The sequence below is a fragment of the Monodelphis domestica genome, chromosome 3 (assembly GCF_027887165.1).
Source record: "Monodelphis domestica isolate mMonDom1 chromosome 3, mMonDom1.pri, whole genome shotgun sequence".
NCBI lineage: Eukaryota > Metazoa > Chordata > Mammalia > Didelphimorphia > Didelphidae > Monodelphis > Monodelphis domestica.
Genome location: NC_077229.1, coordinates 342,467,344 through 342,539,432, shown reverse-complemented (window position 1 = coordinate 342,539,432; position 72,089 = coordinate 342,467,344). Strand labels below are relative to the sequence as shown.

Here is a 72,089-nt window from a genome sequence, read left to right as displayed (position 1 = left end):
GTAGATATGCTTTCTTTGAGATTTTTACTTTTCTTTGTTTTTTGAGAGTGTGTAATTGAGGGAAAAGAGGAGGAATGAGTAATAGAAAAGAGCATCAAGGAAATATTTTTCAACTACATAAAAGAGCACAGGAGATAGATTTAGAGGGGAAAACAAATATGTCAATATTAAAATTAACATGCCGAAATAAGAAAAACCAAGACACAAAATATACACAAAATAAAAGAATGAAGGGAAGGGAAGGAGAAGAGAGTAGAGGAAAGGGAAAGAAATAAGAGAAGAGGAGAAGAGAAGAGAAGAGAAGAGAAGAGAAGAGAAGAGAAGAGAAGAGAAGAGAAGAGAAGGGAGGAAAAGTCATTTTTTATATCTAATGAGACTGCATATAAATGCTTTATAAATTTTAAAAGCTACATAAAGGTCAGAAATCATATTGTCAGGAAAAAATTTCCATTTAAAAGATACACTGTCTAAAAATGGATTTATGCTGGGTTTCATCATGGCACAGAAGTGATTCTGGTTTCTTGAAAGTTATGCCAATAGAGCATGAACTCTACCAGGTCCCTCAAAGTTTTAAAGACTTTAAATACTACCCTGGGAAGGGACTCCATGCCCAGTCATTTAATGGCAAGTCAAGCTAAGTATAAAGAAGATCATAACCACGAGACTGGACTCCAGCGATAGATTCTTTGTCTACAGACAAAGCTCAAGGTACCCAGGACAGGACACTGGAGGACCCGGTTTAGGGATGAAAAGTGACCCTGAGTGATATCTTCAGAAATGACTTTTTAAAAAATAGCCACTTTGCCTTTCTGGGCTTCAAATGTCAAATCTATAAAATAGGAAGTTTGGACTTGAAGCTTTGTCTATGAAGATTGAGTGGTTAAATCTTCAACAATGGGAAAAAGGTCCAGAACTGATGAACTTATAGATATATGTAAGTATTTTAATGCTGGTCACTTATTTTATAATTCATTAAAAATTATGTTCTATTAATTACTGTATTATTAATAATATATCCTGTATGCCTCCCAATGTGGCAAACCTCTTAGCTACAACAAGGTTTATGTGCTTTGGGGGTACAATTTGTTGCAATCCTTGGTCCTGAGTACCTACCAATTAGTCAATAAACTTTTATTATGTAGCTACTATGTGCCTAGCACTTTGCTAAATTCTGGAAGTGCAAAGATAGGGGTAGGAGAAGATGATGAAGTTCAAGGGAGTGAAGCAGGGTGGAAAATGAGATGGGTATCCTTGATGCCCTTCTTAAATGGAAGCTATGGAAGCAGCTCTCGGTCGTTCACACTGTCAGGTCAGAGGGAAGGAGAGGGACAGAGTCCTGAGGTGTGAGTTTAAGGGTTGATGTGATCTTAGAGGATGATGATGATTCAAGAGACTATGATGAACACCAGGAGCCCGTTGCAATACCAATGCATATCTATGCCAAGTGACATATAAAACCTAAGCAAAAAAGTATTTGATTAAAACAAGAGAGCAGATTAAGATCATAGATTTGGAAAAGACCTTCATGGTCATCCTCTCATTTTTCAGATGAGGAATTGAAGCTGAGAGAGGGGGTGACTTGACAAAGATCACAAGTAATAAACGTCAGAGACTGGATTTGAATCCAGATTCTCTAACTCCAAACCTAATAGTCTTTCCACACTTAACTAAGACAGGTAGCAACCATTTTTGTCACTTTTACCAAATACCTTTCATCTCTAATACTTCTTCGGAGCACTGTTCAATTCCACAACTAATTCCTCTCTTTGTACAACACTATGGGAGAGGCATATTGCCTGGTCACTTGAGACAGATCACTACAATCCTAACTTGCTTGTCTAAATTAACGTCAATCTACAACTTTCAAGGAGGTAAGCAATATTAGAAAAGGAGGAGGAAAGTAAAAAACATGGATTTTCTACATTGAACCTCTGGGAAATAGAGGTTTAGGAGCTAGTGACCACCAAATACTGTAATCGTTTGCTGGAGATTGATCAAAATACACTTTTCTGCATATGTCTATAGCAAAATATTAATTTTTAAACCCTTACCTTCCATCTTAGTAAAAAGAGCAGTAAGGGCTAGGCAATGGAGGTTAAGTTACTTTCCCAGGGTCACACAGCTAGGAAGTGTCTGAGGACAGATTTGATCCTAGGACATCTTGTCTCTAGGCCTGGCTCTCAATCCACTGAGCCATTCAGCTGCCCCCCAAAATATTAATTCTGATAAAATGCACTTTTATCAACACAGTGACCATGAAATAACCCATAAAATGAAATACACAAATTAAAATTAGTAACCCACAAAACATTTTTTCTCACTAGGAATTCTCCAGAATTCTGTGACATTTTGTGCTAACATCTCAATGTAAAAAAATAAACACTGATTTCAAACAATATTTATCTTTTATAACACATGAAATCTATTTTACCATAAGTACTGTATATCAAATAATATTCCTAAAACGAAAACATTTTTAACCTGAATCTTAGCTTTCACTATGCCAGATGGAGGTGTGAGGGCATTGGATGTATATTATACTATTGTAAACCTCTGCCTTGATGACTCTCTGAAAGTCAAGAAAAAAGTTGTTGGACTTCAGTCAATGCTGTTGGATGATGCTGAAAGTTGGCAAGGTGTCAACTTCACAGTGGCATCTGCTTTGTGCATCATTTGAGATTCTTAAAGGTCTTGGTGCCAACAGTGGCTATAGACATTGCAGCACAAAGTTTATCTAGCACTTTTATTTTCTCACTAAGCAGCCAAAGGACTTGGGCTATGCTTTGGGGGCATGTTTGTAACACAAAACTTGAGTTTTAAAGGCAAGCAATGAAAATATGCAATGGATGAACAGGAAGCTCTTCATGATGAGAACAAGACCAATGAAGTAACTAATAGAATGCTAGCCATTCTACAAACTTGTGCATCGAACCTCTCATTTTTTTTCTCTACTGCACATTGATGGGAATGAGCAGTTGCCATCATGAAAGTGAAAATTAAATTACTAATAAAATCATGCAAATGCTTGAAGTCAGGAAAGTTAAACATAAGAATGTTGAAGATTAGCTGTACTCCCCTTTAAGTCTTGGGATAACTGTGCATTGAACAAAGACTTCTTAGGAAGAAGAGACTCAGGATACCTCAGGCAAGTTTGTGTCACATTGGCTTTGTCTTGGTCTCTTCTTTGCTACTGTCATCGTCAGCTTCTGAGCTTATACTATGACTTTCATCCAAAAGCAGGCACCCTTTCTTCCCAACTTTCTGCCATCTCCATGACAACTTTAATCTCATGAAATCTAAAGGACTCTCGGGTTGTTTTTTTTTTTTAATGTTCCATACAGAATGTACTCCTGAGCCAAAATGAATCCTGAGTGTCATCAACACCCAGAAGGCTTAGATTTGAAGGATATATAGTTGGAAGAATTTTTGACAATAAAATCAATAATTTCCAAATTACTCTATAACCGAAATACTCTATAACCCTGGATCCCAAAAATGTGTCCTTATATGGAGGTTTAATATCAGATGTGATGGATATGAAGGATGAATACAGAATAAAGTCCTTTGGTATTCTAAAGCATAAATCCTCCTTAGTTATTTCCATCAGTAATTGTCCCACATCATTTCCTATTTAAAACAACCTTGCTGGCCTAAAAATAAAATCCTTTTGTCTTTTCAATTCACCATAAAAATTCCACCTTCTGAAAAATGTCACTGGTATTAGTTTGCCCAAAAAGAACAAATGTTTTCAAGTTCCCCAATCAGCTTTGAAATAGTGTATTGGATTTTGAATGGTATATGGATGTTAGGATTTTAATTCTATTGATTGGCGGTTAAGGAGAAATATAAGTCTATGATCCTTTCGAATGACCACCAATCAAGAAGTTGGATCAAGCAACTTAGTAAGTAATTTTAGGAGTTCATTACTCAGCCCCATCCTTGAACATGCTGTGACAAGGAAATCACTTTTAAAAGACTGATATATATTAATTTAAGGTCACCAAGGAATTCAGCTATGTAATTCCTTAATGAAAACTCAAGTCAGCCGTCAACCTTTTATGGAGTTTTAATTACAAACAGGAGGAAGAAAGGAATTAGAGATAGAGAGATAGAGGGAGAGAGAAAGGGGAGAGAAGGGAATAGGGCTTAAATACCCCTTCTGTTTAGGCTGGGCCAAAAGGCCCAAGTCCTTAGATAGCTGGGGCAATGAAAGGAGATCAGTCCCTATGACTCACGTGACCAAAAATGGAGAAACAGTTTCCGGGGCCCCCACCTTCAGCTTCCTTCAGCGCAAGCTTCTCAGAGCACACTGCAACCACTCCGACAAACTCCTCCAACTCCCCTCGATTCTTCAGACCCCCCTATCCTTAAGGAAACCATCCAAGTTCCCTCCCCTCAGTCCTCACATCTACCAATCACCTGTCCATCAATTTCCCTGTGCCAATGGAGGCTCTAGTTTAACCCAGGACCGCCCAGAGGTCTCTGGCTTTGCACATGTCTGTTGAAGGTCATATTTTCAAATAATTAAATCTTTGATCCTTTGCTACAGCCCTTTCTAAATCCTGTTAACCTGAGTAGGGTAGAGATTGGAATAATTAAATTTTGATCTAGGCTGCAGCCCTTACTCAATCCTGTTAGGACTGAATAGGGTGGAGATTGATTCCAAGTATCTCCATTGTATCAATTCTAAAATCAATCATGACTCAAAGAAATTCCTGTTCTATGCTTAAGCATAGGTCAAAGTCCTTTCCATTGTTCAGCAAAAGGTTTCTGTCCTAAAGTAATCTTAAGAAGGGAGGAGAAGGAACCTCCCATGCCAATGGGGTTCACATTCCAATAGTCAAGACCCACTATCAATAGGAAATTTTTCAAGTATGAAATTTCCCAATGGTGAAATTTCCAACATTTATAAGTCTAAGAAATTTTTTAGGTTTACAATACCAAGACATTTCCAATTAGTGGATAGTTAATTAAGAGGTGGTCTATCAAACCATTTACTCCTCCCCATCCCCAAAAGTGGACGAATGAGAGGTTTGTCATATACACAGAAAAATAATCTTTTTGTCTTTCATTTATTAACTAAATTCTATTTTTTTAAAAAGGAAGACATTCTTTGGGATTCCTAAGGACAAAAGAAATGTAAAAAGCAATGAGCTGGGTGGAATTTCTGATCCAGATCCCTGAAACAGAAATGCACAGTAATTCTCTCTAGTCTACAGGAGTCGATTTAGGGTCTTTCTACTCTAGAACCCTGATATAAGATCTAATACAGTAAATGAAACATAAATTCTCACATGGGGAATTTGTGAAGGACTACTGCCTTTGACATGAAGGTCTGCCACACCATTTTCAGGGTTAGTCTTCTACCTTTGGTATCCACTCATCACCCTGCTCTCACCTGTGGCTTAGCAGGTAGACAGGTAGAGCGGAACTGATGGGCCTCAAACCCACCAGTGAGAGAGAGGGATGTCTGCCTCAAGCCTGTGAAGACTTTCCCCCTGGTGGAAAAGGGCCAAAAAGAATAATTTGCTTCAAAAGCCATGAAAGTGGCTAACACAAATGCTGCAGAGCACTTAGAGTTTGGTCAGACACCAAAGATTCTACCCACTGACTCCTGAGTCACTGCCAGTCATGCTGACTTCTGTCCTGCCTCCAGACTTCAAAACCTGGAAGAGAGAGTAAGGCTGACAGCTTTGTGCCACTCTGCCGCACTTGAATCCAATTCGTGAGCAAGTCAAGACATCGCTCCTAATGCACTATTTTACCCTAACATCATGATGTCATTGGTCCTCTTCTAAAAGGAAAGATGAAGAAAAACAGAAAGGTTGAACAGCTGTCTGTTTTGAAAAGATGGTTTGGAAAGAGATTTGCCTCCCAATTTTAATCCTATTATGATAATTTAATTAACCAAAATAATAAAATTCCAGTTCCTTGGGGAGAGCAAGAAAGCATACAATGGAAGCCAAGACCCTCTATATCTTCTGATTGCCCTTTTGTCTTCCACCAGGTTCTAGGGCTTGATTCTATAATACTCTCTTCTGTTTCCTATGGCTATACAAAGTGGTTTCTTCCATTCATGAATGCTTTCTCCTCAGAAATTCCCTTGAACTTTGTGTCTACTTATATATGTGCATGTCTTCTTTCCTGATTAAATGTAAGTTCCTTAAGAGTAGGGACTATTTCGTTTCTGTCTCCAAATCCCTCACATTCAGAACAATGTCTAGTACATGTTGTTCTTCTTTATTCATTTTTCAGTTATCTGCCTTTTTGTGACCCATTTTGGGTTTTCTTGGCAAAGATATTGGTGTGATTTGCCATTCCCTTCTACAACTCATTTTATCTTCTTGACACCAAGCCTAGCACTCTAGCCAGTGAAACACCTAGCTGCCTATAGAACATATCAGGTGCTAAATAAATGCTTGGTGATGGATTAATTGATTCATTGATTCAGCTTTGCTTTGGAAGAGAGAGCTAAGCATTTTTCCTTTCCCTAATGTCCTTTTCCTTCCCAGGTATTATTCTTGATTCTTCAGATTTTGTCTCCCGGGTCAGAGAAATCTTTTTTCCTGAGATGTTCATTCCATTTTTTGGACTCCTCATAGCTAAAGTACCTTTACCTGTAGCTTCTCTCTCTGACCAGCTGATTCCTCCCAGATTTTTCATTTAAAAGAAAACTCCCAGGTCAGTCGTCTTCATTTCTCTTGAGGCTGCATTCCTGATCTTCCAGTCTTTCTTTACCATGTTCCATCACGGACTTTCCTCTCTCCTTTTATGTATCCTCTTTCCTCGTGTAAGCTCCATGAGGGCAAGAACTGCCATTCTTTCTAGAGCTGGTATTCATATTTCTAGTACTAAGCAGACTTTGTACATAGAAGTCACTTAATAAATGGTCAATGGCTTGACTTGTTTCCATCCCCTTCTTCAACCTTTCTAATAGTTTTGAAGCACTATGGGCAAGCATAAAAGACGTTAAAATAGCAACCAAGAGGACATTCTACAGGTGTAAGGGGTTAATTTCCAAACTTAAATGATATAATTTTGGTCCTACATGCACCCACCTTGGGACCCAAGCCACCTTTGCCCTTACAGAAGAGGAGAGCAGAAACTGTAATTCCTGCCTCCTCTCCCTTCTCTCTCTGTTCCACCAAAACACTTCAGATTCTAAGACAGGGAAAGAGATTGCAATTGGGCCTCCTCAAGCTGATGCAGAAATTTTTACAATTCAGAGGCTTTCAGTCAGACTGTCAGACTCAATATTAAGCTTCCTGGTATGTCAGATCATCTTGGATCATTTTTCCACAGCCCTGATATAGAAGGGGGGAAATGGCAAAAGTAATTTTCTCATTGTTTTGCCAGAGGCTAATCCTGTCTGGTCCCAGCCATGACAATATAGAACTTCCACAAATCTTCACTGTCTCAGACAGTTAAATTTCTCCTGAGGCATCACCCATCTTTTCTGCCCAAGCTTTTGTCTTCTCTGCCTGCCAGTCCAGTTAAAGTGCAAGTATTATACCAAATGGACAAGCACTGTATCTAATTGTACTGGATGTATAAAACATAACACATCATTAGGAGAGAATTGGAGTTATGTTTTACAGGCATGATAATAGTAGATTCCTCAACACTCCTCCAGGATGGATCAGGTCATCATGGCTACCACACTAGAAAATACTTCTTTTGTAGTTCTGGAATAAAAACCAACATTTTCTTAAATAAAAATGTTTATCCAATGAATATCAAATTTCTGGTTTATTTAATATGGAAAATGCTGAAATGTAAGCTTTGAACTGAAAATAATTATTTGCAAAGATGAATTCTCAAGCTTGGATTGAAGTGAGGTTGGGAGGGAAAGGAAATTACAGAATCATGCTTCAGGCTACTTTGGGCCTTCAGGATTACAAATTATATCACAGTGGTTTTTATTTTTTGTTTTTGGGGGGTTTTCCCCAAGCCAATAATTGTATGGCTCAAATAGTTGAAAACTGCAAAGTAATGCCATGAATAAATTGTGCTAATACACAGAAAGAAATGACTTTTATGAAAACATAATTTGTCCTAAGTATTTTTTCTCCTTCCTTTTTTGTGGTCTAAAAATTTATTAAATGGTTAATTAGTATATTTTTCATCTATGGACAAATGAATTGTTTTATTTTGCTTTTATTTAGTTTTTTAGTTAGTGATTGCTATCTCTGGGTCTCTTAACGCCTAAAAAGGTTATTGGAAAAGGAACCCTTCAGCTTTGGGAGAAGAGTAAATGTAAACAATTAATAGATGTATAATATTCTGATGCTTGCCTAAGGATAATAGCCACCATCCATTAGACAAATAAACTATCCAATGAAGAACCTGATGTTCACCAGGCAAAATATAATAATTATCTAATTGTTGCTGGAAGTTAATTGGTTTATGGACTTTATCATGGGGATTATGGATCGTGGGGCATTCTAGCTTCTTTGTTGGTATCTTGAACTCTGACAAAAATCATGAATTTGGCTTTCAAACGGTTGGGAGATGGAGGGCTGCACATGAGACTGGTGGAGATTTTTGAAAGTAAAGAGAGGAGAAAAAATGGCAATTCTATGCTAATTTCCCAGGCTCCAGACTGGAGGCTTCAATAGCAATTGGATTTTTTAGACTTGGACCATTTCCAAGAAAGATGGGACTTCGAGATTAGACAATGTGTGCCTACGGAGATGATGACCATGAGTTCTGGGCTGGAGGCAAGCTGTTGTTGTTGGTAGTCATGAGGCAAGTGAAGTACCTTCTCTACAATGATTTCTCCCCTCACCAATGACTACAGGGACTGGACTGAAGAATTCAATTTCTCACCTGGCCTTTTGGTGGCTGCCAGAATGTGAACCTGCTGCTGAGAGTCTACATCATCCATTTCTGTAAGAAACTGACTCCATCCCCAGTCACTGACAGCTGATTGAAAAAGAAATGGGCTTCCATGAAACACAAAGGGAAACAAAAAAAAAAACCCTGCAACAAATAATTTTCATTAAAATAATGCAGAAGAATCCTCCCTACAATAGAATATTTGTTAAATTATGACTGCCTATTTTTATAGTAGGAAATCTCATCCAAACATACCAGAGAAATATGTGCCATCCACAAAAACGAATCTCTTTTGGGAGTTCTTGCCTAAGACTGTTGATGAAAAGCCCTAGATGCTCTAGAATTCTCAAACTTATATTAAAATTTTAAAAGTTTTCCAACAAAGTTTTCTGATATTTGAAAAAAAAGAGCAATTGCTTAGTGAAAAATAGGAACATTTATTGATCTAAATTTTTAAAAGACAGACAATGGCAATGAGTAGACCCCTCTCAGAGGCAAGTATCCCAAACAAATACTAGCTAGAGTGGAAAAGAGCCATCCAGGCTTCAAGTCATCAGACCTATTGTGACCTTAAATATTGGCTTCTTATAACCTAGGCTTCATACAGCTAGAAGCTATGCAATTTATACCCATTTTTTATATTCCTATGTAGTTGTGCCCCGGTCCACAGTTGAAAAGCTGAGACCCGTCTGTGGATGCCAATCTAAGTAATTTTCATGCCTAAGAGGTTGGACTTGGGATCAAATGGGATGTAGAATCTATTAAATTTGAATAATGCTTTTACATTTTCATCTGAATATGGAAATTCGATAAATATCTATGAAGGAAAAACTCCATGTTGGTAAGGACCTAGCTTTTAAATGTAATTTGATTGTCCTCTGAATAAATAACTTATGAATAGAAATAATCATATGATTTTTGTTACTTTTTTATTAATGTAATCAATTGTCAATAGTTTTTCTCATATTAAACTATCCCTGCATTCATGATATCAATCCTTTTTCATCAGAAGGTATAATCTTCGCAATATATTGTTGTAATCTCCTTGCTAATATTTTATTTAGGACTTTTGCATCTATATTTATTAATGAAATTGACCTAGAGTTAGTTTTCTTTCTGTTTTTGCTCTTGCTGATTTAGGTGTCAGCACTATATTTGCTTCATAAAATGAGTTTGGCAGAACTTCTTTTCCACTTATTAGAAATATTTTATTCAATATTAGAATTAAATGATCTTTAAACATTTGATAAAATTCATTTTTAAATCCATCTAGCCCTGATGCTTTTTTTCTTAGGAAGTTCATTTATGAACTGTTCAATTTCTTTTTCTAAAAGCTTATTTAGATATTATATTCAATTCCCTCCTTTGTTAGTCTAGGCAATTTATATTTTTGTAAGTATTCATTCATTTCACTTAAATGTGTAAATTTGTTGTCACATAATGGAACAAAATAAATCCCAATAATTGCTTTGATTTCATCTTCATTAGTGGTAAATTCGCCTTTTTCATTTGTGATACTAGTGATTTGGTTTCCTTTTTTTTTTAAATCACATTAACCAATGGCTTATCTGGGGGAGGATTATTTTTTTCATAAAACTAACTCTTAATTTTATTAATTAATTTAATGTTTTTCTTGAATTCAATTTTGTTCATATCACTTGAAATTTTTTTTAGTGTTTCCAATTTGACCCTTAATTGAAGATTTTTAATTCGTTTTTTTTAATTCTTTAAATTACCCAATTCAATGATCTGTTTTTTCTCTGTTTTGTGAATTTAAACATATAAATTTTCCCATTTATTGCTTTTGCTGTATCCTGTAGGTTTTGTCAGGTTGTCTTATTTTTTATCTTTTTCTTTAATAAAATTATTTATTGTTTCTATGACTTATTCCTTAACTCATTCATTCTTTAAAATTGTTGTCTTCAATTAATTTTTTATTCCATTTCCATGGTCCCTTATTAAATATATTTTATTACCTTATGATCTAAAAAGGCTATATTTATATTTTTGCTTTTTTGCATTTAACCATAAAGTTTTTTATATATAACATATAAAGACATATGATCAGTTTTTTTTAAGATATCATGCATCACTAAGGAAAAGGCATATTACTTTCTATTCCCATTCATTCTCTTCAGATAGTCATATCTAGATTATCTAAGATTTTATTTATATCTTTGACTATTTTTACTTATTATTGTATTTATATTTATCCATTTCTGAGAGGGGGAAGTTAAAATCCCCCACTATTATAATTTTGTAATCTTTTTGCACCTGTAAATCTTTTAGCTATTCCTTTAAAAATTTGGATGCTATAACATTTGGTGTTTATATTTAGTATTGATAATGCTTCATTATCTTTTGTACCTTATAACACAATGTTCCTGTGCTTATCTCTTTGAATTAGATCTATTTTATCTTTAACTTTGTCTGAGATCATTATTTCTACTTGTTTTTTTGGTCAGTTAAAACATAATATATTTTACTCCATCACTCTGTTTTAACTCTGTTTGTATCTCTCATTTTTAAATTTCTTTCTCATAAGCAACATATTATTGGGTTTTAATTTTTTTTCCATTATACTATTCATTTCTGTTTTGTGGGTGAATTTATTCTAAGAAACTGCCATTTGTATTGTACCTGACAGTATTATTAAATGTTTTTTCTCACCATAGTCCTGTGAATGCACAAATGACCCCATGCTAGCTGTTCAGCCCATGCTTCTTGATTTCCTGATGTTTTTTAGTCATTTCAGGCTCTCTGTGAGCCATTTGGAATTTGTCAAAGATACTGGAGTAGCTTGCCATTTCCTTCTCCAGCTCATTTTATAGATGAAAAACCTGAGGTAAAATAGAGTTAAGTGACTTACCCAGGGTCTTAAAGATGCTAAGTATCTGAGGACAGATTTGAGCTGAAGAAGATGAGTATTCCTGACTTCTGGAATGGCATTCTATCCGTCCATCTATTGGTCTCTTAACCTGGCACTATTCAATAAATTATGACCTTCCAACTCCAATGTCATATTGCAGAGATATCAATCATAAGCTAGCAACCAGCTCACTTTGCTTTGTAATCTGAAGATTATTTAGATTCTATTGTTTTGCAGCAATAGACTGTCAGATTTTAGTGTACTTTTATAGTTTCAATTGTACTTTCCTTTGTGTCACTACACAACGGATCCCATTTTTACTATGGCATTGAATTATTCTTAAAATGCTTGAATTCTACATACCATCAATTGCCAAAATATTGAGAGACCTAAAGGGTGTCTAGTCCAATATATTGAATTTTATACATGAGAAAGCTGATTCCCAGAAGGGAAAAGTGATTTGCCCAGGGTCTCACAGATAACTAGTGGAATACCAGAATTTGAAAGCAGGGCTTCTTATTCCAAATTTAATGCTATTTCCACTGAGCTGATTCTGTTCTGAAAACTGCTTTAAATACCAAATAACCTTGGTCTCTTATTCTTCTCAGATTTTTAAATCCTAAGGGATATAGATGGTTAAGGGGAGAGGGCATAATCTTCAAAAATAGGTAGATAAGCCAGAAGGAGAGGGTCATTGAATTTCTGCTCCGTTCAATTAAACAAATGTTGACAAATATCAAAACTATGGAAAGTTTAGAAGTAAATGTTCAGGGCTTACCTTTAATGTTTATTACAGTCACATGGGTAAGAGGAGCATAATATGGGGGGTAAAGAGCACGAAAGGCAACCTACTGCCTAAAAATCTTCAGTGGCTACTTATTACCTAGGATGAAATAATAAATTCTCTGTTTGGCAGGTAAAATGCTTCATGGCAGGTTCTCTTTCTCTTATTTTAGTTTTGCAATTCAGTCAGTCCTCAATATTTGTTCATTTATTCAAGTGATTTTATTAGTAGCCTCATTTCACTTGCATGTTGGCACCTACATATTCATTCTATTTGCAGGAGAGAAAAAAATGAGAGTTGCAATTTGGCAAGTTTGGGAAGCAGCTTCACTGGTCTTGTTCACCTACCATTGTAGAATAAAGAGCTCCCCATGCATTTGTTGCATATTTTCATTGAATATTTTAAAACTCAAATTTGGGAGGGGGGTCCAGTTATGCCCCTCAGTACAAGAACTTTGGGTTCTAAACTCACTTGTACAACGTCAGGCATATGGTTCAGAGAGAAAATAAAGGTGTTAGATAAGGTTTCTATAAAGTACTATACAAATATTAAGCTCTTTTTGCATAATAGAAGGATTACTGATCCAAAATCTGTCATCCTGGGTTCTAGTCTGATATCTGCTCTTATTGTGCTATATGACCTTGAGGGAGTTATTCAATTCAGGGAAATTATTTAACTCTACGCCTCTGTTTCCTCATTTGTGCCATTTGGATAATTAGACCAGAAGGTCTCTAAGGAATTCTTCAACTTGGAGTATAGGGTGAACAGATTTGGAATGTCTCCCCTGAAGGTACAACAAAGACTTTACCTTTTCACCATTTTTTATTTGAGCATGTACTCAAGTGGGAATTGTATGAGCCCTCAGTGTTAAAGTTTAGTGTGCCCATGTATATTGAGTGTCAAATGATTGGGAGCTTTGGATGAGATCATAAAAGTCTCAATCAAGATGAGAATATATGGTTTTAGCTACTTGAAAATCTACTCATGCAGCTTTGGCTTCACACTTTGGTGTAGGACCTCTGAACTCTTGGAACATAAAATGAAAAGACAAGATGAATAAAGCAATTAGAAACTATATTGCCTTGTGCTACTGAACTGAAGGAATGGCGGAAGGAATGAAATGGAGACGCATTAAATGAAACGACATAAGCAATATCTTTGAAGTGTTTTCATCCCAATGTTTCTCATTCAAACAGTTGGTTACTAGCAGAGAATGGAACAACTTCCAGGTTTGTATATTAATTAGAGCAAGCTTTTAAACACAGAAACCTCATGTTGATAAAACAATATTCATTTTTAGGAATAAAGTCTCAGAATATATTTAAAACACACACACACTTCTACAATCTCATACCTGAGTGGGAAAGGGACATGTTCCTCTTTTATACACAAAAATAACTTCAAAATCCTGCTATGGATACTCTCAAAGATGGTTGAAATAACAATAATAAAAACTTCAACCTCCCAAGATTACTCCTAGATCTGAGAGGCAACAAGTAATCAGTCGCCCTCTAAGAAGCCAGTCTACCAGGTATTCATATAGACATTCAGAGAGTGATTCTAGAGGAGATGCTACAAATAAATAAATAAACAAGCAAATAAATAAATGAATGAATGAATGAATAAACAAACAAACAAATAAATAAATAAAATGAGTGGATGTTCCAACACTGGATTTTTTATAAAATGGGCTATAGAATAAAAGCTCCTTTAGGACAGGAACTATGAATTATTTGCCTTTATATCTTCTTTGTAAAATGCTGGAACATGATAAACACTCCATAAATGTATATTGAATGATTGAGTTAATGAAATAGTCCACATTTTAAGAACCAAGTCCCATAGTCATATTTGCTATTAAAATTTCTGGTTTTATGCTAATGCAGTCTAAAAGTGATCATTTATTTAGGTAGATATAGGCTGACAACTCTAAATCATCCATCTAATTCAGGAAAATAAAAAACTTTTTGGGCATGATTTTGAATTTAAGAAATAATAGTCAGGACCTATAAAGCCTTTGATTTTGCCACCTTTTTCCCAAGCAAATAGAGATCTTTCTTAGTATATACTCTACCTGACCATATAGCCCAGCCTTAAGCCTTTATTTCCTCAATTTTTCCTCTCCACTGTATCTTAGGGTTATTAATGCCTTAGAATAAAAACTAAATACCCAAATCATGCCAGTAAATATAATTCTTACTATAAAATATTGCTATAGTAAAGATTATAAGATTTTATAGCAAGCATTATATATAAGCTATCATTAGATGACAATTTCCATAAATTTATTTTTTTCTTTCAGTCATTTCCTGGCCAACATAGCATATTTCTTTTAAATCAGTCTTTCTCAGTTTATTTCTTCATCTATAAAATAAGAAAAGGACTATATGTTCTTTAAAAATCAAACCATGTAGGCAGCTGAGTAGCTCAGTAGATTGAGAGCCAGGCCTAGAGATGAAAGGTCCTAGGTTCAAATCTGGCCTCAGATACTTCCCAGCTGTGTGACCCTGGGCAAATCATTTAACCCCCCTTGCCTAGCCCTTACCACTCTTCTGCCTAGGAACCAATACACAGTGTTGACTCTAAGATGGAAGTTAAGGGGTTATAAAAAAAAAAATTGAACCATGTAAATGTAATCATAGGACCACAGACATAAAGTTGGGAGGGAACTTAAAATCATTTGGTGTGACTCTTTTATGTTATAGATGAAGAAACCAAGTGTCAAATATTCTACATGTCATGCCCAGAGTTACACAGGTGACACATAGCAGAATTGGGGATGTGAACGTAGCTGCTTGGACCCCCCCCACAAACTCCTTTCATCATGCCACAGTGCCTCATCTAATTTAAAGCAACTGAAAACCAAATATAACTTATTAAATTTTTTATTCTTAATTTGTGTGAGATATGACATTAATATTACACCCTCAGAACCCTGTAATAGAACAATCAGTGAACCTTCTTCTACTTACTATTTTAATCCCTTCACCTTTAAATAAAACTTTCTACAAGACACAAAAAAGATTCATAGACTGACAGGCAAAAGGATATGTGTGAGTAGAGATAAGAATGATATACAGAGTCAGAGTAAAAAAAAAAAGATGAGATCTCAGGGTAAAAATGAGGTTACTAGAGTAACCTGAAATAGAATGAACTATGGGGTGCATAAAAGATATCTATTTTGGGAATAGAATTTGATGAAATAACATGAAGGTCCTAATGTAGTAGGTTTCCTATAAAATTCTTTAAATGGAGTCAGTAGTGCTCATTACAAGAGGAAACTTTTGACATAAATATTTAGAAAAAAATTTTTATTTTTCTAATCAATATAAACTGAAGGGATGAAGCGTGATAGAACACATTGTAGGTGAGGACAAAATGAGTGAAATAGAGATGATATTGTGGTGGGAGTATACTGCAGACTGTCCAAAGCAATGGAAGAAATGGTTAAGTGAAATCTGATCCACATCACAAAAATATCACAAGATTAAATATAGATGGGATGGAGACTTTGAATTATCCAGACATCATCTGGGAAGATACTGTTCAAAGTAAACCTTCTCGTCCAAGAGAAAAAACTCCGAATGCAGATAAAGGACTAGAATTCAAATATGGGGTCTGTCACTGCCTACTCCAGTAACCTTGGGGAGACATTCAGTCTCGCAGTTTGTTTTCTCATCTGTAAAGTAAAGGAGTTGGACACGATGACCTAGAAGGTCCCTTTTAGCTCCAAATGCACAATGTGATGCAATTATGTAAAATGCTGCTTCATCGATACTATAAGACTGAGCTCAACTTGAAAAGATGAAATGCCATAGGGATCAATGTAAAATATAACACTGGGCTCCAGAAATCCTCTTTGCAAGTAAAAATCGAGGAGGGGCTGTTTCGGTTGCAGTTTGTTTGAAAAAGGTTTGTCCAGCTTAGTAGAGTTCAAGGTCAATGAAATATGCCAATGAAATATGGAGGAAAAAAGAAGAGTGGGGAAGGGAGGGAAGGAAGATGAGAAAGAAGAAAGGGGAGAGAGGGAAGAAGGAAGGGAAAAAGAAAGGCAGGAAAAGATAATGTGATCTGCATTAAGAGAAGCATAATTTCCAGCAATAAGTTAGTTTTACTCTCAATATACTTTGCCCTGGTAAGAGAAGATTAGAACTACTCTTCAATTCTGTACCCCACGTTTTACAAAAAAAAAACCACATTGACAATTTCAAGAAAATCCAAATATCTGTCATAGGAGGATAAATGGAGAGAGTATAGTTAGCCTAGAGAAGAAAGTTCTCAGAGGGAGCATGATAGCTGCCTTAAATAATTGAAAGACCACCATGTGGAAGATGAATCCAAATAATTTGTGCTGCTTCATTCCAGAGACAGAAGTGGGAGCAATAGGGAGAAGTTGTGAAGGCAAATTTAAGCTTGAAACCAAGAAAAAAAAATTATAAATATTAAAGCTATTCAAATGTTTGTTTTGCCTTTGAAGTCAGTAGATTCTCATTTACTGGAAGGAGACTGTATGACTACTTATCTTATATATTGTAAAAGGATTCATTTTCTGGTATATTTTGGGCTAGATGATCTTAGGGCTCTTCCAATATGAAATTCTTTTATCCTATAATTTTGTGTGTCAGAAGACAGAAGAAAGAGTAAAGCTAACTTCAAGCCAGGGTATAGTTTTCAGCAGCAGGGAAGGATTCATTGGTAAAGTTAAGGGGAACCTTGGGAGAAAATAACCAAGTCATTCTGGATTTGGTGACAATGAAGGACAGTTAATAATCATTTTCATTCCATCAATTCTTTTCATAGTTAAAATAGTTATGATTCTATGGCCAGAGACCTTAGAATAGAAAATAGCTCCAAAAATATGGATTTTCAAAAATAAAACCCTTAATGTGTAAAAGAATCTAAAGAGATTTAAGAGACTTTACCAGCAGCATCTCTAATGAACCCATCAGAAATATATAGAAAAAGAAAATGCATAGAAGATTGAAGTTGAAGAGTCTCACAGACCTATAAAAATAGTCTAAACGAGGCCAAAACTCATAATGAACTGGGGTTAACAAAAGATGTTCAAGAACAATAGGCTTCAAGATGAATATAAAAGAAGTATGCTCTCTTGCTCTAAGACAAATAGTGTAATCCTAATAGCTCACTTTCATGTAAGACTTAATGGTTTATAAAGAATGTTTCTCATAGTAATTCTGGAAAGTAGTACAAGTATGATCCCCATGTTATAGGTTAAGAGAGATGAAGATTTGCTAAAGACCACATGACTAGAAAATATCAGAGCCAAAATTTCAATTCAAGACTTGTCTAAAGTTCAGTGCTTTGGTAGCATGTAGAACTTCTCCACTCCTCAATGCCAAACCTCTGCCATATCTAAGGACTCACAGACTTAGACATGACCCTCCACCCCACCCTCTCTGAAGTATCTATTCTGTCCCCTTAAAAACTTGTCCATTCTATTGCCTCATCCTAAGAAAAAATAGGATATCCATTGAAAAAATTGTCTCATCTCTTCAGTGGGGGCTGCAGACCGCATGGACCAAACACACATACAACTCATTTTAGCTTGGGTAGCCACATTCTTCTTGCATGACTATTTGACTATGGCTACTTGAACTATTAAATAATCCTACTTATAGTTTCCACATGGGATAAGCTCAGCTAAAAAATATACTTAAAGGTCAACCCCCCTCTGATAAGAATCCAAATTCTTCTCTGGCTCAGAAGCTAATTCATTTTCATTCCACCTCTCCCTCTGCCTTGCAACCTCAAACCCTGCCCCTCATCCCCATTATGGCCTGTAATCCCTTCACCCTTGAGTTCTTTTTCAGGCTATTACCCCTACATTGACTATTCACTAAGGAAACCATTCACTGGTAAGAAGAAAGTCTTCCATATATACCAAAATATTTATAGCACCATTTTAATAGCAAAAAATCAGCAATGAAACTGATATTAAATAATTGGGGGATGGCTAAACCAATTATGGTACCTGAATGTAATGGAATCTTACTATGCTTGAGGAAATTGTAAGTATGATAAATACAGAAAAGCATGGAAAGACTCATGATCTGGTGCACAGTGAAGTAAGAAAAACCTTGAAAATGTATACAATGTATACAATGATTACAATGTAAATTGGAAGAACAACCACTCAAAGTTAAAAGTGAATGTTTTATAGCAGCTCTTTTAGTAGTGACAAAGAATTGGAAAAGGAGGAACTATTCATCAAATTGGAAAATGGCTGAACAAGTTGTGGTATATGGTTGTAATGGAATACTACTGCGCCATAAAAAGAACAAGATAATTTCAGAAAAACCTAGAAAGATTTATATGAACTGATGCAAAGTGAAGTGAGAAGACCCAGAAGAACAGTGTATACAATAATAGAAATATTATATGATAAGCCCAAGGGAGTCATGAAGAAAAACACCATTCACAGACATAGGAGGAAAAATTAGTCTGAAAGCCGATCAAAGCATACTATTTTTCATTGTATTTCCTCCAGAAGTTTTTTTTTTTGTATGTGTGATATATTCTTTCATGGCAGGAGAATTGTGGAAATGTGTATTGCATAACAGCACTGGTATTACCTATATCAGATCATTCATCATCTCAGGAAGTGGGGGAGGAAAGAAAAAGGGAGGGAGGGAGAATCTGGATTGCAAAATATCAGAAAACAATTGTTAAAATTTTAAAGCAGATGTTGCAAAATTACAAAAATAAGCATGTTCCAAAGAAAAGATCTAAGAATACAATCCCACCCCACATATTTGCAAAGGTGGGAGCTCTCAAGTTTAATATATGAAACATTTTCTGGTTTTTTCAATGTAAATGAGTTGGGCTAATTTTTTTCATCCCTTAAAAAAATTATGTTATATGGAATAGTTTTCTGGAATGGGGAGGAGTAATAATGGGAAGAAACATGGTGAAGTAAAAAAAAAGAACAAATCAATAAAGACTTATTTAAAAACTTAACTGTATCAGTACAGAATGGGGATGTCTGTCTAGACAGTTATTTATATCCAAATAATCTAGAGCTTTTAGTAGACTACATCAATATGAGTAGATTCATCAGAATGAGTCAACAACCTGAAATTGCTGCCAAAAACACTAGAACAATCTCATACAGCATGAGTAAAAGTAGTTTGTCTTACTCAATACCCTGAGCTGGACAGATCATATCTTCATTTTGTTCTGATATTTCATTTTAACAAGGTCTTTGACAGAAGGGGTCAAGCAAAATGGTGAAGGGCAGAGGTGTTATGATCTCAAATGAGATCATGGGTAGAAAGTACTATGTCAACCTTGAAGCACTGTAGACATTCCAGATGCTACTATTATCATTAGCCTTCAGTATGATGATGACTTCATTCCTTGACACTTCTTCCACTGCATGCCTGACAAACTCAAGTAATGTTTATTGAGTAACAAAAAAGTGTGCTAGAAAATGTTTAACAACCAAGCATTGGGGGGAAATGTATGCACATAGATGTTTAGGTTTAATTTTCATGAATAACACTATCTTATGTCTACACAATCAATAAAAGAAAAAATCAAGCCTTGATATTTTTGACCAGTTGTTGATTTTGGATTTGTTGTTGATTTGGATATGAACATTGTAAATGTTCACACTGAAATTTTTTAAATCCTTTCAACAGAGTCTGATAGAGGACTCAAAACCATTTTGTATGAGAAAGAACAAAAGATAGGGATGCCTTGCCTAGAGAAGATGAGGCTTTTTAACAGGTTTTAAAATAAATATTCTGGTAGTAGAGAAGAAAGAATTTGGGATGTGCAGTCAGAAATCTTGCATTTGAATCCTCGTCTTACTAACTGTTAACTAATTTTTTAACTTTTCTGGGCCTTGCTATTCCTCATAGAAAATAATCATAACCATGATTTCTAACATAGCCATGTTCATTGAATCAGACCTTGAGTTTAGATAAATTTGTTCAAGTTTTGAAAATTTTAAAAACATTTATTGTGTAGTGTAACAATTAAAAATTATAAGAAATTGGGTTCCAGGTAAGAAAAATCAGTTTATTGATCAGGCTAGCAATAACCAATAAATTAATTGGTCTTTAATCTTTCTTGGTAATCAAAGACAAATTCATTCAGTATCTTGAGTCATTAAATAAAATTTTGGAAGCCCATTATATAGCCTTACCCAAGATATCTTTAATGTGTAGTTGGGCTAATATTTTCCAGTCCCTCCTAGATTCCCCTTATGATGATGGGGAAACCACATGCCTGATAATAGGATCCCAATTTCTCTGATGGTCTAGATGAAGAAATCATGTTGACTTTCCACCATCCATCCCAATGGGGGACAAAAGGACATTGCCATTCTGCACCCCAGATAAATTTGGCCAAAAGAAGATTTTGTTTACTAGACAAGATGGAAATTATATTCTTAATCTTAATTATCCTAATTTTAAAAGCTGCTTTGGACAGGGAATGAAAGGGCACTCTTGGGATTGTCAGGACAAAGGAATAAGGAAAAAGGGCTTGAAGACTACATTACTCTGCCCTATTAAAAGTCAATTAATACAGTAAAAAAATTACTTAGAAATAAAAATTATACAGCATTAGGAACAGATCTTCTCATTGTGCATGTCCCATAATTGTGATGGATATCAGAGGTTCAAATATAAAAAAAAAAAACACAAGCTCAAGGAATTTAATATAATGGAGGATAAAGCATATATATGGATAAGTATGATATAAAGGCAAAGAGTAATTATGGTGTTAGAAATGTTTGTTTGTTTTTTAAAGAATGTTTTTAGCAAGAGAAGACTGGGGAAAGAGTTGGACCTGGAATCAAGAAGACCCGAGTTTGAATTTCTACCTGAAACATTTACTATCTTTATCAACCTGGTCAAGTTACTGAACTTTACCCAGCCTCAACTTCCTCATCTGTAAAATGGCAATTATAATAGTATCTACTTCATAGGGTTGTTGTGAGTACCACGTAAGATAATGCATATAAAGCACTATATAAATATTAGCTGGCATAGATGACATGACATTTAAACTACCCTTTAAAAAAGAAAATAATTTCAGTTGTTAGAGATGTGTGGCAAGTATATGCAGTGTGATAGAAAGTCAAGGTGGTAGAAGATGGGAAAAGATCAGGTGATAGCACTTTATTGTGTAAATACAAGAGAACTTTCCCATCTTTAAAATGAGAATCATTATTAGATGTTTTGAGTATCTCAAAGGGGGAAAAATTGACTTACTGAAATATCAATGAAGCTTTTCAAACAAACTTAGGACAAAGTTGCTATTTTCACTATTATTTCAAATATTTCACAAAAAAATTGCATAGGATTAAAGATTCAAAACTAGAAAGGACCTTACTTCAAATTCCTCATTTTACAGAGGAGAAAACCATGGTTTGGGAGAAGTTTCCCTATTCTAAAGTCACACAGCCAGTAAATGGTAAAAGGAGAATTCAAACCTGTCCTTAGACTCCACAGTCAACACTCTTTCCACTAAAGTTTTGGTGCAAGAACCTCTCTTGCATTTTATTTTAAAAGAATGAGTTATTAAAGATGGTAACTTGTTCACTGGATATCTTCCCAGAAACTTCTATACTAACGATATTATGAGATACAATTAAGACTTGCTTGATTTTTGCTGCTGGAGTCATTATTGTCTTTCTTTATGAATAACTTATTGAACAAATGGCTTAGAGAACACAGTTCCAAGAAAACCAGCTGTAAACGCATCCACAATAAAGCATTGTCTTTTCCTTTGGGAAACTTCTATCTACCAGTGATTCGAATTGCCATGGACATCTAGGTCACATGCTGAATAGAATGCTAGATTTGGAGTCAAGAGGAGCAGAATTGCTCCTGTAAAAGTGTCTGTCCTAGACACTTACTAGCTATTTGACTAGGGTAAGTCACATTCCCTTTCTTAGTCTCAGTTTCTTCATCTGTAAAATAGGGATAATAACACATATTTCATAGTATTGTTGTGTGGATCAAACTAGATCATATAGATAAAATGCTTCACAAATTTTAGAATGCTATATGTGTCAGCTTTTATTGTTATTGTTGTTGTTCAGGCATGTTTGACTCTTTGGGACCCCATTTGGAGTTTTCTTGGCAAAGATATTGGAGTAGTTTGCCATTTCCTTCTCCAACTCACTTCAGAGATGAGAAAAGTGAGGCAAAGAAGGTTAATGACTTTTCAAGGGTCAAATAGCTAGTTGGTATCTGAGGTTGGATTTGAACTCATGAAGATGAACCTCCCTGACTACAAGCCCAGTGCTCAATTCAATGTGCCACTTAGCTTTTTTAACTGATATCCTAAGTCTCTCCCCACTCCAATCCACTTAGTTGGAAAATTGATCTTCCTAAAGCTCAGTTGTAACTATGTCACTCCTCTATTGAATAAACTCCAGTAATTCCCTATTACCTCTAAGATTAAATATAAAATCCTTTGATTTTTAAAGACTTGCACAACCCGTCCCTTCTTACCTCTCTACTCTTCCTACACTTTAGACTCCTCTATGTACTCTGATTCAGAGATACAGATCTCCTTGCTCTTCTATTAATTACATCCATCTCATAACTATGAATTTCCACTGGCTATCCCTAATACTGGAATTCTCTATATCATGACTTTCTGGCTTCTTTCTACACAAATCCCTTCCTAATCCCCTTAATTCTATTGCCTTTCAAATTTCATTATTTTACAATTTCTTTTCTATATAACTTGTTTGTACATAGTTGTTTGCGTGTTGTCTCCCCTATTAGACACTGAGTCCCTTGTGAATTGGGACAGCCTTTTGTCTTTCTTTGTATTCCCAATATTTAGCACAGTACCTGTCAGATATCAGTCACTTAATAAATGCTTACTGACTTGACTTGACCTTGGGAAAGGGAATAGTAGGCTTAGATTATTTATCAGCTTAATTCAAAAGCTTTTACCAAATAAACCTACTTAATAAACTAAGTAGAATTCATATAAATCCAATTGGAGAATATTTAACACTTTACATAATTCTTCATGTTTGTTACTGGATACAACACAGAAGGCAGATAGGTCAAGTATTAGCTGTGTTTTATAGCTTAATTTATTCAACTAATATTTGTTAAGTAAATCACACTGTACTGGATAACTAAGATGGCTACAAAGATAAGTAAGAAATGGACCCTACATGAAGAGAAATTACAATATGGTAGAAAAGAGATGTTCACAAAAATCTTTAGTATAAAAGAGCATGTGACAGAAGGGAGATAGACAGTGTTATGAGCACCCCAAGGGAGGATTGACCTCTTCTAATCAGGGAAGACTTCATGAACAGATATCACAATGATGTGTAGGGTTTCCCTAAAAGGGCATGGTTGAGGTGAGTAGCATTTCATACAGTATTGTGACAAAAGATAAACTCCATAAGAATTGTGACAAAACAGAGAAATAGAGAGATGAGGGACCAGTTCTTGAAGATGTGAGCCATCCAGTTTGAACAGAGGTTGGAATTAACAAAGGGGGAAAGTGTTAGAAAAGTATTCAGATGATAGAAACCAAGAAAGCAGAGAATATCAAGAAAAGATGTAGAGAGGAAGGCGTCAGAAGTGACAAATGCTAAAGAGATTATCAAAAAAAGTTGAGTAGTGGAAAAAATCCATTCCATTTGTCATTGGTAAGCTTTGAGAGGTTTGAATCAGTGAGACTGTAGGGAATGGTGACAGATTACAAAGTGTTATGGAGTGAGTGGGTGGTGAAGAAATAGGGCTATTGAGTATAATTTAGTCTTTCAAAAACTTTGACAGGAGATGGAGGAGAGAAATAGCCTAATATCTTCAATAAGTAGAAAATTCAAAGAGCTATTTTTTGGATGGGAAGAATGCAACACTTTGCAAACAAAATAAAAAGAGCCCAGGGTGACAGAGAAGGGTTGAAGATTCATGAGAGAATAAGCAGGGGCTTAAAAGAGGTCAGAAATCAGATAATTAGTCAGTTTGTAGGTTGCTAAATGCTAAGGGACAGTTAGGTGGCACAGTGGATAGAGTCCTAGACCCAGTCAGGAACACTCATCTTTCTGAATTCAAATCAGGCCTCAGATATTTACTAGCTATGTAATCTAGGGTGTCATTTAACCCTGTTGGCTTCATTTTCCTCATCTGTTAAAAAAAAAAAGCTGGAGAAGGAAATGCCAAACCACTCTGGTATCTTTGCTAAGAAAAACCCAAATGGGGTCACAAAGAGTCAGACATCCCTGAAAATGATTTACCAACAACAAATTATATGCTAGATACTGTGCTTAATACAGGGATGGATGGCAAAAACAAGAATGCCCTCCAGAAGCTTATATAAAGAAGGATTATTCTGGACAAAGAGTAAGGTCATCTCTTCATCTGAGATGGGAAGAAGTAGAAGACATGAAAACAAAGAGAAGTTTTGAGATGTGAATGTGGAATGGGAGGAGAAAGTTATGTGAGTTCATGTCAGATGTTCTCAATTTTATTAAAGTAAGAGGAAAGATCCTCTGATAAGAGTTTGGGCATAGAAGGATGGGAGCTCAAGGAGAAAGGATTAGAGATTCATAAGATCATAGTTCTATAACTGAGATAGACCTTAGATATCACTTATTCTAAATCCCTAATTTTATAGATGAGTAAATGAAAATGGAGGAGGTACTTAACATGGGGGAGTGGGGTGGTAAGTGACAGAACTAAGAAAAATAATCAAACTATGATTTTAGAAAATGTAAAAGACAGTCAATTATATATGAATAAATGGATTGATGAAAAGCATTCAGGGTCCAGCTAAGGATAGAAATAAATAATTTATAATTTAATTAATCATCAAAATTTCATTACTTCTAGCAATGTTTAGCAGTCTGGGAGCAAGAGTGAGAGCAAAAAGCACTGAATGGTAGGGATTACTACAGGTTGGGAATTAGTAGAATAGAGTTATTGGAAAGTCAAGATCAACAAGGAGACATAAAGTGATAGTCATCATTGCAGTAATTATAAGGTATTATAAGGTACAGGTTTGGTAGGGAAGCAAATGAAGCCCAAAAGGAAGGGAAAGGGAAAAGGAAGGGAACAATCATTTATCTCTGTGCCAGGCACTGTGCTAAGAGCTTTACAAATATTATTCCTCATAAAAGCTATGCAAAGTAGATACCATTATTATTGTCATTTTACAGCTGAGGAAAGTGAGGCAACTAGAGGTTAAGTGACTTGGGTCCCTGTTCACAGAACCAATAAGTATTTGAGGCTAAATTTAAATTTAGGTGTTCTGACTCTAGGACCAGAAATCTATCCACAGGGCCACTTAGGTGTCTCCAAATGTAATGAACTGGGTGAATAGGAAGGAAGAGAGAAACCAGAGGTCACAGTGATATCTTAGAATGGATTTAAAGGAAGTAAGGAGATCCAGAAGAGGTAAGAGATGAAGAGGCCATAAAAAGGAGCTCTTAAAGGATGTACAGTGCCAGATAAGGAATAAGGTCTCAGGTAACAGGCATGATGGCGACTGACTGAAGGGGGATGGAAATGGAAGGTGTTTCATTTCAAAAAGATTTAGAAATTGAAAGGTCAGGGTGGTAGAAAAATTACCAATATATATTCAAGGCACGTAGAATGATGTCAGAAGAAGGAATAGAAACAACATGCACGAACCAGGGATTCCAATTAGTCTTGTGCTGATCCCAGACAAGATTCTGTCTCATTATATGTACTGTCAATTTCCATGATGGATGAGATGCTACAGAATCTTAGTGAAAATTCAATATAGATCATTTGTTTTCTTTCTATTTCTGGTGGTCCATGGGGAATGGAGAGAAATCGTTTGACAGTGTTATCATTTGGCAATTGTTTTTAGTTATGTACATGTAAACATTATTTACAAAAATTACTATAATTATTGGCCGTATTTAAAAATGTTTTAAATAACATATTCAAAGGGCAGCTAGGTAGCACCATAGATAGAGCACCAGGCCTGGAATCAGAAGGATCTGGGTTCAAATCTGGCCTCATACACTTCCTAGCTGTGTGATTCTGGGCAAGCACTTAACCCCAATTGCCTAGCCCTTATTGATCTTCTGTCTTAGAATATTAATTCTAAGAGAGAAAGAAAGGTGTTTTTTTTTTTTTTTAACATATTCAACAGTCTATTAGGACAACATGGAAATGCTGCTCTCTGTTGACAATTGTCGTGCTGAGCTAGAATAGTACTTTGCTTGTAAAACCCCAAAGCCATTTAATTGTCTCCTGGTAAGAAAGCCAAGGCAGAGTGGATGCTCAATTATATTTGTAAAGAAAAACAAAAAGATCCATGTTAGTAGCAAACATCTGGAGCCAGTAGACTCCATGTTTAAAATCTTTACCTGCTCTAGTCTCTTGAAATCCCCCCCCTTCCCCTAGATTGCTATTTTACCTTTATTCTCCCAGATGCAATCTCCTGAGAACCTATTAGAGCTGACTTACTTTACAAAGAAATATAGGAATACAATTTCAAGTGAAATATTGAAGGAATGCTGATGGTTAGAACCAGCTTCATCATTTATGAGATCTGAGCCTGCCAGAAGACTGATCTGGTTCCAAATCTTCAAAGAATTATAGAATTGGAAGGGATTTCAGGGATCTTTTAGTCCATCTTTTCCCTGAACAGGAATAGCTTGTAAAATATTCTTGAGAAGTCATTCATCTAGTCCCATGAAGCCCCCAGGAGAGCTGTAGCATGACCACAAGAAAGCTATTGCATTATCCTAAAGGGTGTGTGAACAATCAAAGGGCAGAAAGTCAAGTCTTAATCCACTCTTCACACAATGGCAAATCTTGGGTTCATCTCTAAGACTTACATAACTCTTTTTATTTGTTATAACTCAAAACCCACCCACTCAGCCTCCTTTCACTGCTGGTTTTCCCCCTTGGGGGAATTACAACCAAATCACCTTTAGATATTAAGAGCAGCTGTGTAGGTAAAATTTCTTGCCCTACTCCCAGCATCCCCATACCCATGACCTATAGCAACTCACGGATAACCCAAGTGCTCCCTAGAAACTAGGTTCTGGTCTCTGGGACCCAGTAAGATACCTGCCTCTTCTTTTTTGTTTTGGATGAAATAAATTCAAATAAATAGTGGATTATGACCTTTACTGAAGTAATTACATTATTTATCTAATCCTCTCTTCTAAACTTCCATATTATTGTTGAATGCACCACTATCTTTCTAGTCTCCCAATTTCATAATTTTCAAGTATTCACTTTCTCTCATTTTATATATCTAATCAAATGCCAGTTTGTTGATTCTGCATCTAATATCTATGATATCTGTTCACATCTCTACCCAGATTAAGGCTTCATCACTTCTCATCTCCGCTACTAAAACAGCTGCCCAAATCAGTCTCTTTTATTCAAGTTTCTTACCTTTCCAAACTGTCTTCCCCGTTACTATCAAAGTGACTTTCCTGAAATATAGGTTTGATCATCTCACCCATACTCAATAAAATCCAGCCACTTTCTACTATCTCCAGGATGAAATGTTATTTCATTTTTATCATTTTTATCTTATCTTTTTAAATTTCTATTTTGTATATTTTATAATGAAAATAGCATAGTACAAGATTATGTTATATAGTTCATATGTAAAGAAACATAAATATAAAAAGTAGACTCAAAAATTTTACCGATGATAAAAAAATTAGAGACTATTGACCTAAGAGGTAAGGGGATAAGAAAGTACTTTCATCACAACTCAGAAAGGTATATTGTACAAATGTTTTTATCTCTATTTTAGAGAGAAACATATTAAAGCTCAGAAAAGTTAAAGGACTTTGTTACTACCACTCAGCTAGCATCTAAGCAGAAGCTTGAACTTGACTCTCACCAAAAGAAATTTCCTCTCTAAAAGAAGCCACCCATAAAGTCTCTTTGTAATGGAGAAGAAAGGGAACCCACTACTTCCTGAAACAGTTCATTCCACTTTTAAGGTAACTTTATTTGGAGTTTTTCCTTATATTCAGTTAGAGTCTGCCTCTTTATAATTTCCATCCATTCTCCTCATTCTACCCCAAGAGTGAAGTGGGACAAATCAAATTCCCTTTCCATGTGACAACCACATGGCATTTTGTGTTGCTACCTTCTAGATCTCATTTCTAAAGGGATGTTTAAAAACTAGCTTCCTTATGGTCTGGTGCCATGATGGAAATTGATATATCATCATAGATGTTTTCAAAGTTTGTTTGCACAATACCAAGGAAATTCTCTAATTTGGTTTTATATTTTGATCTCTCCACATAACAGAGGAAGCAGAATTCATTCAACACCTACCTACATCATATAAAATATGTGGTTTCGATTAGTGAACAAAACTGTTGATGTTCTTTTGGCTTTTGTGATTACCAGAAAGGAGATGGGATAATCATTACATTCTGCTTTCCAGAAGAATTATCTTGCCGTTCTACATAATTACCTGACAGAATTATGACCTCAGTATCAATTAGGAAGTAAAAAAAAACAACAAAAAAACATGGGTTATGAATTAGGGAACCTATTGCTTTGCTCAGATTGAGCATTAACAAAATTGGCTTTGACAATGGAGCCATGAACGTTACAAGTGTAGGCTGATTAATGTTTATGTTTTTAGTTTAGTGCTTGCAAAAAAAAAATCCCCTAGAACTCCTTGTTGCACAAGAACTGAGTGATGCAAAATGAATATATTGGCATTCAGAAACTCAATTCAATTCCACTCAACAAACATTTACTTTCTATTAGGAGATGAGCACATGAAGATGGATAACTAACATCCTATCTCTGTCCTCAAGGAGCTTATAAACTACTGGTGGAGGTAAGAAAGGAATACCTAACAAAATAAAATAGTAGTGGCTAGGAAAACTACAAAATACCATAGGGAATTCAAAGAGAGAAGCCTCACTTCTGTTCAGGGCAGCTCAAGATCTTGACATCTGATCTGGACTGAACCACAGGAAGCCTTTCAATAGACTTAAATGAGAGTGGGGAAGGGAGAGGGAAATTGAAATACAGTCCAAGATTGAGACTACCACAATGTTAAATCTGTTTCACGTATGAATGCATATTAAGCATGCTATGACTATCTATAGCAACTATTTCATGACTCCATTGTAAATTTACCTGAGAGGTATGCAATGGAGAGCTTAACAAATAGTTTGGAGGGCTTTCTGCAGTGTAAATAAAGTGTTGAGCTGCTTGGGAAAAATCCAAGTCCAAGATCATAGAGTGGTGCCACAGCTTGGCAGAGTGAGTTGCATGAAGAGAGGTGGGATTGTCAGCTACTGACATCTCCATCTCCATTCTGAGGTCTGTGCTGACACCAGAATGCCTCCACTGATTCTCTCCATGGACTGTCTGTCATCTCATACCTAGCAGTTCTTTGTAAAGGCAGTCTGTTCATTGGATTTTCTTAACTCGCACCCACGTCTGCACTGATTTAGGGAGGACTGCTCCCTATATGACCTCCAACATTCATTCCTTTTATTATAACTGCGGTGTGACCAATTAGAAGGGAAGTGTAAAGGCTCGATAGAGGTCCAGGAAGCATCAACACTCCCCACTAGGTTAAATTCAGGAATGAATGGATGTCTGAAAGAAGCCTTGCTTCTTTATATCTTCAGATAGTCATCTTTACAATTGACTTGATCATTTTGTTCCATGGTGTATAATCAGTGATTAATATGACTGAAGATTCTGAATCAGTTATCCAGATGGATTTTTTTCTAACCTAATTGTACACATTATTAGAGTTTTGTAAAACACTTTCCATTTCTCATAATAAGCCTATAAGGAAAATAGTATTCTCATTTTGCTGGGATAACTGAGGCTTAGATGGTGTCACATGAAATATAGCTAAGATGTATCTGAGGACACCTTTAAATCCAGGTCTTTCTGACTCCAAGTATAATACTACATCCCACAACCCTTGTCTTTCATTAGGTTTGGCCTTAGTATTTCAGTATGGGAAAGGAAATGTTGTTTGGGTTTTAATTTGAGGAGATCCATTGAATTCATTTTTTGTTTTCAATGTTTTGAGTATAGAGTTGAAGTGACCTCAGAGATCATCTATTCCAACCAACTTAATTTACAGAGGAGGAATATGAGGTCCAGAGAAGTAGGATCTTATCCAGGACAGGAATTAGCAAAGCTAAGATCTACAACCAAGTTATTTAACTCCAAATCAATAAGTTGATAAGCATCTATAAAGTGCTTACTAAGTTCTTAAAGCCATGTTCAGAGGGGAAAAAATATAAACAAAAAGAAAGTCCTGTCTACAAGCAACTTACATTCTGATGGAAAAAGTGAACATAAAAAAAGAGCTGAATATGAGGGAGGCTAGAGTGAGGGGAAGGAGGTGTCTTTGCATGGTGGCAAAATCCTATGAATAATTCAAAATGGGCACTCTGGAAAGAGGACACTAAGGCAAGAAGGGAGCTATAGGGTTGAAGAAAAAAGGCAGCTGAGTCATGGTGGTGAAGTCCTTTTTCCTTTCTACTACAGAATTTTGCCTACCTTCTAGTTCAATGCTCCCCCCCCCCCCCATTTATGAAACTTTTACAGTATAATTGGATTTGAACTTCAGTGGCTCCCCATTGTACATAAGTAGTAAAGAACAGAACTGGGATTTAAACCTTGATCCTCTGAATCCAAATTCAGCCTTCTTTCAAGGGAACTGTACCACTTAAGAGGCTTTATGACTGTCCCCTGCCTACTTTTGCACCCTTATTTCTTTCTAGTTCACTTCACCCTTCTCTGGCTTATAAGTGGTGTTTTGTAATAATATCTTTGTGGGATGTTCTCTGGTTTCTTTGGGACAAGACCATAAGTACATTAGGAGATTTGTCTCCCCTATAAATACCTATGCCCTAGGTGAAAACCTTCTTTTTTGGTACTTCCTATAAACTACTTTTCAGTCCTTATAAGTACAAATTACTGCAACTGATCTTTTATTGGGACAAATTGGGATGAGAAATTTTTTCTCTGGGGTAATTTGTTTCCCCAAATGGTCAATTGGGAAAATAAACCTGCATACCAGTCTACCTGCAGCTTATCCTCAATGTGAACTCTCCAAAAAGAAGTAGAAAAACTAAAAAAGCCCATGGTGGAGTCTACTGAAAAACTTTGAGCATCAATATGGAACCATGTCCAAAGGGTCATAAAACTATGCATACCACTGACCCAGCAATACCGCTACTAGTTAGAGAGATAGGGGAAAGGGATCTATTCGTACAAAAAAAAATTAACAGCAGTTTTTATAGTGGCGAAGATTTGGAAACCAACAGGGTGCCCATCAAATTTGGGAATGGCTAAACAAGTTGTGGCATATGGTTGTAATTGAGTACAAAAGAAATAATGAACAGGATGAGTTCAGGAAAACCTGGAAAGACTTACACGAACTGATGCAAAGTGAAGTGAACAAAACTAGGAGAACAATGTATATAGTAACAAATATTATATCAAAGTGAAGTGAACAAAACTAGGAGAACAATGTATATAGTAACAAATATTATATCATTTGTGAAGGACTAAACTATTATGAGCAAAACAAACTGATAAAAAATGCTATTTACAACCAAAGAAGGAACTCTTGGAATATGATTAAAGGTCAAAGCATGCCATTTCTAGTTCTTCAATCAGCTGCTCCTTCTCACAATCAGGTTCCCTTATTTCCCTCATTTTTTGAGGAATGGAAGGATCATTAGAGCAGGTCAAGAATTTCTTAGCTGCTTGACTTTTGGTGAATTTTCGCTTATTTTGGTATGTTGACCATAACTCACACAGCTGCAATTAGCACATTACTGCCAAACATTAGTGAAGAAGGAAGCTACTCCAAATTGTTCTCAAGAAATTCAGTTACCATCAAAGTTTGAATTAATACTACACTTTTTATTTTTTCTTCAGCTCCTCTCTCCACTGAAGTTTAGATATTTTCTTGGCTTTCCAGGATTTTTAAACTTGGTATGAGGTTTAATTTATGTATTACAGACTTCCTGTCTTTTCTCAGATATCTCAAGGCTATCTGGTTCAGCTTCCTTAACCCAGCCTAGCCCTCATTTCCTCCTACCCTATTGTCAGTGGTCTAGAAACTAAAGGAAGGAAAACTTTCAAGGAAAAGATTATGGGGCACAAAGTAAATACTCCATCCACAAATAATAAAGAATTTACTGCATTGTTTTAAGTATTTCACATAATTATTGGAATCAGAAATCTATGTGGGTAGAAAGGGCAGTTCGTAATTTTTTCTATAGGCTTCCTTTAAGTCCGTCAGGTTAGAAGCTTCTAGATAGACTATTGAGATTTTTAGTGAGAAGAATGAGGAGTATATAAAAATGAAGAGAAAATGTGGGGACTCACTTTTTCTAGACCTGAGACCTGTTAGTGGAGAGAAACATGTTCTCAAGAGTTTCTAGTCTACTTGAATATATGTCCCAAACTTTAGAACAAGTGTGCAGGTTTCCCAGAATTATGTAATCCTCTTTTTCTTCTGTATTCATGTTTCCTTGTATAAGAGATGGTAATGTCTTATTTAAACTAAATTTGTTCATATATAGCTTTGAGATTTATAAAGTGTTTTGCATATGTTAATTCATTTGAAGATAACAACTTTGAGATAGATGCTAATATTAGCCTCATTTTTTTTTTTTACAGATGAGGAAATTGAGTCCTGGAGATGTTAAGTGACTTACCCAAGGTTACATAGCTAAATGTCTGAGGCAGGATTTAAACTTAGGTTTTTTTGACTCAGTCGTTTGCTCTAGAGGTCCCTTGCCCCACTTTGCTGTCTGTCTTTTCATGGTATAAAGATGCCCCTGAGGCCTCACTGTTTGTCTACTGCACTGAAACAATTATTTCACTGGTTTAAAGAACTACCAGTGAAGAAACTACCTCAGATGAGATTCTCTTCTGCACCTTGTTCATCCTTTATTTTCAAAGAGGACTGATGATATTACACAGTGATGCTTACAAGGACGCAAAAATCCTCATCTCCCAGTTTGAAAACTTCATCTTCAACTCCAGTTGCCAAATCCTACCATTTCTGCCCCAATGATGTCTCTCAACTCTATTTCCTTTTCTCTATTCTCCTATCTACCATCTTAGTTCCAGCTCTCAGCAGTTCTTGAATGCACTATTGAAATGGCTTCTTACTGAATCAGTTTCCCTGTTTCAACAAGGGAAGAAGCAATATGGAAGACCCAGGTTTAAATCCTGCCTCAGATATTAACTACCTGTATGATTGAGCAAGTTACTTAACCTCTCCAAGTTTCACTAATCTTATTTGTTAAATGATTAGCACTTATGTCTTATCATAACACACAAGCAACCACCCAGATACAGAATGGGAGAGATATGGATGGACAACAGTTCACAGGTAAGAAGCTAAAGGTTTTTGTGGATTATACACTCTCTGTGAGTTGTGGAAAGGGAAACTGAATCAAGCTCTGGATTTTCTGCCACTGAGGTAGAGCAGACAGCAATTGAAATGTTGGAATGAAGATTGATGGACAGAGATGACAGTTGGGGGGGGGGGTGACTGGGAGAGAAACAGTTGATCTCAAGTTCTCTCTTTCTTGGCCCTCGGACTGGAAGGAGCCTCTCTCCCTGTCTCTGGATAGAAGTAACTCTATTCCTGGATTTTCCCAACTGTGTGCTCTACCTGAATTCCTAGGATTGTATCATTGAACAAAAGAATTTAAGGGGAGCAGTTTGAACTGTAAGGCCAGTCTTTAGGGATGTCAGCCCAAAGAGACAGGCCCAACCAGCTCTGAAAGTCAGAACATTTTCTTCCTCTTGCTGCCTACTGCTAGGACTTTGAACTTAAGAAAGCTAGCACAGATTAGCATAGACAGGAATAAAAGAAACCCTCCATCAGCCTTCAAGGCCTGCTCTCAGCTCAAAAGCTGAGAGAGACTCAAACTCAATCTGTGACAAAGTATAGGGCAATTCCTCTTCCCTCTACACTGATACTATCTCAATCCAAACTTGTTATTAAATTCATTTTGAGTTAAATAACCTGTAATCAGATAAGAGGAGTATCATTTCAGGGGGACATAGAGGGAGCAGAACCTAAGGACAGCCATTCAACCATAAACGGTCCTTATCTGACCTCTGCCAGGCAACCTTGGTCCAGGTCTTGTCCCTCAGGAGGGTTCCATGCTTACCTGTTCTGGGGTATCTTCAACATCAATCAATAGAAAAGACATCCCCTCAAGCTATCATAGTTGGCCCATTTCTCAGGAACCCCATTTTTCAAAGATAGTCTCTCAGCAGGGGGCATCTTCCTCCTTTTACTTCATCAGCATCCATATTCCCTCTCTTCCTTCAACTCCTCAATTCCCTCTTATAAAACCTCCCTTATCCCCTGTACCTCTTCAATCCTCTACAATTCCTTTAGCCATTACAGAGTCAATAGCATTGCAAGGTAGTCTCTTCCTCTTCTCTCCCCGCAAAAAGCCCAAAGGCAAGTCTAATCCTGGGCCACATTCATAGAAATAATAATGTGAAGTGTAAGGGATATGCTCATCCTACTGTACTCTGCCCTAGCTAGAAGCATCTGTAATGTGCTGTTCAGTTGGGGTCACCACATTTTCAAAATTACAAAGAGTGAGTAGGAGCACTCAGAACCACGTCATATAAGGGAGAATGGGAAGAACTGAAAGGGGAGGGTTAGGGTCAACTTGGAGAAGACTTAAGGGGAGAATAATTGCTAACTGCCAGTGTGGAAGGGCCACTTGTTTTGTATGCTGGACTAGTCTTTGAAAGGGATGGGGAGGTCATTTGGCTTCCTTGCTACCTAATGCCTAAAGGTAGTTGGAAGAGTTGGTGTAGGAGGCTTTTGCTGAATTCTCACTGCCCTGAAGATTATCTTTCTGACCCAATGTGACTGGTTGCTATGGTGAAAGAATGTATAGAGCAAACAGTTTTATCTCAATTGCTCTCTTTTGAATCTTCCAAATAGTATTCTATCTCTTGTTATTAGTAAAGTTATCTTTATTGCATTCTATGATCTCTGAATATCTTACTGCACTCAAACCCTGAAACTGAATTATTAGACTAGACTGAGGTAAGCCTGACCTAGGATATCAAACACTGGAAGGCATGTAGAAAAGAGATCACATTTGTTTTGCCTGAACTCAAAAGGAAGAAAAAACTAGATCTATGCTAACAGCTAGGCCGTTTGGGGTTTCCTATAAGAAATAACTTCCTAATAATTAAAGTCATTTAAAAGAGGAATGGACTGCCTCGATGAGTTCTGGGTCAATGAAAGTAAGGGTAAGATGATGACTTATCATGGATCTTGTCAAAGGGATTCCTGCTTAAATATCAGTCTGTTTAGAAAAAACACCCTCCAGGAAATGATGCAGAGTGAAAGGAGCAGAACCAGGAAAACATTGTACACAGAGACTGATACATTGTGGTACGATTGAAGGTGATGGACTTCTCCATTAGGGACAATGCAATGTCCCTGAACAATCTGCAGGGATCTAAAAAATACTATCCACAAGCAGAGGATAAACTGTGGGAGTGGAAACACCGATGAAAAGCAACGGCTTGACTACAGGGGTTGAGGGGATATGACTGAGGAGAGACTCTAAATGAACACTCTAATGCAAATACCAACAACAAGGAAATGTGTTGGAGTCAAGAATACATGTGATAACCAGTGGAACCAGGGAAAGGTGGTGGGAGAGGGGGCGGGGAGGAAAAGAAAATGATCTTTGTTTCCAGTGAATAATGTTTGGAAATGACCAAATAAAATAATGTTTAAAATTTAAAAAAAAGAAAAAACAGATTTTAGAAATGGAAGAGATCTTAGATATCAGCCAGTCTAAACCAATCAAGGCCCAGAGAGATTTAAGTTAATTGCCCAAGGATATATGAGTAGGAAGTAGCAGAACCAGAATTTGAATCTAGGTCCTTGGACTGTATGACCTGTGGGGTCCTTTCCAATTCTGAAATCTTATGATAATTAGAGAATATCGTGTCATGTTTCTAGCATGCACATCATTCAACTAGACTGAAGGTTCCTTGACAAGGACCATGACTTTCTATATCACTATTACCTAGGAAATATGAACACCCAATATTTAATTAGTGTTGTCCTGTTCCTTCTGTATTTGTGAGAATTCTTTTGACTTCCTAGATTTAGAAACTTGTTATGTTTATCTGTCATTGTAACTTGCTTGCTAAGCAAATGTACCAGCCTATTCTACTTTCATGATCAGATGTGAAGATGTCTGGGTTCTCCTTTCCCCTGCTGCTTTTGCCATAGTCAACTCCTCTCTTACTGTGATTACTTCCCCTTCTCTACCACATTCTACATCCATTAAGGGGTAATAACTCTAGTTCTTAGCTTACCATACAATTTTTTTTTAAATCAGAACACATAAGTTGCAAAGAAAAAATCATTTGTCCTCTCTTTTACCCATCTACCCAGAGCATAAAGAAGATTATAAGCCAAAATATAATCATGTATTTTATTAGTCAACATATATCTAAAATACAATATTAATTTTTTCTTTGTCACAAGTATATATTATCTGAATGGAATTATAATTTGTATTATAACTATAATTAAAATGTTTTTATAGATAATACTTAATTTAGATTTCTGTAATTCAAAATTCACAAAAACATCATCTCTGTTTAAGATTACATGGCTACAAATATATAAGAGTTTTTTAAAATTATATCTCAGTATCTTAAATGTAACCTCTTGGAATCACTATTATTAATCTGCCTTCTCACACTTTATATTGATGAAATTTAATCAGTTATTGGATTTTTATCTTCAACTTTTCTGCTTTACTAAATTTAAAAAACAGCTTTAGGGTTTACAAGCTAGACTCTAGGCACCCATGTGCCTTATCACACAGGGAGGAAGGATCAATTCTACCATTCCTTATCATTGGTTCCTTGCCACAGAAAAAGCATTGCTATCACCAAAGCACCAAGTCATCACCTTGCCAAGCATTACACATGGCTTGTGGGCTATTGGGTTTTCTCATTAATAACACTTTCACTTGATTACAGCCTTCTACATTTACTTTTCATGAGGGTACAGAAACATAAGGACTAAAACTTGAGCAGAGATGTTGCTAGTGTACAGAGAGGCAATGGGAGCTGATTTGTGCTTAGCTAGAAGGTCATTTTCCTCTGGAATTCATATCAGACACTGGCCTAGACTAGGTGGTTTTATCTAAAAGATCTTCTAATTTTCCTGCCACTCAGGTTTTGAACTGGGCGCCAGTTGTTCACCATGTGTTTTGCAGATGCTTCTCCTTCAGAAGTGAAGTAAAGATTATAGAACTTTGACATCTGCAAAATAAAAAGTATTCAAATTAACTTTCAGTTATGTGCTCATGATATAACTCAAAAACAAATTGGGTCTTTGCATCCCCACAGGATCTAGTACATAGAAGCAAAATTTTATTTTTTAATTACATTTTATTGTGAAATAAACAGACATCTAAATACATGAAAGAGTAATAAAGCTAGTTAGATAAGAAACTGTGAAACTTCTTTGATAGTTTGCTTTTAAAGAAATATATATACATATCATGTATAATTTAACAAGATAGTAAACTACTATGTCCCTTTTGCACTTTTAAAATGCTTCATTGATTTTTTTGCATATCTCTTACTACTGATTAACATACTATCCCCTAAAATAAAAGCTCTCCTTTTTAAAAAAATCTGTGTAGTTGAGCAAAAAAAAAAAAAAACACACACATTGGCCATTTCTGAGAATGCATATCTGTCTGGAACTTGTAGCCATTACCTCTCCATCAAGATAAGGGAAATATGTTTCATATTCATGTTCAAAATTTTAGCTGGTTATTTTTCAAAATTAAATGTCTTACTATAGCTAGTCTGTTCTTTCCAGGTGCTGCTGCTAAGTGAGGAGCATAAGAGACCTAAGATTAGGCTACAGGCCACTTTCCAGTGGGTTAACCAACAACTCATAGCTTCCATTCAACAAGGTGAGTGTGACCAGTCTAGTCTAGCTTTCTATTCATATATAGAGCATGGATCTCTGAAACTGACAATGTTTATCTTGTTCAAGGCAGTTGGGTGGTCCAGTGGATAGAGTACTAGACACAGAGTCAGGAAGACTCAATTTTCTGAGTTCAAATCTGATCTCAGACACTTATGAGCACTGTGTGGCCATAGGCAGGTCAGTTAATGCTGTTTGCCTCAGTTTGTGATCTGTAAAATGAGCTGGCTAGAGAAGTGGCAAATCCCTTTAGTATCTTTGCCAAGAAACCCCAAGTGGGGTTGTGAAGAGTTGGGCACAAACTGAACAACAACAAATTTTAAGTTCACATCTAAACTTGCTTTAGTTCACTGATATCTAATAGCTGCAACAAAAACAAACACACCCAAACATATGGCTCATTCAGCTATCATCACTCTTTATGAAAAACTTTCTATTTTTCACCACTCAGTGCACAGAGCCATTAAAACAGGGTCTCTAGTCAGTGGAAGGACTATCAGTGCTCCAAAGATGCTATTCCTCAGATTCACATCTTTTTGTTCCCACTTCCTCATTGTGGGTCACATTTTCTACAACAATGCCCATTATGATAAATCTCATGTTATGGGCCCCTGGAAAGTTATAAAAAATTTGGCTAGAGTAAGAAAAATAACCAGGGCAGAAACTGTATAAAACTTAGGTAAGTTATTGTTATATCATCTAGTATCATTCAGTTAATCTAACATGTTTAGACTAAGTATTTTCTAGGCTGTCCATGTTTTCCCAGAGCAAGAGTGATGTGGAGTGGGGCATGTGGAGTTGGTCATTACCTGGCATCTGCACCTCTGGCCTTTGGTTTTCTCACCAGTAAAATGAAAGAATTGGCCTAGATAACCTCTAAGGTCCCCTTGTAAGTCTGAACCAATAATCCTGTGATTTTGTAGTTCCAAATATGGCCTTTCACTAGCCTTTCTTCACACCTAGACTCAGGTTCAGTTCAATAAGTCCCTAAAGAAGCAGTGTCTGTTTCTGTGTGGGTCCTGGTTCCTCTCCCTCAACTCTAGGTTTAAACTATTTTCATACCAGTCATGTGGTATGAAATCCCTTATTGGTCCTTACTTTTTTCCTAGCCATTCACCATGATTTCTCTGAGTTCACTCATTCAGGTGCTTTCTCAAGTTCTTTTGTCTTTTTTTTTGTCTTAAGATTATTTTTGATGAATTTCTAGCAGACAAGGTACCATTAGACTGATGGGATTCAGCTCATTCAGGGTTTACTTTTTATGAATTCAGTTTGTCTAAAATATCTAGGTTTTTGCTTATTATATATCCTTTGCATGGACTATCAGCTATCATGTTCAGGTTCAGATTAATCACTGAAGCTACAGGGAGTGATAGTGATACACAGGGAATCTCCTTCCTATAAAGAAGAGAAACAAAGCCCTTATCATCAAAGCAACTATAAAGATCAGGATAGGTCTAAAAGACATGGATTTCTCTGGAACACCAAAATCTAAGGGACTGAGATGGACAGGAAGCCAGATGCAAAAAATTCAAGCAGACAAATTCCATTCCAGATCAACCTGTGTTCCCAAAGCTTTGGCTATTTATCTATAAGTTATGTTCCCTTCCCTTCCCTCCCATCACAAGCTCTGTCTCTTGCCATCTACAGAGGTATTTTAATGGCCATAAGGCAGATATGATGGTAAGGTTATATATAAGTTCAGAAACCACTTTTCTTCCCAAATGACTGTGGTGTTACAGGGGTAGAAAGCATTTATGAATTCTGGAAAAGACAATTGTGTCTTCTGGCCTCAAGAGATCCTGTGGTGGGCATCCTCTTAGCCCATGCTGGGCCAAGATCCTGAACCCCCTCACCACTTCTCCAATGTCCTTGAAAATCTACTAGGCACTAGTGGCATTTTCCATCACTTCAATGAATCAAGAATCATAGAATCATAGATCAATATTTTGAGGGAATCTTTGGTGTTGTCTAGTCCTATCTCACAGACAAAGCAACTGAATCCTGTAGAGGTTAAATAACTTATTCCGGGTCACACATATAATAAGAGTAAGAGCTAAGCATCAAGCCACAACCCCCTAACGTCAATTCTAGCACTTTTTCTGATATTACAATGGTTCAACAAAGAATGTGAATGATATATTATATTTCCTATTCATTCATAATGAACAGTAGTAGAAAAGGAAGAAGTTCAAGCTACTGCTGGGGTAAAGACCAGTGGTGGAGAGATAGATAGAAAGGATATACAGTAAGGAAGGTTAGAAGGTCACAAGATTTAATGACTATATTATGTGGTAGGGGTCTACTCCATTCACACTCAGTTTCTGGAAAAAAAAATATTCTTATACAGGATAGTCATACCTCATCTCCCCTAAGTTGTAAGGCTCCCTCAGGGCAAGATGGCAACACTGTCATGTCTCTCAGAGGTGCCATGAAGTGCTGGTGATTAGAGCAATCATTGTAGTTGGGGATTTATCCAAGAAGGGAAAGGAGACTGAGGTACCAAAGGTGAACACTAACCAAAGGCCCCAGATGCAAGCCAGAGAGGTCAGTATAAAATTGAGAGGAAAGATTTTGGAGCATAGACAAATAATCTGATGTTATATCTCACTTAATTCATCTTATTAAAGACCTATCTTATGAAGAAATGAGAAGAGAAGCTATCATGTTTATACATCTTTCACATTTATGGACACCCAATTAATTAAAAGATGAATGGAATATGAGATTCTATTGTGCTTTTTTTGTTGACTACAAAATAGTATTCAATTTTGATACAGCAAAAAGCTACCTTAAGGGCCCTCCTCCCACAATGCTCCCATGTTTATGTTGAAATCATCAAAAAGATTCCTCAAGGACTGTGACAGCAGAAATTAATTTGTTTGCCAACTTTCTAAGTATTATAAGGATTATATTAGAAAATAAGTTGTTATAGTAGTATAGAGATAGAAGTGGAGAAGCTGGCTTGAGAAAGAATTGGAGTTTCAAGCAGAGCAGAGACAGTGTCAATTTCAAATGTTGACAGTTGTAACTTTTTCTGTGACAGTTACTCTCTCTGGGAGTGGCAGTTGGTCTCTGGAAGTTGGCAGTCACACAGAGACTTTTGTTCTGAGGGCTTTGAGGAGGTAATATCTTTGCCTCTCTCTCATTGTCTGAAGTTAACTCCTATAGGAGTTAAGTGTTTTCTTTTTCAACTTGGGAAACACTATCTATTACTGTCTTTATAGATTGTTTAACTCAGAAGACCAAAGAAAGACCTGGTCTTTGGTTTGGACCGAATTTGCTAAGGCTCAGAGTCCTGACTTGATTCTTGTTGACACTCAACCAGCTAACCTTTGTTATTTTATAACTTGGAGGTGAATTAAAAATTATAAGGATAATATTGTTAGTTTTATTTAGAATAGTAAAAATTTGGGTTATTGAGATCAGGAAGGATTTGTATAGTCTGTGAAACACAGAAGAAGTGGCTCCTTCTGGAACCAGGGAGTTTTATTTGGGTGGAGTTAGAATCTCTTAGAGTTAGAAATCTTTTTATCCTTATAAATTTCAACAAATATTTTATTTTTTTATAACCAGAGTCTCCTTAGCATCCTTGCACCTGGCCCTGAAGAGAAGTTCATTTATGAGCTTCACTTCACTTATATAAGCTGAGGATACTTTGTGAGTGCAGCAAGCAGAGTATCCAAATCAGTTTATAATAAATAATATAATCCATTGCCTATATTAGTTTTTACAGTCTCCCTTTTATTTTTGCAGTTTCTGCTAATCCACAAGCACTTATTAAGTGACTATGATGTGCCTGGCACTGTGTTAAGCAAGGAGGATTAAAAATAAAAAAGATGCAGCAGCTCCTAAGCTGAGGGAGTTTATGTTCTCTCAGAGAAAACACTATGAAAAAAGTCATTTATGTAAAGTAATTATAAGGTAATTTTGATGTGAGGGTAGGTGGGAGGAAAGGGGAAACACTTGCAGACTATAGGAGCAGAAAAGGCTATTGAAGTAGAAGTGGCATTTGAACTAAATTTTGAAGGAAGCCAGGGATTCTAAGAGGCAAAGGTGAGAAGTGCACCTTCCAAGAATTGAGGAAAAAATAATAAGAACATAGAAGAAAACAGACTTGATATCAAGCAAGACATAATACAAGAAGGCATATACTTAAAAGAAAGTATGCCCAGTACAGAGTCCAAATTGAAGCATGATTCCGTAGAGTGAGATTATCCAGAAGCTCTTGAATCGAATGACCTTGGAGTGATTATATCCAGAAGCAAATGACCTTGGAGTGATTATATCAAGCCCCAGAATATTGTTACATAAACCCTAAAAGAGTGTTATAATCACTTCAATGGAGAGCAGCCATTACAATGTCATACAAGATAAACCAAGGATGAAGAGATATTATTGTCCAGATTTATACTAGCTGGATGAGATTAGTTAAAGATGTCATTAGATAGCTAACTGATCAGAAAATAAGTTGGGTTGGTCATATACAGTAGCACATGATAATCAACAGGCAACACATGCCTGTGCTCCCTGGGTGTTCACACCTTGTCACAAAATCTAGGAGGACTGAAACATTGGGTAGACTCTCTCATGGAGGAGTTGAGGGAGGACATGAACAAGAGTCAGACTCAATGAGAAGTCATAGATGGTTATTATCTATTCTACTGGCAGAATGCATCAGTGTGTTGATTGATTATATCATTGTAAGGTTCTTGGGAATAGACATTGTTTCATTCATGACATTGGTATCTCCAGTACTTAGCCTAGTCCTAACATATAGTAAGCAAAGAATATATGTATTTTGATGAATTGATCTCTAAGATCACAGATTTTAATCAAAATATTTAAGAGGATTAAAATCTTAATTTTGCTAATAACATGTTGCTTACTTTGGAATGTTAGATACAGACAATTAGAGGCAATAAAATGTCTTGGGACTACAAAATTTAAATTAAAAACACTTGCAAGGCATGTAGGTGCTCAATGGATAGAGAGCCAGGTCTTGGAGACAGGAGGACCTGGCTTCAAATATGGCCTCAGATACTTCCTAGCTGTGTGACCCTGGGCAAGTCATTCAACCCTAGTTGTCTAGCCCTTAGCACTCTTCTTTCTCAGAAGTGCTACTTAATAGTAATTCTAAAACAGAAGGTAAGGACTTTTAAAAATTTCCATGAAATGAGTGCCAAAAATTAAATAAATCCTGACAGTCTATTTAAACTATCCAAGACTTATATTAATGAACCTTCTATAAAATGACTGATTTTCTACATTCTATACTCTGTATGCTCTGGCCCTAAAATATATTTATACGTATTTATATATATGGAAGTAAGTATATACTTACTTCCAAGTTTATCTTAAAAATCTGTTATCAGTCTTTTGTAAAGTTACTAATTGAGCCATATATGTCTTTTTCAATTCTATTTGCAAGATGTATTGGGGTTTTAATGGATATTTCCCTAGATGAACTTTGAACTTTCTTAAATTCAGAGAGCTGCCTGAGATCAATAAAGCTGAAGTTAACTTGTCTCAATAACAAACACACCTGTTCATGGCTCACAGTGATGGGCTTGTTTAAGACAATCCAGGTCACACATTCTGAGAGAGGAGGAGTGGTCAGTGAACCAGGATAAGTATAAAATTCCAAGGAATTAGGAAGGAGATCTTGAGGATTAAAGTCATTGAAGGTTGCTTCTTTCCCCTTAAACAAAACAAAACAAAACATTTAAAATATCAAAGAAGCATATTACATTGATAGGTTCATATCTCTCCTCTAGCAATGATGCTTATTAAGGGAAAGTCTAGATTTACTGAAAAACATAAAATAAAGAAAATGAATAGTATTTTAAAAGATCAATTGATTTGATTTAGAAGACCTGATTTTTTATTTTACATATCTGCTTCATATCTTGTCTTCTAAAAAACATTAGTGCCCCAGTGGGCACTAATAGATTTTATCTGGTAACTACCCCTCAAGACTAAAGCAATAGGCAGGGAAATAGTTGAGTATGTCTTTAAGGCAAATATCAAGACAATGAATCACAGCTTTGGCTAAGAAACTTAAATAATTATTCATCCCTTTCTTGGATTAGAATCACATTAAGACCTTGAGATAAAGGAAATTTGGGGACTGAATATTAGGAATTAAAGTTTTTAGGCAAAGTCTGTACTTTTATTTGAATTGATCAAAATTCTGAATATCATATATAAAGCAAATGAGGAATTGGGGGACTTTTCTGAAGCCAGATGGGGCAGAAAAAAATCAAATTAGGAACCAACAAATACAAATGTGGCACCAAAGGATCTTATCTTACCTTCGTTTGAATTTTATCCAGAATGTTCGTGATTTTCTCAAGTCCTGGCATAGGATGACTTCCCACCTGTGTTGGCATGTATAACAAATATTAAGAAGTATATAATTTTCTAGCTTCAACTTACCAAACCAATGAAATAGGAAAAAAAATAGATTTATCAAACATCAAACACATGATTGTTTTAATGGGAGTTTTGTGTAGTCTTTCATAAGCAAACAATTGTGGTTTGTGTTTATAAAGCCCAAAGAGAAATAGAGATTGACGAATATTGAATTTAGTCCAAGAATTTACTCTGCAGCCTGAATTTTCCACTTTTGTGCTATATACTAAATCAAATTATTCTAGGATTTGGCAAAACATTTTTTTGAACTATGTGAACATAAAAAATTTAATGAGAGGGTGGAGAGAAGCATCTCCACACAACTAGAGTAAGAGAAGGGATATGAGATTGTGGCCATGGATGAGAAAACTCCCTCTTACCAATGCAGGTCAGTCTTGTTTCTGTAACTCTTTTAAGAGATGCCAAGAGTGCTGAGAGGTTATATGACTTGCCCTCTAACACAGAGTCAATGTGTGCCAAAGGCAGGAAATAAACTCAGGCAGATCTTCCTAGATCCAAGACCTTACTTTCTCCTCTATGCCACTGAAGCCAACTATAAGATTCCAACCATCAGCAACAAAAAGAATGAAGGATCATATGGTATAACTGCTATTTAAAAATCTTAGATGCATACTTGTCAGGAGAATTTACACTTTAGTTCCTGATAGAATAAAAGCAGGAGATGATAGTGGAAGAAACACTGGATCAGAATTTGAAGATGTGCAACTAACTCCATGGTTGTCACTTCTGGGAAAAAAAATGCACTAAACTAGATAATCTCTCAGCTCTAAATTCTAATAACATGTTTCACATAGAAAATGCTGAATCCAAAAGCAATCCTGAGTCTGACCATAAATTCAGGTATTAAAATGAATCTGGGAGAAGGGCAAAAGTTTTCATTTATTGTTTCCTTTCCATTAAAGTATAAGCTATATACAGGATTAATACGAATTAACAAAGGGAAGGCCATAGAACTGGAGGGACTGGGAAAGATTTCCTATAGAATATGGAATCAGGACTTGAAAGAAGCCAGGGAATCCAGGAGGTGTAGTTGAAGGAGAGCATTTAATATGGAAATATGTTTTGTATAATCTATTTTGAAGTGTTTGCCTTCTTTAGCAGAAGGAAGGGAGGGAGATGGAGAATTTGGTACTAAATTTTTTTTAATGTTAAAAATTATTTTACATAGAATTGAGAAATAAATAAAATAAAAACATTCTTAGTAAAATCAAAAAAAGAAGGAAGAGAGCATTCCAGGGATGGGAGATAGCGAGAGAAAATGTCCTGAGGCAAGAGATGAATACCATGTTCATGAAACAGCAAGGAGACCAGTGAATATGTGGTGAGGAGGAAGAAGACTGCAGAAGGTGGGACCAGAGGAAGGGTAGATTATGAAGGGTTTTAAATGCCAAAGATGATTTAGTATCTGATCTTGGAAATTATTAAGGAGCCACTGTAGTTTTTTGAGTAAAGGAGGCAGAGCATCATACAATCAGACCTGTACTTTTGGCATATCTCTGTCAACGGTATGGAGGATGGATGGGAGTGGAGAAGAGACTTGAGGCAAGAAGTCTGCAATAATCTATGTGTGAAGTGATGAGCCCTGGTACCAGGGTAGGAGGAGTATCAGGGGAGAAAAGGGATATATTTGAGAGTTCAACAATTCTTGGAAACAGATTGGATATGGGGGGGGGGGAGTGAGAAATAGTGAAGAAGATACGTGAGTTGTAAGTCTGAGTGAGTGGGAAGATAGTGACATATTTTAATAATTGGACCCAACACCAGACTATATGTATATTGTTTGAGGGCCAATTTGGCTAATAATAATAATAACTCATATTTATAGAGTTTTAATGTTTACAAAGCACTTTCTCCAAGTCAGTCTTGTGAGGTAGGAAATATATTAAACAGCATCCATTGCAGACTATATATTCTAGCATCCATCATATAGATGAGGAAACTGAGGGTTTGACCAGGCATTCAAAAACAAGTATTACATAGCAGTGCCTTAATTCACACCTGGGTCTTCAGTGCTCTTTCCACTATATCACGCTCCTTCTAGGAATGGCTTATCTTCAAGACTGGACACCAGATATTTCCAGTCACAGCAATTTGCAAAGATTGTCTATTAGGGCAGGGGGAAGGGGATAGGTTGTAATCCATATCAGTAGAAGAAGTATGCAGACTAATGAAATCATAGATCTTTTAAAGTATTTCAAGGAACGTATCAGGAACAATAGCTTTTAACATTTAAAGCATTTCCTAAGTATTTTCATTAAATACTCTAACCTCTCCAATATGCTGATGTGAGGGGAGGTGGATCAGAGGAGTTACCCCCCAATTCTACATAAATATATTTCAAGAATATTAAATATGGGAACTAACCTCTATTAAAACTCCAACAACAGCCAATCCATCACATTTATTCACAGCATTCTGCATACTCTCATATTTTGTATTCCAATGAACCAAGTGAAGCTAAAACCATCAAAGAACCCCAAAATACAGAAGTTAGCAAAATGAAAGTTTCAGATGATCTTATTCACTAACATTTTTCTTTATGATAGTACTTTTAGGCTACTCCATATTGTCAAAAGATTTACAGGAAATCCTCATCTACTTCTATCCTCCAATTTCCTTATCACAGTTGGTCGATTTTTCCAGGACGATTCACAGAAAGATACCAAGAATTATAAAGGTGGAGAAAAAAATGTTTTCAGCATGAACCACTGGAGACAGTACATATATCAAGGAGATTATGGATGCACTGAAGTATGGAAGTTTAAATTTTTTATAAGACTTTTTAATATACAAGGATCAAAAGAAAAAATGTTTTCCTACCTCAGCTGCAAATTGTTTTCCATTTAAAGTGTGCTCAGAGCCGTTTGGTTGCTTCTGGGAGCCCCAGTGAAAATGAAATTGGGCCAACCTGTACTTCTCAGCCAGGGGTCCTCCACATAACACTGAAATTCAAAGAAATCATATTATGCTTATAATAAAGTCCCTATGCCAGGACTGGAGTTATATAGTACAAAGTGTACTTTGTTAACAATGATTTTAATCAGTAAACAAGAAATTCGAACTCAGATTTGTTACTACTCTGTTAAATTAATGTTTGTTTGTTTTTTTAAAAGAAGCCACCCAACATACTTTCATGTGGGATACTTATAGGCAAAACTCATACAATATTTACTTTAACTTGGAGCTAGTTTAAAATGGAGCTAGTTTACCAAGTTTTCCTCCACTTAATTGTTATAGTAAGTCAAATCAATTAAACTAATTTTATATTCACCCCATTCTCATTTTTTCATTTCTTTTGATTTTTGGATCTTTTGGAAGAAGCCCATCAACAGGAAGGAGGGGATAGAGGTATGTTTGATCAATTTTGAAATGTTAATTTGGGCCATGTTAAAATGTCTTTTCCTTATTCAAGATTATAATTTTCTTCATGAGTTTTTTTTTATTGTGTGATAGATATGTTTTTTGTCATAGTATAAGGAATATAGAAATATGAACTACATGAAAGTTATAGGGTAATCTATATCAGACTATTTACCAGTTAGGGAGGAGGGAAAGAATCTGAATAGAAAAATGTCAGAAAAAAATTTGTCAAAAATTGTTTCTATATGTAATTGAAAAAATTAAGTAAAAAAAAACACACAATAAAACCAAGTTTCTAAATACAGAGGACTATATTAGAATTAATATGTTTTCTTCAACAATTTGTAAGGATTATTGTAATGATATGAACAAAGCTCTAATTCATCTCTGAACATTATTTAAAATAAGTATTAGATAGAATATTCTTTTGGTCATACTATCTACTTTAATGGAATTTAAACATAGATTTTCATTGGTAGGAGAGCTTACTTAGCACAGGTCCTGGCACATAGTAGGTACTTAATGATACATCCTCTCTCCCAGGAAAACTTGCATTTTAATTGAGACAATTTATAATTCAAAGTAATGTCCCCTAATGATGATGATACTTGGGGCAGCAATTGACATGTATGTAGAAGATAAATTAATACAAGACTTTCCTTTGTATTTCTTAAATGATCTCACACTAGCCAACCTATTCTGTTTACAATGGGCCTTTGAATTATTAAAAAAAAAACTATAGGAAAAAGGGAGCAAGAAACAGTAGATTAAGGGCTGGCTGGAGAGTTGGTTAGATCTCTCAAGTCTAGTAATTGTGGGATACAACCTCTCAACTGTATCCTTCTCCCTCCTACTCACTGCTACTCCTCTCAAATAACTCTAAATCAGCAAATTGTTATTGTGTATAGAGGAAGATTATAAAATGAGAGTATCCTACAAGAAGGATATAACAGATTCTGATACTCTCTGCCCTCCCCCAAGGGTGGGTAGGGGAAGCATCCTGACCCAATTGGGGTGAATAGGGCTCTTTATAAACATGAATTTAGATATGCTCTGTTCAAACTGTACTCCAAAACATTTACAGATGACAAAAATCTATTATAATAGGATTGACCTATAAAAGAGATATTATACCTATTCCTCAGCATCAGCTAGTCTTCAAAATGCAAACAAAAACAAAATGCAATTATTTCATAAAATGCAATATAGCTTTTAAATTAAAGGTTAGCTTTCTGAAATATAAAATATAATAATCTGTTTTTAAAACTAATGGATTGCATTGTCATTATATGGGAATTTTGTTCATAAACAACTTTGTTACCCCTCACTTGGTGGCAGACTGACATGTCAAAATGAATTAAATGAAACCATGTAAAGCAGCTGACTCAATCAATCTTCCTAAATTCATCCAAGGCTTATTTTCCCCCTTGGATGAAACCTATTAGTCTTTGTTCTAAGATGAAGAAATTTTATTGAATTTTTTTTAATCTTGTCTCTGTGTATGTGTGTGTGAGAGAGAGAGAGAGAAACACAGAGAGAGAGAGAGAAGGGGGGGAGAGAGAAAGAGATTGGAAGACAGAGAGAGAGAGAAGTTTTTGAAATCCTTGTCCATTTGTTTTATATTTTAAAAAGTAGTGAAGATTAGTTTAGAGTTTATTATATTCATGTCTTAAGCCAATCAGGTTCTGAAAGGGGGGGGGGTTTCAAATCTTTGTCCATTTGTTTTATATTTTTTAAAACATGTAAATTAAAACATAATGAAGATCAATTTGGAATTATATTCATGTCCTAAACCAATTGGGTTCAATAACTAAAAATTTTTTCTCCACTTATCTATTATTACCAAGAACTATTTTCAGAACAAGTTGCAATGAATGAGAAAATTCTTTTCTGTCTTAAAGACTTCATGTAACAAAGACACACAAACAAATGCTTATATTTTAATTGGTGCAAGAACTTGAGCATTTTTGCTTTTTTTATTCAATTGATTGTTTTTAAGCTTGGAATCAAATTAACAGCAGTCTGGGTAGCTAAAGCATGCCATGAATTCTTCAAACTCACTTTTATTGCAGGTACTTTCTTTTACCCAGAAAAAAAAAAGAGGGGAAAAAAAGGATATTTGGGTTAAAGGCAACTTAGCACAAAAAGCACATGCTTTTTCATTTTTTGTGACCAAAAATACTATTCTGGCCACTTGATGAACATTTTCTAAACTTGTTATTTGAGAGGAAAGATTTTTTCCAGGGGGAGGGAGGGAGAAGGAGGGGAAAAGGGAAGAAAAGAGGCTCTATGTCTTCTTAAAAATGAAATCTAGGGAGTCCAATTTAAAAAAGCAACCACAAAATCAAGACAGGAATACAAATAAATGAGCTCCTTAGGAGGGATATAGGAAAGAAGATATGACTTTCCACCATACATAGGAATGAGATACCTCATAACTTAATGCAAAGCAAAATATCAGGGCCAAGGCTGACACTTCAATATACCGTACACTTTAAGTACCAAGTTCAAGATAGCATATAGCATATTACTGAACAATCCTTCATATTAAAGGTCTAGTGCAAGTAGAGAATATATAAAAAAAATTATATGTATTATATACCAACAGTACAAATCAGTGCGTCTGATTAGTATAATGTCTGAATTAAAAAAGAAATTTGGCTATCAGTAAATAAAAAGTAAAAAGTAAACAAAGGTTTGTCTGTTTTCCTGAATTCTTTCTTCCCGGTTTTTTGGTACATAAGAAAAATACATTTTTGTACATAGGAAAATTTTTTCAGAGAAAAAAAGAATTCATGGACTTGATTAATAATTTTTTATATTTATATCAATTTAAAATATATGGAATATCCTGTTTTCTGGGGTAAGAAAAAAAAGTTATATTCTAAATAAGGCCAATAAAATCACAAGGAATTACAGTAATCATAAAGGTCTTTTAAAACAATTTATTTTTTCATCATACCTATTTGGTTATTATTTAATTTTAATTTCTAAGTAATGATGGGCAGAAGAATCCTGAATTTAGAGTAAATGAATTTGGATTCAAATCTGGGCTCTCTATTAATAACTGTCTAACTAATAACTTGTGGACAAGTCCCTTAGCTTCTGTGTAATTCAGTTATCTTTAAAATGAGGAAATATAAATGTTATCTCCAAATAAGATCCCTTCTAGCTTTAAATCTAATATCATTTACTTACATCAATTAATCAAACGAGATTCTAAAAGTAAAATTACCTTCCAAAAAAGATAAAGGCAAACCATTATTATTATACCCCAAAGGCCCAAAAGGGCTAAGCTGAATCATTTTCTCTACAGCTGTCAATATATAAGGAAGTACATACATAGCCTATTGGGAGTATTCTCATTGCCTTTCTGATGTCTATTCAAAGTAAATAGAGTTCATTCTTCATTGCCATTAGTTCATTTCCCCTCAAGCCTGTGCATACATTTTGGGTGGATAGAGAGAGGGGGCTTTAATAGATTATAAAAGTCTTAGTAAATGTAAATTGTTCCTTGAATCCAACTCTCCAAGAAAATATCTTTGTGAATCATTCATTTAAAATGTTGACTAAGTGAATTATGGCTTCCTAAACAAATGAACAGTACCATGAAAACCAGAAATATTTGTTGTCCTGTCCTTAAATTATTTACCAACAACAATGGGTTAATTGTTTAAGATTTGGGCAGCAATCTTTAGGAATAATTTTTTAAAAGTGGGACATGCTCTCTAGATAATAGGAATACCTTTTTTTAAAAGTGAAAATTCCATAATAATAGTCTTATATGACACACTAGATAACACCAAGAAAGTAGAATGGTGTTTGGTATAGATATATTTGGCATTATGGATGAGGTGCTTTATACACAGTAGTTAGGTATTTAATATATGTATGTTGAATACCACTCACCTCCAACAGAGGTGATGAATACAAAAATGTGTTTAATGGGAGATTTGGTTTTGCCAGACTATGGAAATAGGCAAAATGATTTGGTGGGTTTTTTTAAATTTTTAATAATTTTAAAAGGTAGTGAGAAGAACATATTAATGTTTTTAAATACTTCTTATTTGAAAAATGAAAACAAACTAAAAAAAGCATGCTAAAAATCGAATTGAACTGAATTCCTTATAGCCGTGAGTCATTAACCTGTCAATCTCACTACAAAAGGAATAATCGTAATTTTTAAAAAAACAACAAAAACTGAATGCAATTTAAATAGACTGTTGCAATATGCAGGTAAATGTCTTGATATGGGTTTAATGAACCATATGATTAAGGCACTGTTACTAATAGCACATATGACTATTTAGTACTATATGCCCCATATAGATGTTTGTACTTCACAATATTCCAGAACCTGCTTTTTTTTTTCTTATTAAGGCCAAATAATTCAATGAGACATTTGGAAGGAAATAATCAATAATTCAGCACAAGTTTAGGAGAAAATGATAGTAGTTTGGTACATTGGCTAGAGCCTAATCTAAGCAGCAGAACATGGTCTCTTTATAGTGACTATTCTAAAAATTGCTTAATTTAATTTTTTTCTCTTCTCCTTGAAAAACAAAGATTACCTAGCAAAAATAATTACAGTTCTTAGGTAATGCTATTCCAAATGAAACTAAAAGAAATTTGATCCAACAATGTGGACAAAATAATCGTACAAGATTAACACTTAGCTTTGTTATTAACATGTGTTTTTAACCTTATAAATGAACTGTGAAAAATGTCTTCAAAATCAATTTTTAACAAAAGTTCTCAGATTGGGTGGAATTTTTTGCAAGAATTTTTTAAATCACCATTATAACTGGATTAATACTTTTTCATTTAGTTGGTGTTTTTTAAAGGAGTTTATAAGATTACTGAATAATAGTTTTAACTAGTTCTTATTAGAACTTATTAATTCCACAATTAAAAGGAAACATAGCAAGCTAAATCGGCATAATAAAAGTGATTAAAAATTCAATTTTGTTTCAACTCTCAGTCACATCAGTTGGTGAGTTTTAGCCTCTGGTGTTTCTGTATATAATGTTTACAGAAGAATGAAAAGAATGGAATCATTGAAAAGTTCTCCAAATTTGAAATGTTACTATGAAAATGAAGTGAGAAGATAACATGATAAAGGAAGCAAATGAAGTGGAGTTTCTAAATGCAGGAAATGAAGAGGTACAGGAAATCTAAAAATGTTAACACAATATTTAAAAAAAAAGACCTCCTAACAAAAGGGATGTTTATAATGGGTTTTGATAAAAAGTCATGTCATCTGGTCAAAACAAAATGAATTATTTAACCACTTTAAAGCTTTGAAGTCTTTTTTTTTATCCTTTAATTGTCTGATCAAGCACCAAGCAAAGTAATATTTTTTCTGAATTTTTAGCCATTTGATCATGTACATAAATAATTATGAAAGGTTAAAATAATTCATTTTTGTAATTTAAAAACATTTTAAAGTCAGCCTTATAGACAATGCAAACTTTATTATGATTCAGATTAATCCTTTTAGTGTTATCTTCACAATACAGGTCCATATTGCCCAAATCTATTGCAATAATCTATTGTTGGGACAGGAATCTCCTAATAACCTTCAGAAGTATCATCTTCTGAATTAATTGTGCCTAAATCATGATAGATTTCCCAGTTCCATACAATCCCTATGCCATGCCTAAGAAACTTCTCCATTTCTTGGCATGATTGACTTTTACTTTGGTAGACCTCAATTTGGATACTCAGGCACTCAGAAACCTATTGTTTCTCTTTGTATATGTTTTAGTGACATTTCCCCTAAATGGAGACATATCATATGGCCATGAACACACCAGGTGTTATCTCCCAAGTGAGACAGCTACCCTTTTAAGTATTACCACTTACCTTTATAAAACTGTAAAATATTTAGTCTATTTGCCAAGATTTGTTGCATTTAAAATATATTCAGTGGTCCTCAATTATGGTTACGTAATCTGTCTATATACATAGTGACTTGACTGGTGATTCAGAATGTTTTTGATCTTACTGCTAGTATTTATTAGTTGTTGCTTTTTAGCATAGACCTCTTTAGGTGCCCAATGAGTCTAATTCTAGATCAATTTATTACTAAAACTATTGGCATTATCATCATTATTAATAATGGTATTTTACAGAAGTTACGATTTCATTGATGTAGTTGATATAGTATATGCTGTTAGTAAGAAACCCAAGCAGGTCAGTAAATTTTTTTTGCAACTTTAAGACTTAAGAGTGTTGCCTGAGAAATTGATAAGTTAAGTGACTTTCTCAGAGTCCTAAATAGATAAATGAGAAGGACAGATGGTACAGTGTTTTGGAAAAAGAACTCTGAGTCTTGCTTCAGAAACATATTAATTGTGTGACACATGAATAAGCCAATTAATTTATCAGCATCACCAGACAACTCAATAAAGACTACAAATTACTGTATACAAAAAAAAATTATTGATCTATAGTAATTGAAGAGAGTGTCTATACTAGAACTCTAGATTAATGACTGTTATTTATTATTCATGTCAAGACCAAAGAGAAATTATACAAATGGTAAACTTTTCTAGCATTAATTTTTTTTTTAGTGTTTGTTGAAGAACTAGTAGATATTTCACCACTAGAGTTCTCCACAGAAGGGAGTGAGTTAGGGAGAAGTGCAGAGAGATGATCTGGGCTGTCCATGGAATATAAACTCTAGCAGTAGAGTATAAATTGAAGCAGACATTATCAGCAAGAATTTGGAGATTGTACCAGTGGCAGGCTATATGTGCATTTCTGAAGTAAAGCCCACCTAAGTTTAAAAGGGTTCATCATCACCACAAGGTGATTTTTCCTCCCAGGAATTCTAAAATACCTTCTACAAAGTCATAAAAGAATTGTGATATGCTTTGATGAAGAGAGTACTACTGGTCATTATAATATTAAAAACTGGCTCTATCATCTCTAATACCCTACCTACTCTTCAGCACTAGAGACAATGTAATAACAATGGATTTCAAATTGTAGAAACTGAGTTATTGGACTCTGCAAATTGCTACCTTTGTGACCTTGGACAAATCACTGCTCCCTTGGGCCTCAGTTTTTTCATCTGTAAAATGGAGAGTTAAACTAGATGACCCTTTTAAGTTTCTTCAAGTTCTAATTCTATGAATCTATGAAAGAGGGAATCAGATGCCCTCCAACACTCCTTCCACTTCCAAATCTTAAAATTAATCCTAATAAAGCAGTGACATATATTGTTGCTATTTGTTATTTCAGTTGTATTCAACTCTTTATGACCCCATTTGGGGTTTTCTTGGCAAAAATACTGAAATGGTTTGCCATTTACTTCTCAAGCTCATTTTATAGGCAAACAGGGTTAAGTAACTTGTCCAGGATCATAGACTAAACTAGTAAGGGTCTGAAGCCAGATTTGTGATCATGAGTATGAGTCTTCCTGACTCCAGCATAAGCATTCTATCTACTGTACCCTAATGCTGAGAGCCATTAAAAATGTACAGTGGCCACCATTTATTTAATGGGTATAAAAGATTAAAAAATAGCATGAAAGATTTCCCAGACTTCACTTCAGCGCATTAAACTTACTGTTTTAATGCCAGTTAATAATTAAAAGAGTAAATGTTCAAAGAAAAAAGCAATGGCAAAAAATGGAACACATAAAAGGATAAATCTTCTGGATTTCATAAATCTAGATGCCATAAAAACTTATTTAGAAACAAAAATTAAAGAAGCATTTCATTTTGGTATTATATTTTATAATTTAGTGAATGTGTAAAAACCTAACATGAGGTATTATTTTTATGCCCTTATATTTGGAAAAATGGGCATAGGATATTTTTAAAATGCTAAGTCAAACTATGGACTCCAGAGAGGAAAGGTTTCTGTGTTTTAATCTACCAACTGCCTGGGAATAAAAGCAAGGAGATAATTTGGGCAATCAAAAACCTGAGACTCCTTAACTGTTCAACACATGACTACCCATATCACATAAATGCAAACTTTTGTCATTAAAATTTGAATGTGTGTGAAGTTAAATAACTCCTACTCTGATCTTTTAATAAGCGGCTGACTATGACCTTCAGTAAAGTCTGCTTTCCACAAATATTATATGGATTATATGGATTGTTAGATAATATATGTACTAGAAGGTTGATGGCACACTCACATTTAAAAAGACTTTGGAGAACACAGAAAGGAATAAACTTATCAGATTTAGTACATATGAATATACCTATTATCTATAGCTTTAAAGGTTTCTCTTAGAGGTTATCTAGAAACTATCAAGTGAGATAATAGGCACAGCAATATAGGCAATATAAATACTAACCACTATTATAGTCCTAATACTTTATTTTACAAAAGTTCAAAGAGATAAAGTGACCTGCTTCTAATGTTACCCAACTACTAAGAATTAGGATTCCAATTTGAACCCAGAGGTTCTGGCTCCAAATCCAATGTCCTCTCTAGCAAACTGCTTTATATAATAGAAAAGAATGATGAATATGTGCGGGGAATGAGGAGCATAGTTGTGTGTGTGTGTGTGTGTGTGTGTGTGTGTGTGTAAAACATTTCTATCTGGCAACCAATGAACTTTAAAGAGTTTTAGTAAGCACCTGTACTCATTGTCTCTTGCCCTTAGTCACTATATAAAGGTCAGTATATCTTTGAGCAACTCAGTAAGTTCTCAACACTGGTGCTCATCTCAGTGCACTTTTTTAAAGGCACTCTTTCTCAAAAGGATCTTAAGACTATACTTCCTAAAATTTCATAGTATGTATTTTCCATACCTACACTATTCCTCAAGCCTCTGGCCCTGATAAAGACTTTCACATTATATGCTAACTGCAAAACATATCATTTATGCAACAACATATACTTCTCTATTCAAAATTCTTCAATTTTAATTGAAATCCTAATTTGTCAGCCAATTAAATGCAAATGTCTAGAGAATCCTGAAAAAAAGATTTTTTAAAAATCCAAAGAGCTTCCCATGGATTAGAAATGCTACTGAATAAAAAAAATGTATTTACTAAAATAAAGTCTGGTTATTAAACAGACACTGTGAAGTACTGACTATATAATCATTAAGACACTGGACACTTTGGATAAGTAGTGGGGAGGGAGATGTGTCTTTTCCTGATGTTCTTTTCTCCTTTCCTTTCTCCCCCTTCAGCTACTAAAAATGATTCTAAGCACAGATAATTTGTTTCCTGAAGCATTCACTAGATGACAATACAAAAGAACTTGGGGAAAATAGGGTACTGGCAAGTTAACTCAGCCAGTAGCCAAATAAGGCTGCTACTGTCTCTAATTTGGACTGTTTCCCCGTTTCTACAAAAGAGAGAAAAAGAAGAAGGGGAAGGAAGGAGGAAAAAGAGGAGAGAATGAAAGAGATAGAGGAGGAAGAAGAAAGAAGAGGTAGAGAAAAAAGGAGGAAAGAGAGAAAGGAAGAGGAGGAAAGAATAAAAGAAAGAGAGAAGGAAAAGAGGGACAGAGACAGAAAGAATCCCATGTAGCAGTACAACTATCAACTCAAGAATGAACAATTATGAAGTACCTGTATTTGTGCATTGACTGCCCTATGTTGGAAAATGCAAGAACTACACATTATGAATTATAAACAAGTATCCATGCTTCAAAGAAAACACAACAATATTTTTGTCAGTAACACCCAATATGTATGTTCCCATATATAAAATATCTAGGTTGAGGTGCAAATGATCTGGACTTGTGATAAGTGCACTTCTACTTTTTATCAGCAAGGACCAGAACCGAGACATATTGACAAATGCTAATGTTTCCAAAAACTTTGAAATTTGCTAGACTGCCATTGTCCATTCTTCTTCTTACTGCTGGTTTGATGATAAGATTGTCATACATTTTCAATGTATTTTAGCAGACATTATAGAAAGTTTGAAAGTCAAGTAGTTCTAAATCTACCTCTTATACTGTGCCACTAATTTACATTTTGTAGTTAGTTAGAAGGAATATAGATTAGCCATTTTTGCTTTGGTGGGGAAGGGGGTTCTGCCAGAGGGCACAATTGTCCAATCAAAACCAACAAATATTTATCAATATCCTATTAGGAGCAAGTCTAGCTATGGTAGGTGCTAGAGACCCAAAGACAAATAAACAACAACAATAACAATAATAACAAAAATAGTCTGGCCTCCAAGAATTTAACCTAGGGAGATAAAACATTTAAAGAACTATGTATAAATGTACTAATAATTAGAAGAATGAGAGTACAAACAACTGAAGTGATCATGTAAATAGATAAAGCAGCATTTATTGAGTATTTTTTAGATGTCAGGCACTGTGTTACACTTTTAAAGGATTCCCTTAGAAGAAGGTACTCAGGTTAACAAATTGGTTAATTCTAGGGTCCTGTCAGCAGACTATTTTTTTTTTTAAGCAACCTGGATTTCTTTTGAATGAAACTATTGAGATATTAGGAACTCTCTCCTCTCCATTTTCTATCACTCATAAGTTGAAAAGCTTCTCTTATAGAGGGGTGCACATTTCAAAAACTAACCTGATTTATCAGAGGAATCATTAAACTCAACGTTGAAAGAATGTCCATTGTTGACAATCCTTTTAGCAGTAGAGGGATCATAGTGGAACTCCAGGGGTTTCAGAGAGCTGTCATACTCCGTGTCCTTGCTCTGAATTTCGACAGGGGACTGTTTACTTCCAAGAGCAATAGGATAACCTTTATGCCATGTCTCTGGTCCTATAGTGGGAGAAGAGACACGTGTAATACATTAATAGAAGAAAGTACAAAGGCCAAACCCACCCGGGGAACGCTCCTTAAATGAATGTGCAACCGACAACAGGTCTTGCAACAAGCAAGACAATGCTGACAACAGGTCTAAAGGACATCTCTAGATCCACTACCTTCACCTTCTTTGCCTTCTGAAGTCATTCAAAACTACCTATCTGATTGTCGTAGATAGCAGTAATAAACTATATTTGTATGGACCTCTAAAAAAACATTTTTACATACATTATCTCAAAGCGTTTTCATATAGATTCTCTTTTTTGATTATGAATGAAAGAGCACGGTTGCTCAACCCAGGTTTTGGTTTCTTTATTGATCTGGAGACACATTGCTCACTCTCCTCTACACTGCACACCCCTCTTTTCCCTCTACAAAGCTTCAGAAAACCTGAAGACCTGAGCTGATTCACTTGAATTCCTAATGAACCCTTAAATTACAAGGTAGTAGACAAGAAAGAAAAACTCTCAGAAACACATCATAACGGAAATAAACCAGCCGGTAGAAGGCTCTCCTCCTACACCGAGGAATGGGACAGTCCTTGGGAAAAATCTGTGAGTCACAGACAGCGTGAAGGACGTGCCGGCTCTCTATTCCTCCGGGGTGAAAACAGTGTTCAGTGTTTTTAGATTAGTATATTGGGGTTCAAATGCGCTAAAAGAACTTTCAGTCATCCTTTGCTATCTCGTAATGAAAAAGACGTAAGAGAAAGGACTAAGGTTGAGGTTGATCTTTTTGAGGGAGATCTTGTCCTATACTTCCCTCTACTCCTGCCTGCTAAAGGCAAGGCGCAGGATCGGTCTATTCCTCGATAGTACCCACCTGGTTGTCCAGCGATTCAAAGGGAAACGTGATAGTGGATAGGGGACCAGTCCGGTGCCTCAACTCCGTGCACAAGGCAAGAGGGAGACTTGGAAAGCAAGGCGCACCCGGGAGATTCCCATGCGCACCTGAGCCACAAGCTTGCAAAGCTGAGGCTGCAGTAAACAGCAGGTGCAGTGCGGAGGAGCCGCTGCTCCAGCCATCACCATCCTTTCTGGATCGTGAGGGCAACTGAGGATTTGAGTCTGAGGAGGGTTGAAGAGGAAAGAAAGGTGGGAAGGAAGTCGTCCCTTCTCCCGGAACGCTTTCACTCACCGTTCACGCCTGTCTCGTATCCCCAGTTATGATGAGACATGTTGTTCTCGCAAGGTGTAACTGAAACAGCAATTACTCCTAAGGTTGAATACCTAAAGCTGCAGCCTTGGCAATTGCTGTTCCCATGTCCTTTCTTCTTGAGCTTTTATAGGCTTGTCAACTCCTCACCCTTCTGCCGCCGGGGGGGGCGGGGGGTGGGGGAGAGAAAGGGGTTGGAGGGGGAGGGGACGATTGAAGGTGGGGGTAGGGGACACCGGTTGGACTTGGGTGAGGGGGGAGTAGCTAGAAGGTTATCTCTTTGGGCTGAGCATGGTCTGGGCGGGCTAGAAGGGAGGCGGGGAAAGCTGTTTTAGATTATCTCTGGCCCGTTCTCTGGTTCCTTTCTATCCTCCTCGCTGGCAGGCTCCTGGTTCTTTGAGGGCTTTCTGATCTTCCTTGACAGAGCAGTAGGTCCGGGCTAAAGGTGGAGAGAAGAGAGCCAGGATGGCCCCGTCCTTTTTTTAGGATTGTGCTGGAAAGCGTTTACATGTACCCATCCCCCTCCCTGCTGTGGCTGTTTCTGCTCCAGACCCGGTACTCCCTTAGCCCTTATTTGCCCCCATGTAGGTCCCCATTGTGCCAGCAGACTGAATCCAGGAGCCTCTTAGCCAAGACCGACCACTGACATCAATCCTGGAGTCCCCAACCGAAAGAACTGAATGCATTATTTCCGTGGTCCTGGGGCTGCAGAGCTGTTAGGAGCGGTGACCTTGGGACATGTGGGGATATAATTCTGGCAGTTTTGAGAAGCACTGTGCTGCCTGCTTAGGGCTACGAACATTTCGGGTTGCCGCTTCCCCCTGCTGGATGATCCTGGAATCCTAAGGAAGAAAGGAGGACGTTTCTCTACACTGGCTGCGTTCTGTAGGCACTAACGAGATCGGTTTATAAGCATTTGAATCCAGCCGGATTTATCTCTGAACCTGTCTTCTTTTTAAAAAAATTACTTTGCTTAAATCCTTGGTTTGCTACCTTTTCTGATTCTTGACCCCTCCTGCAGTTTGATCTTGCCTTTGCTTTACATAGCACTTGTAAAAATTCCTTTATTGCCTTCCCTCCATCACTATTACATTGTAAACTTTTTGATAGCCGATCTGTCTTTTTATATCTGGAATATTTGTTTGTTTTTTTACTCAGATCTGTGATTTCATGTGTGAGGAGGCTTACATATGCAAATGGATGCTGCCTTAAAGAGTTGCCATAGCCCCTCAAAGAGAAGTGACTTGCCCAAGGTCCTGCAGTCAGTCTTGCAGTCAACGGGTGTCAGAGGCAGTATGTGAACCTAGGTCTTCCTGACACCTGGAGCAATTATTTTATACTCTGCAATATTGATTTACACATAATAATAATCTAATAAATCTTTGTTGCACTGAGGGAAAGAATATGAATATTTTGTCTTGCTTTTAATGTTTAAAACATTTCTACAAATGTCAGTTTTTCATTTTGGAAGAAGAACATGACATCATTTGGGTGGTATCTTGACTTAACTTGATTTCAGTGTGGTAGAGTTGCCCAAAGTCATTAGCCTTTCTTTCTCTTCCAGAGTAATGGAAGTCCACTGACGGACACAAGTCAAGACCAGCCATGATGACCCTTGATATAGTGGATGATATTGGTATCTTTGATGTCTGATGAAGCTCTAAGCTATAAATGCTCCACAATGTCTGCTTGACTCACCTTCCTTCATAGCCACTGAAATAAATTGTTCTCATCTTCTCTCTTCAGTGGAAGAAATCTCCCTATGCTTGTAGAAAGACTCCTAACTTATGGACAGGTTTGAGACCTGATGGTTACCCTCAACCTGATTTAGCCCATCTGCCAAGATGGTTTTTCCAGGGTTTGGCTATTGCACATGCTGCGGATTCTTGGAGCCACAGGTGATTCCTATAAATATATAGCAGATTCGTATTATGTGTATATAGTAAAAATCTAAATTAATTTTCTAGAAAATCAGGTTAAAAGAATGAAATATTTTACAAAGAGAAAAGAAATATTTCCTTGCTTAAGAAAACCATGATTATGGATATAATTTTTAATGTTGAAATATGTATTTCATGAAAAACATGCTAACTCCATAAAAAGAAATATAAGAATGTGAAATATTATTATATCATTATAATCAAAAATAATAATATAACCTTGGCATTACTAAAACAGTATAATTTATCAAAACAAGACACTTAACTTATCGAAGTCCCAATTTCTCATCTATAAAATACGGGAATAAAATAGTTTGTAAGTTAGCTTAAAAAGTTAAATTGAGTTCTAGATAGATAATCCTATGCATTCTGTCAGTTTAAATAAATCACATTATCTATGATAAAGGGTAATTTAAAAAATTCTACTTTTTTTACCTCTCCAGATAAATGTATATTTCTTACATTATGAATATATCATGTTTTGTTTTCTTTTGTTTTTAAACTTTTCTGTTTTGTCTTAGAATCAATACAAGTATTGGCTATAAGATAGAAGAGCAAGATGATCTAGGCCAGTGATGGGGAACCTTCTAGAGGGGTGGGTGGAATGAGAAATGTCCTCAGGCACCTGTGGAGAGGGAGAGGGGAACAACCTGACCCCATATTCCTCTGGCTTTCTACTTAGGAAATCTGTGCTAGGGAGACAGCACACATGCCCACAGAAGAGGGCTGAGTGCCTCCTCTGGTATGCATGTCATAGGTTCCCCACCACAGGTTTAGGCAGATGGGGCGAAATGACTTGCTCCATAGTTGCACAGATAGGAAGCATCTGAGACCAGATTTGAATAAAGGTCCTCCTGACCTGTGGCCTGGCACTCTACCCACTGTGCAATCCAGCTGTTCCTGTATTATGTTTTCTAATGTCATAATGAAACAGTTGAATAAGCCCATACTTATTATATGCCTATCATGTAAGTGTTCAGCACTGAGTTGGGAGAGGAATGGTTGTAGGGCTAAGGAAATCAGGAAGAAAGCACTTGATAGTTAATTATCCTTACCATCTTGGAGTTTATGGTCTAACAGGGGGCCCAGAGGAATACATCAAAAGATTTATATAATTTAAGAATTATCCCAGAATTTATGATCATTGAGATCATGAAAAAAACATTATTTTGCCTTTGACCAAGCTCAAAAATGTTGTATTATGTTTTGCTGTTACAATAAACATAGTCAGTGTCTATATAAACTTTCACAATTGCCATTGATTATCCAGGTTCTTGGGCCAGTGTGAAATGCTTATACCTCTATTTCTATGGAGCTGGAAAGCAACTGTTTACTAAAGAATATTAAGTTTAAAGAACTCTTCATCTTCATCCATAAATTCATTCCAAAGGATTCAAAGAACTGCCTACCAAGAACATTTCGTCAATCTCTGAAAAGTAGTTCCACAAACTACAGGAGGAAAAAATAATTCCCCAAGTAAATCTCTAATCAGATTAATGTTTTCACTTTGTTTCCCTATTTCCCTCATCTCTCTCAAGTTCTTTTAACTAAATTCTAGATGTATGTGGATACCTCCCACAACCAATATACCACTAGGAGTCACATGCTCTTAGCAGAGGAGAAAATTTAGATCAAGTCTGAGTATCCCAGGGATGCAAGAGCACTCAATGTCTCTTTTATGTCTTAGAATTTTCCTAAGTGAGGTTTCGCATAATACCCAAACATCAGATTAGAGCTAACTTCATTTTACCAGAAGCATATTTTTTCTAAAATTCTTTCACAATTAATGGGTTCCAAAAAACTTCATTAATATTTTTAAAAGTAAAGAAGCATTTATTTCCCTTGTGTCTTTTAGAATGGGGGATCTTAGAAGGGAGGGAAAAGGGGAAGGAGAGAATGTGAATCATATAACCATGGAAAAATAAATTTTTTTAAAATAATTTTTTAAGTGACACAATAAAACATTTTTAATTTAAAAAAAAGAATGAGGGATCTTTACTTTGTGTGTGTGTGTGTGTGATGTTTGGAAGGAACAGTCAAATGAAAAAATTTCCATTCCACAAAGCTCCTATGCTCTCGTTGCAGCATGGTTCCCCAGAGTTCAAAGAGTTTGCCAAATGAACACTAATTTTGCCAGATTTCACCAAGCTGGAAAGACTGAAAATATGATTTGGTAACAAACTGAGTATTGTACGAGAACCAGGCAATTTAAGTTTAGAAAGATTCATCACCTTCAGGTTGTTCACAAAATTATGAAGTCTAACTCTTATAACCCATGAAGCAAATTCTAATAGAAAATCCTCAATCCTTCGTGGTTCCTTCCTCTTTCATAGTAAGAGTATTGAAATTGTATGGGGGAAAGAACTTTAGAGAACTACAAATCATATCATTCTAGACCCTACCATCTAATGACTTTTGACACTCAGAGGCCCAACTCAACTACATCCATAAAGACCATCTCTGTAAATAAAATCAAAAGCCTAAGGATGTTGCAATAGATTGGTCACAGGTTCTTAGAGTTGTGAACTAATGTGTTGCTTTCATTAAATATATTCAAATTCACCAAATAAATAACATGATTTTTATGAAGGAACAATTAATTGTCATGCCTTGATGACAAGGGGATCACCACATAGAAGCATTAGCCAAGGGTAAGTATAATAGTACAAATTAATCTGCAAAATGCTATCGAGGGAAGGGAAGATTATCAATCAAATTATCTTTAAAAAGAGACTATGACTGGAAAGCAAATTTATAAGATTATGTGAAGAGTATGGATAAAACTAGAAGGGCATATGTAAGATACATAAAATTTTTGATATTTAAAAACATGATTTGTGAACCAACTTTGTAAAATAGATTTTTTTTTAAAGGAAGAAAGTGTGAATCTTAAAAACTACTCAGACTGTATCTTAGAAGATTTGGTTTAGCTATTCCCTTATTGTAACAATGGAGATACTTGGTCTAACAAGAATCAGGAATGTATTGGGAACTTCTAAAATCATTCCACCCTAATTAGACATACTTTAGGGAAGATAAAAGTTGTAAACTCCTGTTTGAACAATGAAGGTACTTAACTCATACCTTATAGTGAAGCTAGAACCTTGAGCTAAGTCTATTTTTAGATCTAATACAAAAAGGTGTTAAGTACCCATAAAGGTTAAATTAATCACAAAAAGATCAAGTAACTCACAAAAGGCAAGCTTAACAAAGAAGTGTGAAGTACTCAAAAGATATCATCTAACCAGAAAAGGTGAGAACTAAAGAGTGGTGAGAACTGGGATTTGGCAGTCCTGGAAAAAAAGTGTCTACTGTGATTGGTAGACATGAAAATTTAGGGGAGGTGACATAAGGGAAAATTTCTTTAAAAGGAAGGGGTAAAAAGTCAGAAGGCAGGCAGTTCGGAGTGGAATTGGATTCTGAACTCAGTTAAGGAGATTCAGTGGAGGACTGGAGCTCGTTTGGAGATGGTCTTGTAGTGAGTGATAAGACTGACTCCCTCTCTCTTAGGCTCAGGGAGGCCACTGTAGCAAAGGCCTTTAACTACTACTTGGCTCAGCCTGAGCCAGAACAGTTTAAATTAATTCTCTCTCTCTCCCCTTCCCTTAATTCCTTCTCTCTTTATTAATTAAAATCTCCATAAATCCCCAGATGACTTAGGTATTTTCATATTTGGGAATTTCCCATGGTGACCACATATTTAGATTTTAAGTCAAAACACTAAAATTATCCTTACAGTTTTGGTGTTTATAAAAGGGAGGAACACTGTAGAATAACTTGGTTAGAAGAGTGCTCAGAGATCATTTTCTCTAACCTCCATCATTTTAGAAATCAGGAAACCTAAATGCAGATAGGTTTAAATGATATCCTTAAATTACAAAGCAGAGATAAAACTTCTCTCCTAGTTCTCCTTACTTCCCTTCCAGTGGGTTTTTGAAATGGCATTTCCTATACACCACCATGTATTTAGTTAAAGAAAATAAAGTTTTCTTTAATATAAGGTAAATAAGGTAAATTGTTCTAGTATTGCAAGTGTGTGGAGTGAAAATTTCCTTACCTTAGATGATTTGTGCTGATAGAATAAATTCAACTAGTGGAGCATGAGCAAAATCATGAAGTACATTTGGTATTAGAAATGAAAGTATCCCATGTTGTTCAGTAATTTTTAAATCATGTCTGATTCCTTGACATCCCATCTGAGGTTTTCTTGGCAAAGATACTAGAGTGGTTTGACATTTCCTTCTCCAACTCATTTTACAGGGGGAAAATGGAGGCAAACAGGGTTTAGTGAGATACAGTTAGTAAGTTGCTGAGGCCAGAATTGAACTCAGGAAGATGAGTATTCTTGGCTCCAGGTCTGGGCACTCTATCCACCATGTGACCTAGCTGCCTTATATAGTAAGTGAGACTTGTGTCCCACAGAAAGGTGTCCTATGTAACAAATGTGCCAGTGCCCCCACCCCCACCCCAATCCTATCTAAATTTTATTTTTGACTTTAAGCTCTAAATGCTATCTTTGACTCAGGGTAGATAGAATGATATGAAGTGAGGAATTTAAGACCTTGACAAGAAATGTAAATTGAGTGTGGAAAAGCAATAAATAGATCTCAAACCTGTTATAGAAGAATTTGATCATATGTCAGGAAGTTACAGTGGAAAAGAGAATATATATACATATACACACACACACACATATATATGTATATATATTTGGATACAAAAGACCTAGGTTCTGCCAGTTATTATCTGAGAAATCTTGAACTAAAATTATAATAATAATAAATAATAGCTAGGATCTATATATGTGTAGGCACTGTGATAAGTGCTTTAAAATATTCTCATTTGATCCTCATAACAAGCCTTGGAGGTAGCTATTATATCTCCACTTTATAGTTGGGGAAACTGAGGTAGACACAGGTTAAGTGAATTGCTCAAGATCACTCAACCAGAAAGTGTGTAAGGTTGGATTTTAATTCAGAGCTTACTGGCTCCAAGTCCAAAGCTCTACTCACATGTGCCACCTAGCTACCATGATAGTTAACAAAAGAGAAAAATCCCCAGAAGAAAGTTGATAAAACTGGGGGAAACTCAGTCAAAGTTTGAACTATCTGCAAGGAAACAATTTCAACCTGGACGTGACGGGTAGAGATGATGGTCAGAAGGAAAACTGAGTAATCCAAGATCAATCCAAATCAAAGGGAAGATGTTCTGGGCTGGATCTGGCTCAGGTCAGTTATGTTAGATATTAGAATGAAATGAGATGTTGGTAGGTCATTCACTAGTTAACAAAAAGAGATTTACTTAGCTATAGCTGGAGTAGGATACTCAAAAGAACTTTCAGACTGACTGAAACTCATCAGGTTGAGTAGCCCTCCATTTTCACCAACCAATAGCAGGAAGTCCATAGAGCAACTCAAGGCTATTTACTCAGGTGCCCAGGAAATGATGGCAACAGCCTGAGGCTTTAGTTCCTTGATTCAATCAAGATTCAAAGAAAATGTAAATATATTTTAAGAAAACTATCCAGCCTTGTAAGAGAATGAAGTTAGGATAGGGTTTCCCCCACCTGATAAATATGGGTGTGAATCCTATAATATATTAAAGAACCAACTTAATGAATGGCTCAATGCCATTATGTAACAAGACTATGTACCTGTACTTTATCTAATCTGTATTGAGCTTGTAACCTGAGAGATCCATATAGTATAGCAAAGTAGTTTCTCACTGAAGACACACCAGGGAAGAAAACTATACTGAAAAGAAGGTAAAAAGGAGATTCTGTGTTGCCAAGGTTAAAATTTGTAGGTTATCCTGTCTCCTCTCAAGTCTTTTGGATATTTGTGGCAGAAAATGCTCTCTTAAATTAAAAACTCAAAGGGTGCCTTCTCTTTAGGGGTTCCTGGTCATATTTTCAAAGAGCCTGACTAATAATAGGGTGATATCTCTAGCAGAAGCACAAAGAAGAAAGGAGGGACTTGTTTGGGGGTGGGAGGATAATAGTTCCTACTAAGATATGCTCCTGTATGATATAAAACAACCAGACACCTGTCTTCCAATAGGTCTATTCATAGGTTCACAAATATAGCTCTGAATGAGACTTCAAAAGCCAACTAAATTTCCAGAGGAGGAAACTAAGTCTTGAGGAGTTTAAATGGCTTGCTTTGTGTCACACAACTAGTAAACACCCAGTGCTTGGCACAACTTGGAACATATTAGGTGCTTAATATTTATTTATCATTCAGTAGTAAATGCCAGAATTAGAATCTGAACCCAAGTCCTCTTAGAGCTAAGTCCAGCAGCATATTCAATGTGCCACATCACACTGGTACACAGGCAGTAGGGCAGTACTTGGATTTTATAGTCATTATCCCCCCCACCCCACCCCCATGGTACCTGAAACATAATAAATGTATGTTAATTGATTGGCTCAGTTTATGACTAACCATCCTCTTTTCCTAGTCTACATATCTTGAGTGACATCATGATATAATTTCTCTACTCAGTCATTGATAATAAAGCCTATTTACATCTCCCACAAACTTTTCCATTTCATTTTGTGCCACTTGCAATTTTGTGTTCCACGATTTGTAGCCATATAAAATCACTAAGAGCATGCGGGGATTTTAAAAAATGAATTTTGCACAAAAAAAAAAAAACAGCTTAGAATCAAAATTAATACACAATTTACCCACAAAGACAATACAACCCACCCACTCTCTTCCTATACAACTTTGGATCCCACTACCTAATTCATTGTCTGTTTACAGTGTTTGTCCAAGGCATTAACAGACATGTACTTGTAGACTGACTCAGTGGGTTGACTGTCCAACTGCATGTAATAATCTGCTTGATAAGCATTTTTTCTTTAAAAAAAATTTAATGTCTATAATTAGACTGATCTTTTTCATTGAATTTCCTTAAAGAGACTTTGCAGTATTCTGAAGTTTAATGCAACTAGCATAATTCACAAATAGACGCATCTGGAGAGTCTCACCATCTGTACCAGGACATTAGCAAGCCCCTTAAGAGACCCCAGAGGTCATTTAGTACATTCCCCCCATTTTACAGAGAAGAAACTGAAGTCCAGGGACAAAAAGAATGTGACCTGAACGAGTAGAGGGAGGATTCTCAACCACAACACCACAGCTCTTCCATTATACAATAAATCTAAGTGCCAAGTTCAAGTTTTCTTCATTTTTGTAAACGTCAAATATAGAGTGCCTTTCATAATCAATGGAAATTTATTTCTTGATGAAATAGTAAGATTCAAAACCTAATTTCAATGCGAATAAGCACCAAGAAGTTAGCTCCCATATCTAGAAGCCAATAACTTTTGATTTCTTCCCAGTTTGCCCCTATGATTTTATATGAGACCTTGCACTGAAAATTATATCCAGAATATGTGGGCTCAGGCAGAGCTGTGCCAGAAACCACCACCTTATCAATAGCAGTTCTAGTTCTTTTTTGCTTATCTTTTTAATAATAGTAAAAAGCTTATGCTGATCTAGTCTTATTCACACCCATTCATGGGATAGCTTAGCTTACAAGAGCTGGATTTATGATCTTCATCTTCCCTCCCCTCATTACTCTGTTTTTGCTTATATGTGTACATGTTTTCCCCAACAGAGTAAACTCCTTGAATTCAGGACCTATTTTCATTTTTTACCTTTTTTTTCTCCATAGCACAGTACCTGCCACATGATAGACATTTCATAAATGCTCGTTGAATGAATTGATTAAATGAAATCTAATTGATCCACGTCAATATCTAGCCCATGACCTTGCCCTGAGACAAAGTTCTAACTATGCTCACTAATGTTAACTGTAGCTGACACAGTGGTAACATAGGTGAAAATTTCAAGTTCTAAACAGTAATTTATATTTATTTGGTGTCCTTTTCTTCCTTTCCTGCCTTAGTACCCAAACATTAAACACATTTTAAATATCCAGATTGTGCTAGGTACTATGCATAACCCTTCTCCCCTTTCAATAGCCACAGCTAAGGTCTTGGATAATTTTTCTTGGATTCTGTATTGGAATATTTCTTGTCTTTCTGTCTCTTCACTACATCCAATCCTTGTCCTATTTTTGTTGTTCAGTAGCCAGCATGTAAACATTTTGGCCAGGCTCAAGCCATCAAAAATTAGTTCTCTTGTCCAATTGCTTTAAATTTAATTATCAACTATTCAACATGCTTTTTGCCCAGCTTAAGCCAACAGCCTCTGCTTGAAAACTTCCTCCTCTAAAATCAGTGATTATTTCATAATTCCTTTGGAACTCTCCATCCCTCAGTGGGCCTAATCAATGTTTCATATCAATTAAGCTGTTAAGAGACTTCTTGCACCTCCCCAACTTAACAACAAGACTTTAGTTAGAGCAAACAAATTAGAGGAGAAAATGATAACTCTTCCTGATAAAATAATCTTTAAAAATATAATTTGAAAAATAAATATCAATAGTAGGAAGCTGGAAAATTCCATACTGAGTTCTTATAAATTGCCATGAAATTTCTCGCCCAAAGAAGGCCCCAAATTAACTTTTGAAGTACTCTCTATCCCCTAGTGAAATATCTTGTAGATGTTTTTCAAATAACTTATTGCTTGCCTAAGTTCCACTCCAGATAATTGAAGAAGGAGAGACAGAGACAGAGAGAAACAGAGACAGAGATAGCTAAGAAAACAGAGACAGATTCAGGAAGAGAAGTAATATCAACTATGGAATTTTTAGTGAATTATGCAGAATATACTAAAATTTGGCCTTAAGAGAGCACTTTAAGGTTTGCAAAGTACATAATATATACAATTATATACACATTACAAACACATTATCTCATCTGATTCTCACAACAACTTCCTTTTTTACCAGTGAGGAAACTAGCTAAAAGAGACATTAAGATAATGATACTGCTATTGAAAAAGAAAGTAAGATTAAAGTAACAAAGAATTGAATATTTATTTATATAGCCCAAAGAACCAAGATCATAGACAAGTTCCTACTATAAAATTAGACATATTAATAAATGAAATGTAGAGTTGAGAAGAGAATTCCCTTCTTTAGTACAGGGGACTCTCTCCTTTTAAATCATTTTTTGTAATTATGACTTTTAATAATAATAATAATAATAATATGCCTAAAACACATTGTTGTAGCATGGAGGAAAAACCCTATTCTTCTAAAGGCTGAGCCAGCAGAGAGCAAACCCAAATTAGGAAAGCTCCAAGAAGTTTTCTAGTGATGGGTTTTATTTCTGTCAACTAAACACCAGACTATCAAAATTCATGAAGTCTTATCCCTACAGTGTTGGCCATGGGGGATCCAATATTTCTGAGAAGGGATTCCCCTAGATTGGGCAGCGATTCACTCATTTTCCTATCTGAAGAGGAGCAATTTGATATGTTTGATTCCCTTCAAAATTCTGTGCAATCACTCCTTCTACATCAAGTCTTTCCTGATACCTCCTACTACTGTTACCCCCCAAATTATCTTACATTTATTTTGAAGATATTTTATGTATATTTATACATGCCTATATAGTCAAAGACTTCCATTTTTTCTTTATATTGTCAATGTTTAGGACAATGGCTACAACAGCATAGTCACTTTACAAATACTTGAGGACACATAGGTTGGTTAATTAACATTTACTCCCCAAATAGCACTGGTACTGGCAGGTTGACTCACTGAGGAGTAGCTACTATTTCATGGGTTACTATACTTCTAATATATTATGTAGCACAAAGATCCCCATTGGTGTGTTTCATCTTAACAATCAGTGAGTAGATTCAGTTCTTTAAATTTAAAAGAAATCCTTACCTCATGTATAATATAAATCAAATTGCTTACCATCTCTGAGAAGGGGGAGGGAGACAATTTAGAACTTATAATTTGGGAAAACATGTTGAAAATTGTTATTACATATAATTGGAAAAATATATCCTTCAACTA

The 72,089-nt window shown here is 35.8% G+C and overlaps 1 protein-coding gene and 1 long non-coding RNA gene across 3 annotated transcripts; one reads left to right on the top strand and one right to left on the bottom strand.

The window, feature by feature from the left end:
- Positions 1–36,952: 36,952 nt before the first annotated feature.
- Positions 36,953–60,426, bottom strand: LOC100025850 (carbonic anhydrase 2). Its single transcript, XM_001376620.5, has 7 exons — positions 60,187–60,426; positions 58,807–59,004; positions 47,742–47,863; positions 47,286–47,378; positions 44,801–44,866; positions 44,032–44,187; positions 36,953–37,807 (listed from the first exon to the last, which is right to left on the bottom strand). The coding sequence occupies exons 1-7, from the start codon at positions 60,224–60,226 to the stop codon at positions 37,685–37,687; spliced, it is 798 nt and encodes a 265-aa protein (XP_001376657.2). The 5' UTR covers positions 60,227–60,426; the 3' UTR covers positions 36,953–37,684.
- A 526-nt stretch (positions 60,427–60,952) lies between these two features.
- LOC103093177 (uncharacterized) lies at positions 60,953–64,126 on the top strand. 2 transcript variants are annotated; one of them, XR_464228.2, is made up of 3 exons: positions 60,953–61,089; positions 61,769–62,102; positions 63,415–64,126. It is a non-coding gene; the product is annotated as an uncharacterized LOC103093177 (long non-coding RNA). The 2 variants fall into 2 exon arrangements; XR_008917762.1 differs by having other exon boundaries at positions 61,769–64,126.
- Positions 64,127–72,089: the final 7,963 nt, after the last annotated feature.

Coding starts and splice junctions, on each gene's coding strand:
- LOC100025850 (XM_001376620.5), bottom strand. CDS start 60,226: ATGTCTCATCATAACTGGGGATACGAGACAGGCGTGAACG. Junction 47,864..58,806: donor TGATTCCTCTGATAAATCAG/GTTAGTTTTTGA, acceptor TTTGAATTTCAG/TGTTATGTGGAGGACCCCTG. Junction 37,808..44,031: donor TCACTGTGAGCCATGAACAG/GTGTGTTTGTTA, acceptor TTTATTTTGCAG/ATGTCAAAGTTCTATAATCT.